Genomic DNA, 72,089 nt, shown 5'->3' with positions numbered 1-72,089 from the left:
CACGGTTGTCGAAGCCGGTAAAAAATAACCTTTCTGGTTATCAACAATTTACAACTGCAGATAGTGGTGAAAGGATCGAATCCACAGGGAATTGAAAACTTACCTATTTTCCTTATCAAGACCAAGAGCATAAACTGAAATAAAAATAAACTGAAAGCAAAGTAAACTGAAATGAGATAAACTGAAAGCGAGATAAACTGAAAGCGGAATAAACTGAAAGCGAGATAAACTGAAAGCGAGATAAACTGAAAGCAAAATAAACTGAAAGCAAAGTAAACAGAAACGAGATAAATTGAAAGCGAGATAAACTGAAAGCGGAATAAAAATAAATTGCAGTAAAAGTAAAATGGGGGGTTTGAGATTGATTTGATTAACAAACTACTGAAAGTAATTAAAATAAGCGAATAATAAAATAAAAGAGAAATAAATAATAAGAAAGCTCTAGTTGAAGAATTATATCCACTTGAGTTGTTGGGATTGATCATTGACACTTAGTTTCTTTTGATTGATTCAATAGATTAGTTGTGGAGATGGAAGACGCTTCTCACCACCATGTCCCTCCTTATGATTAAACTAATTAGGAAACGTCCTCTAATTAATTACTAATTAACAAATTGCCAAGGAACGTCCTTGGCCCTTAGGCATCAAACAATTATTAATTGCATGAAGAAAGAGAAAAATCCAATCCTAACTACTCAAACGCATGAGATGTTGCTAGATCATACAATTTCCTTGGTTTTTACTTCAAGTGTTCTTATGTTTGAATAATCCAAGCAATTACGGACTTAAATCACCCAAACTAACATATTATTACCTTGCAATCAAGAATCAATTGGCCATATTGATAAAAACAACAAAGCAACAATGGAATTAAGCATGAGATTGTATGAATATTGAATAACAAAAGATAAACAATGTTTGATCAAGTCTCCCAATCCATAAAACAACTAAAGCATCACCTAATCTTCAACTAGAATAAAGGGTTTCAGCCTCTCATGGCTGAAACAAAAACCAAAAAATAAAAAAAAAGAAGAAAGGTAGAAGAAGAGATGTGAATCCCGTAGGTGCCTCCAAGGGGGGCTTGAAAGAGCATGGGGAGGCTCCTTATGTATCTTTTTATACTTGAAAAGTGTTGCCCTAGATGATACTGGCTTCCTAATTAGTGAAGAGGCTTCCCAAGGTGTCAAGAGGCTACCCAAAAGACTTCAAGTGACTGCCCAAAATGCCCTTGGTCCAAGATGTGCCATCCATGCACATGTGAGAAGGGAAAAACGTGGGGCATGTGTTCAAGTGCAAGGAGTGGGGCCTTTAGTCTTTGCTTGCTGTCCAAGTGTCTTCAAGATGCTGCCCAAGGTACCCAAGACTTGTCTTCACACTCTCCTTGCCGCCCATGCACTAATAAGGAAGGTGGAGCCTCCTTTGCAATTTGAATTTTGAATGTGCAAGGCATGAGGTGGCAAGCATGTGATCTTTGGATTTAGCTTCCTTAATATCCTGGATTTTAAAATTTAAAATTTGAATATGAATCTTGAAGATTTGAATTTCAAAATATTTTCCTTATTTGACTCTTCATTTATGGCAACTTGAGACTTGGCTTCTTGAATAAGGAAAAGGCTACTTGGAGATTTGAAATTTGAATTTCAAATTGCTTTGGCTGAATGTTCTTTCATTCTTTGCCACTTTCCTTATTTAGAACTTTCCTTATTTAGCTTCACTTGATTCCAACTTGGCAGGCTTGCTCTCTTTTGCTCCAATTAAGGCAGTTTTAGAGGGATTTTCTCCAAAATGTCCTTTTACACCATTTTCTGCAAAATAATATCAAAAATACTAAATTAAGCAGAAATCATGTAAATAATCATCAATAATATCAAGATAAAATGGACTAATTTATGCTCTATCAAATAGCTATAGATGAACATGTAATAGAAGATCGAAAGGATGCGACTGATGACATCCCTCCTGCCCTGTAATATTTTAATAAAAAAACTTTTATTTTCATCTTTGTCTTTATTTTTACCCAGTATTGTAGGATTGATACTCGACCAAGAATATAACCAGAACTTTCTTCCAATTATTTTCATAGATCATCACCAAATGAGACTTAAATAACTTAGAAAAAATTGCTAAATGAGGCTAACATCCGGTCAAATACCTGGCAATACTCGTATTTGGATATAAAAAATGCCTTAAATGAAATTACTGACGGGACTTACACCCACTAATCGGCCTGGCGGTTACTCGCCTTATTGTCTTGGCATAAAATGCCTTAAATAATTTTAATAAGTGGGACTAATTGGTTATCGGCCTGACGGATACTCGCCTCGTTGTCTTGGAATAATACCTTAAATAATTTTAATAAGTGGGACTAATACTCGGTCATCAGTCTGACGAATATCCACCTTGTGGTTTTGGCATAAAATGCCTTAAATAATTTTAATAAGTGAACTAATATCTGGTCATCAGTCTGGCAGATACTCACATTGTGGTCTTAGCATAAAATGCCTTAAATAACTTTAATAAGTGAGACTAACACCCAGTCCCAAGCCTGGCGGATACCTACCTTGTGGCCTTGGCATAAAATACCTCAAATAATTTTAATAAGTGGGACTAACACCTAGTCGTGAGCCTGGCGGATATCCGCCTTGTGGTTTTGGTATAAAATGCCTTAAATAATTTTAATGAATGGAACTAACACCCGATCCTGAGGTTGGTAGATACCCGTCTTGTGGCTTATCCTTGAGAAAAAAAATGCTTTGATCATCGATTCTTAATTTTGGCAAATCACCATTCCTCATAAATGAATAACACACAATATATGAAAAATATCTCGTTAAATGTTATTGATAAAATTTGCATAAATTACAAATATTTAAAGAATGGAAAATGACCCGGCCATTTAACTTGGCCAACTTATAAGACCTAGGGTGAATAATCTTCGAGACCCTAAATGGTCCTTTCTAATTTTCACCCAACTTACTAAACCTGGTATTATCACCTATTACATAAGTTCTTTTAAGGACTAAATCTCCTATATTAAAGACTCTTAGTTTGATTCTACTATTGAATATTTGAGACATCTTGTTCATGTAGACTACCATTCTAATTGCAGCTTGTTCTCACAAAAATTTAGCTTGGTCAAGTTTATATTGCATCTCCTTCGGGTCCCATGAGGACTCAGGGTGTTGAGTCCTAAAACTGCTTACTTGGACCTCTATGGGAATTACTCTCTCAGCCCCATATACAAGCAAAAACGGGGTTTTCCTTATAGCTATTGTCGGGATTGTTTTGTATGTCTAGAAGATGTGGGGCAACTCCTCGATCCAATTACCTTTGCCTTTGTCGAGCCTTTTCTTCAAACCTTGTAGGATTGTCCTATTTGTTACCTCATTCATGCCATTGATTTGAGGATGGTACGCCGAGCTGAATCTTAAGTGAATTTTTCATTTTCTGCTGAATCTTAAGTGAATTTTTCATTTTCTGCAGAAATCTTTAAACTTGGAACTCACAAATTGAGTCCCATTATCAGTGATAACTAGCTTAGGGATTCCAAATTGGGTAAATATGTTTTTGCTAATGAAGGAGATTGCCTGCTGCGTGGTGATGGACTGGACTACTTCTGCCTCGGCCCACTTGCTGAAATGGTCCACTACTATGATCACAAATTTTCTTGACCTGATTGCTTTTGGGAATGGGCCAAGGATGTTTAGCCCATTGAGAAAAGGGCCAAGGGCTTTCCATTGCTGCTTGCATCTCACCAGGGGTTTGTAGAATGCTTGCATGCATTTGACACCGCCGACACTTCTAGACGAGGTCCTTTGCATCCTGCATTACTGTTGGCCAGTAATATCCTTGCCTGAATGTCTTTCAGGCAATCATTTGAGCTCCTTCATGACTTTTGCAGTCTTCTTCATGGATATATTTAAGGATACTTCAGCCATCATCCTCTGTTATGCATCATAGCTACGATTGTATTGACGACCTCCTGTACAACCAACTATTTATTAGTACATATCTAGAGGACCTTCTTATTACCTATTTGGCTGTCAGTTCATCGGTTGGCAACTCATACTCTATCAATAACCTATACACCGGCATCATCCACGATTCTCCTTCGTCAATGGGCAAAGACTCTTCTTCATCGGTTGTCGAAGTATGTATTTCTTCAAACTGAAATGACTAAGTCAAGCACTTTTCTCCTGCCGCTGCCATTTTTGCCAACTGATCAGCTTCCTCATTATTGCTTCTGGCTACTTGGTAAAGTTCGCAGTCTCCCTGCCTATCTTTGATCCTCATTATTAAGAATTGGATTTTCTCTTCACATTTGACAAGATTAGATTCTCAGACTTTGAATTGTCTCTAACATTGATTAACAACTAATTGTGAGGTACTAAAAATAATTGACTTTTGTATACCTATCTCCGCGATAATTCTTAGAGCTATAGTCACAGCCTCGTACCTAGCTACATTGTTCATGGCATTGAAGGCTAGTTTTACTACGTAATGAAGCTTTATTTCTGTCTGACTTTGCAAAAGGATTCTGATTCCAGAGCCACTGGCTCCACAGGCACCATCTGCCCAAACCTTCCATTCTTCAACCAACATTTCTGAGGTCTCCTGGGGTTGAGTCATTTCTGCAATGAAATCAGTTACAGCCTGGGCTTTCATCGTGTTTCTTGAGACATACCTGATGTCGTATGCTGATAGCATCATGGCTTAGGTGGACAACCATCCTTACAACTTTGGCTTTTAAAGTACCTTTCATAGAGGATAGTTTGTCCTTACCTCTATTGTATGCGACTCGAAGTAGGGATGCAATTTGATGGCAGACATCTTCTCGAGAGAGGGATAATTCAATTCCTCCCCCTTTAAGACTTGACTGGCATAGTGGACAGGGCTTTGCTCTCCCTTGTCATCTCGTACGGGCGTATAGCTTGTTGTTTCCTGCATGACAAATAGATAGGAAAATAAAACCTCGCCTTCGATGGGCGAGCTTAACAAAAGAGGAGATGATAAAAAAGCTTTTAATTTTTAAATTCTTCCACAGAAAATTATATTTGCCTTTTAAAGCTTTAAAGAATGGGAAGCACCTCCTGGTCGAGCATTATATAAACTGACCAAGAGCTGTGACCCACCCATTCAATTTCTGTATGTCATTTATGCACTTGAGTGCTTTCACATTTTAGATGGCTTTAATTTTTTTTCAAGTTTGCTTCTATGCCTCTTTCAGAGACTATATACCCTAGAAATTTTCCAACTCTTACTCCAAAAGTACATTTTTAGGGTTAAGTTTCATACCTGCCTTATCCAGTATGTCGAAAACCATTTAGATGTTTCTTGAGTAATCTTCTAAGGTTTGGCTTTTCATTACCATATTGTCCACGTATACTTCAATCGTTATTCCTACCAAGTCTTTGAAAATGCTTCACACCAGCCTTTGGTAGGTCACCTTTGCATTCTTTAATCCAAACGGCATCATCTTGTAATAAAAAAACTCCTTCATCGGTGATGAAAGTAATTTTTTCTGCATCTTTGGGGTCCATCAAGATCTAGTGGTAACCTAAAATGGCATTAAAGAAGGAGACCATTGCATGTCCTGAGGTAGAGTCTACTAACCTGTCGATGGGCGGGAGTGGATAGTGATCTTTTTGACACGCTTTGTTTAAGTAAGTGAAGTCCATGCACATCCTCCACTTTCCATTTGCCTTATTGACCAGTATTACACTGGCGAGCCATGTAGGATATTGGATCTCTTTTATCAGTCCTGCACTTAAGAGTTTATTAACCTCCTCCTTAATCACATGCTTCTATCTGGTGCAAAATTTTCTTTTCTTTTACTGTATCGATTTTATTGTCTCGTCGATGGACAACTTGTGGGTGATAAAAGTCTGGTCAATACCTTTTATATCTTTTAGAGACCAAGCAAAAGTGGTCATTCTGCATTTTAGCAATTCTATTAATTTATTTCTTACTTCATTATCTAATGCAGTTCCAAAGCATACCTTTTTATTAGTTTCTAGTTGGACTTCTTTTACTGGGTTTGAGAGCTTTGGCTTTGAATGAGAATCTAATTTCTCTAGCAGATCAATGGGCATCTTTGTCTTCCCAAGGCTATTCTTCGAGTGCTTGTAACATTCCTAGATTGATTTCTGGCTGCCTCGAAAGATAGCTAATCCTCCTGGAGCTAGCAGCTTTAAACACATAGCACCCATGTTAAAAACTATCCCATGACAGTTTAGGACTAGGCAACCGAGTATTACATTGTAGGTTAGTGAAATGTCTACCACTGCGAACTCTGCATACAACTCTCGCTTGTACTTCTCATTACCCAGTAAAAAGGAAGGTTAATGGTGCCCAGAACTGCCACGATCTTATCCCCTAATCCCACTAATGGATAGGAGACTTTAGCGATGTTACATTTATCTAGACCTAACTTATTAAAAACATCTAGAGTAATGAGATTGATGGAGCTGCCTTTTGTGTTGACCAAGGCCCGCCTTAAGTCAGTATGAAAAAACCCTGTCACCTTATCTGCAGGTCCAAACTTTATCTCCTGCTTTGCCCATGGATCTTGTTCTATGGACAAGACGTCCTCAACAACACGCTTGTTCTTGCCCTTGCTGTCATTAGGGTCACCTGCAATCACATGTATAACCCCATGGGTTCACTATCAGTGGTGTTTTTCGGAGTTCTTACCTTAGACTCGGGTCTCCTTTTCTCTCTGTCTTTTCTGGTGAACTTTCAAAGCGTGGCATTCTTTATCAACCTCTCAATTTCATCTTTTAGTTGTCGGCATTCTTCCATTGTATGCCCATGATCTTCATGGAAATGGTAGTACTTGGTCCTGTCTCACCTACCAGCTTTCTCAGGGCCATCTAACCTCTTTATCGTTCTTCCTAATCCACATTACAATGTGTATTTGTGAGTCATTCAATGATGTGTACCTCTTATACTTACCTAGGTCCTCCCTTCCTTAGGACATTGGATAATTCTTGCAGTCTCATTTATACCCTCGCCTTTCTGGCTTTTGGGTCTCATGTTGACTTGTCCTCTTGTCTTTCTTGAGCGCTTGGACTTCATCATCCAGCCTTATGTACTTCTGAGATTTATCCATTAACTGCTGATAAGTAGCGGCATGGTTTTTTATTAAAGAATCTATGAATTTGATGTTGTGAGTTTCCTTTTTCAATGCGCCACACGCTATTTCGTGATTAAACTCTTCTACGTACCTGTATCACTTCAGCATTGAAACATACGATGAAGCTCCTTAAAGACTCAATCTCTCCTTAATGGATCTTTCACAAGTCAAATAAGAGTTTTTTAAGAGGTATGCAGGTAATAAATCTATATTTAAACATCATAGCAAAATGAGTAAAATTTTGAATAAAACTTGGGCTTAGATGTTGGTACTATTTATAAGCCAAGCATGTGAGTGTGGACGAGGACACTCGGCACAGCATAAAATCATTGACATTCTGAAGCTACATCGTTGTTCTAAAGATTGCCAGGTGGCTTCTGGAGTTTGCTGTCCCATCGTATTTATTTAAACTAGGCAGTTTGAATTTGGTAGGGAAGGATTCTATAAGGATTTCCTCCGACAAGCGCGAGGCATTGTTCAGGCCATAGTCCTTCTCTTGCTTCTTCTGGTACCTTTGTATAGCACGGACCAGCTTCCAGTAGACGTCTTTTGGAGTCTCGTCTGATGACTCCTCATCCTCCAGCTTGCCCTTTTCGTTAGACTATGTTTGAACCGCTTCTGTTCGAGTATCCGAAGCTTTAAAGGAAGTCTCCTTCCTTATTCTGGGAGCCATAAATTAGGCATCCTTCTGACCTTTGTATTGCTCGAGAGTTGCCTATAGCTTTTTAATGTATTGGAGTATCTGCTCATTATTCAGGTTGTTAAGCTCCGCCTCATTGATCAGAGATGGCATGTCCTGTCCACTGCCAGGAGTGGAAGAGATGATGGCCCCCTTGTTAACAGCGAACTTAACAGCAGCTCGTGAGTTGTCAGCCATTTCAAGAATAGAGGAGAAAGAGAAAGAAAAAATGATTAGGAGGCCAAATTTAATCCAAATAAAAAGGAACAATTCAATAGAAGATCCCGGTAATGAAACCAAATGATATGGCTGGAAATGGAACTAACCTGCGATTGGTCAATTTGCGAAAGAAAAAGAATGAGGTGGTTGGCACCTATGTAGCCAATCCGATACTCAAGTCAGTAACTTACTAGAAAGGACGAATGTAATATATTGTTTTGAGTTTAGAATGAATGTGTAAGAATGTGTATCTTGAACTCTGTGCACGTTTACTTTTATATTGTAAGAAAATGGAGTTAATTATCAAATCTCATGGAAATCTGATTGGTACCGGCTAGTAGATAAGGGATCTCATAATTATAGGCATAATGAGTATCTATTAGATTACATCCCCTAACGGTAACTTTATTCCATGAAAGACTCAGTCAACATAGAAGAGAGCGAGTCTTGACATTCTGAACAATAAGTGTTGTGGTGTCCTAATTTTCCTATCCAGGGATAAGACTTCTGTGAATGTGTGTTAGCTTATCAGGATCCTATTCTATAGTGATAGTTCATAGTTTATTTTGAGTGATTGTATATGGTATAAGTAATATTTAGGTATTTTAATGATAAGTAGGATTTATAATTAAAATAATATAATTTTAAAAAAAATTTACAAATTTGATGTGGTTTTTAAGCCATTTGTAGAGCAGTGTTTACTTTAAAAAACACCATTTCAAGAAGCCTTTTTTTCAAAAAAATTTGTTTAAAAACCACATTAAATTTGTTAACTGTTTTATATATTATATTATTTTAATAATAAACCTGTAAGGTAGAGTTCTTTTTAATATTTTTTAAAATTAGATTTTTTAAATATTTTTATGTGATAAATAAATATATAACTAAAAATCTAATTTTATTGCTGATTTTTTTAATCTTATGTTATTGTTTGATATATTTAAGATTTATATTATTTTTTCTTTTTAATTCTATGATCTTTATGCAATAATTTAATGTAATATTTTGTTATTGACTAATTTTTTATATGATAAATTTATATTATAAATTATATGATAAATAAAATTAGAATTAGAGATAATTATTATTTAGTTCCTATAATATAGAAAAATTCACTAGTTGGTTCTGTAACTTTAAAAAATACATATTAAGACGTTTTTAACATTTTAAAAAATCTGCTAATTAGTTCTTTCGTTAGTTTTAACCGTTAAATATTGTGAAAAGATTTAAAATGCTCCTGATACAAAAGAACTAATTAAACTTTTTAAAAATCTAAAAGTCAATTAATAAATTTTTTAATATCATAAAAATTAAATAGTAAAATAGTCAATGAAGTGACTAATTAGTAGACTTTTTAAAACGTGAAGAATATTTTAATATATTTTTTAAATTTAAAAGATTAATTAATGAATTTTTATATATAATAGTGGCTAAATAATAATTTTTTTTATAATTATGTAATCTTTATTATATTATAAAATTGTTATAATTTTAATCTATAAAAAATTTTATAATTTGACTTTTTGTGTTATTATATATGTAAACATTGACACGATCATAATACTACTTTCCATTCTATTGCTTTTTCTTTTAATAATTTAAAATTTTTATTTTTGAGTTTCTATTATCAATTTGATTAATTTTAATTTAATTAATTATAACTTTAAATTTATTATTATTATTTTGTGTTACTTTTTATAAGATGACAATATATATAGTTTGGTTGTTTTCACGAGCCCAATACTTTATAAAAGTGACGACAATATATAGTTTGGTTATATTCACGATCCCAATATCTTTGGTTTGACTTAAATTTTATTTTCTTGTAATTTTATTAAATTCAATTGACATTTTTATTCAAATTTCGACTAATAAAAATTTTGATTCAATTCATTAATCGAATTAAAACTTTTAATTCACTCCAATAAAAATTTTCTAACTCCACTCTAGTATAAGAACTCGTTATAATTTTAAAATATAAATCAGTAAAATTAAATTTTATTATGTTTCTAATGCGATTAGAAATTAGAATTGTTCTATAAATTAACTAAATCTGTAAGAAAAAAAAAGTGAAGTGGTGGGTGTTCATGATAACCACTACACTTAAGTCAATAATATAAAATTTTAGAGTATTTTTTATAAGAGAATTGTGTAATTTTATTTCAGTAATAGTTGATTTTTATAGAGAATAGAGTTAAATATAACAGTTTTTTATAAGTAATCTCGTCAATTAATCGATCGGTGTTCTCGAAATTATTGGCATAATAGAATTTATGAAATTGTGCTTGTTAATATTAATTTTTATATCGAGAGTCATCCTATTCGAATGAGGACAAATCTTAATGATAAACTAAATATTAAAGTGTTCAGATATTTCTTTTTTCAGATGGAACCATAATGTCCATTTATCATATCTTTTGCCACGTAATTTAATTTTACGGTAATTTTTAAATATAAAAATTAATAAAAAAATAATTGATTAAATTTTTGGAAAGTTATAAATTTCAAAAATAAATTGAATATGAAATTTATTTAATTTTGGAATATTCTAAAATGTGCTATTTGTTATTATTTTGTTGATAGGAATATCCTTTTAGAATGCCTTTGAGATGCCTACTTTTCAAAAACAAATAAATGGATCCATACCAAATATTTCAAATTAAACAAAAAGATAATTCATGTTATTCTCGTTATCTCAAAAAATTTCATCCAGTTGCCTTTTTGTTGTTTAGGAAAATGAAACATTTAAAATATATGTATTATTTTATATAATTTTAATATAATTATTTTTATTTTTCATTTTATTAATTATAAAATTTTAATTTTAAGTTTTTCTTATTAGATGCAGTTATATTATTATTTAAAATTATTGAATTTAAAATTTCACATTATTAAATTTATTTTAATAATTATTTATAAAAATACATAAAAGTATTAATTATAATAAAAATATTATTATTAATTTTATTATATTCATTTAGTAATGTTCCGTTTAAATTTCAGTTCGACTACGATTGAATTTTAAATCTTTAACTCTCTGTTTTTATTATTTATTGATCGGATCAAATTAAAAATATTGATATTTATTAAAAATTATTGTTTCAAATTATTTTTTATTTTGTCTTTATAATTTTAAGTATATGTATTATTTAGTTATTATAATTTTAAATATTTTTATTATTTAAACTTTCTGAACAATATTAAAATAAATTAATTAATAATTTTTATAAAAATATTTTAATTTAAATAATTTTAAAATAAAAATAAATTAATAAATTTATTTAAAAACTCAGGATTTAATAGTATTTCTCGCTCATAATAATCCATCCATAGTGTTGTCCTTTCCCACCCATCCTTCCAAAATTTCAACTGTTTTCATTGCAATGGTTAATTTTTAAAATTTAGATATTGACAAGACCTAATTATAAATTATCTATAATTTTTTTTATTTTTTATGTAATGATTTATTATGTTAGAAAAAATTTAAATAAATTATTATAAAATTATGTATTTTTAATTAAAAAATTAATAAAAAATAAGTTAATTAAATTGAATTTTCGCTAAATGCATGTTTCGTTCAAGTAGATGAATTTTTTTGAGGTAATGAGAATAACATGAATTATCTTTGATAAGAATCCAATTATTTGTTCTTGAAAAGTAGGCATCTGAAGGGAATTCCAAAAGGATATTCCCATCAACAAACTAAACATAGAATTCAAAAATATTCCTACCAACAAAATAAACATAGAATTCAAAAATAAATTATAATAAACATAGAATTCAAAATTTTAATGTAATTATTTTTTTTATCAATTTTTATATTTAGAAACATAATAAATTAAATTTTTAATTTTAGATAAATGCATGGTTTAAAACCATAATGTGTTTTAATATAAGAACCAAACTAAAAAATTTTATTGAGGTAATCAAATAAGGGTGTCAATTCAGTTAACGAACTGACTTAAAATTTTTGTTAACCGAATTATGAACCAACAATGCCAATTTAATTTAATTGAAATCACTACAAAATAAAATTTAACTCAAATAAAAAATTTTTAAGTTGTGAAAATAACAACACTGATGTAACATAACAATCGTCCAAAATAAATCATGAGCTGTCACCATAAGACAAGACCATGTGGTAAGGATCTAGTAAGTCGATATGCGGTCCCATTTATGGAAAGAAAGATCCGAAAACTGTAATACCTGATTTTTTATCAAGACTCGTCCTCTCCTGAATAGGTCGAGTCTTCATATAAAGTTGTCTGTTAGCATATATAATCCAACATATCCCTATCAGCCTATAATTATGGGATCTTCTATCAATTAACTGGTATCAAACCAGATTTTCAAGAGATGTCATAATTAACTCATCTTCTTACAGTATAAAAACCAATGATCTTAGAGACTAATGTATGCATTCTTACACAACTATTCTTGAATTCTAAGCAGTTCCTTACATTCGCTCTTTTCTTCAGTTTACTGACTTGATCGTTAGAGTGACTGCTATATGTGCCACCCACCTCACATTCTTTTTGTTGCAGATTGACTAATCACAGCACAGTTATGTTTTGGCCATATCATTTGGCTCTATTACTGAGATTATCCATTGAATTCTCTCTGTTCATTTGAATTAAAATTAGTCTCTTATCCCCTTTTGCTTAAGAAGAAATCTTTCTTTTCTTTCTCTCGAAATGGTCGACAATTTGCGAGTTGCTGCTAAGGTTGCTACCAATGAGGGCACTATCATTTCTTTCGTTCCTGGTAGTGGGCAAAACACACCCTCTATAGTCAATGAAACAGATCTCGACAATCTGAACAATAAGCAAATGCTCCAATACATCAAAAGGTTATAGGTTACTCTCGAGCAATACAAAGCTTAAGGGGAGGCATTATTTATGGCTCCCAAGGTAAAGGAGGATGCTTCCATTGATACTCCAAGGACTTGGATAGAAGCGATCCAAGCCCAGTTCAAAGAAAAGGCCAAACTGGATGATGAAGAGTTTTCGGATGAGGCTCCAAAGAACGTCGACTGGAAGTTGGTTTAGGCCGTGCAAAGGTACCAGAAGGAGCAAGAGGAGGACTATGGCTTGAAAAATGCCTCGCTCCTATCAAAAGAGATCTTAGCAAAAACTTTTTCAACCAAGTTCAAACTACCAAGGTTGGACAAATATGATGGAACAACAAATCCCAACAGTCACCTAGTGATCTTTAGGATGACCATGCAGCTTTAAGATATCAACGACTTCGTGTTATGCTGAGTATTTCCTTCAACACTCACAGGTTTAGCTCAAAAATAGTACTAACTTCTGAGCCCAGGTTTAATTCAAAACTTTACGCAATTCACTATGTTATTTAAATCTAGGTTTATTACTTGTATACATCCTAAAAAGCTCTCCTCTGACTTGCAGAAGACCCGTTAAGGAGAGGGCGAGTCTTTAAGGAGCTTTATCTCACAGTTTAATACAAAAGCAATACAGGTGGAGGAATTAAATCATGAGATAGCATGTGAAGCATTAAAGAAAGGAACACACAACATCAAGTTCATGGATTCCCTAATCAAGAACCCAGTCATTACGTACCAATAGCTAATGGATAATGCCCCAAAAGCACATCAGGCTGGATAACAAAGTCCAAGCGTTGAGAAAGGATAAAAGGATGAGTCAAAAGCAAAACCAAAAGTTAGAGAGGCAAGGATATGAAGGAGACCATGGAAGTCACTCAGTATCCCGAAGAAGGGATATCCAAATTAAGTATAAAGATTATACTCCATTGAATGATTCACGAACACGTATTCTAATGTAGATTAGAAAAAATGACAAGTCAGGTGGCCTCCTAAGCTTAACCTTGAGAGAGCCAAAAGGCGAGATAGGAGCATGTATTGTCGTTTTCACGAAGACTACAAACATACAATGGAGGAGTGCCAGTAGCTGAAAGACGAGATTGAAAGGTTAATAAGGGATGACAGACTTTGAATGTTTTCCAGACAAAATAGAGAAGAGAGGAGGCCCAAACTCGAGGTAATAACTCCTGAAACTACCTCTGACCGTGAACTTGTGGGGATTATATATGTAGTTGCAGGAGGACCCAGCGATAGTAAGGAAAAAATAAATAAGTCACAGAAGAGGTCTTGAATGTTCAACAGTAGAGTCAGGTCACGTGTCTTTAATATAGGAGACTTAGTCCTTAAAAGAACAGATATAATAGGAGGTAATACCGAGTCTGGTAAGTTGAGAAAAAACTGGAAAGGACCATTTAGAGTCTCAAAAGTTATTCGTTCAGGGTCTTATAAGCTGACCAAGTTAGATGGCTGAGTCATTCCCCACTCTTGAAATATTTATAATATGAGAAAATTTTTAATGATGTATTTTTCATGTATTATATTATTCAGTGACAAAGAACGATAGGGTTGCCTTCTTCAAAAGGATTAAAGAGCATTCATCAAGGAGGGTTCCACCAGGTCATAATCCGGGTGCTAGTCCCGCTAAACAAGGCATTTTATGCCAGATCACAAAGCGAGTTCCACCAGGCCATAATTTGGGTGTTAGTCCCGCTAAACAAGACATCTTATCCCAGGCCACAAGGTGGGTTCCGTTAGGCCATAATCCGGGTGTTAGTCCCACCAAACAAGACATCTTATGCCAGGCCACAAAGCGAGTATCCGCCAGACCATAATCCGAGTGTTAGTCCCGCTAAACAAAGCATCTTATGCTAGGCCACAAGGCGAGTATCCGCTATGTCATAATCTGGGTGTTAGTTTCGCTAAATAAAGCATCTTATGCCAGGCCATAAGGCAGGTTCTGCCAGGTCATGATCCCAGTGTTAGTCCCGCTAAATAAGGCATCTTATGTCAGGCCACAAGGTGGGTATCTACCAGGCCGTAATTCGGGTGTTAGTCTCATTTCACAAAAAGTTTTCAAGGCATTTTATTCCTAGAAAACAAGGCGGGTATCCATCAGGCTGCACAACCAGGTGTCAGTCCTGTTTCACAAAAATTTTCCAAGGCATTTTATGTCCAGGCCACATGACCGGGTGATTAGTCCTGTTAATAAAAATAACGTTTTTCTGTCGAAAAGCGCAATAAGGCGGGTAATCGCTAAGTGAGTCTTTAGGCGTCAATCCTAAAAGACAAATGCAAGTTTTCTACCGTAATCGCCATAAGGCGGGTAACCACTAGGCGAGTCTTTGGACATTAGTCCCAAAAGACAGAGGCGAATCTCTACCAAAAATTGCCATGAGGTGGGTATTCACCAGGCCACATGACCGGGTGTTTTCCCCACTTATAAATTTCTCTCAGGCACATGCCTAGGCCATAAGGCAGGTGTTCGCCAAGCCATATGTTCGAGTGTTAATTTTCCAAGTCATTCATTTCATGACCACCAGTTAGGCTAGTGACTAGGTGTTCTGTTCATTTGGCAAAGCCTATTTTAGTCATTTTTCTAACGAAGGCAATGATTACCAAGTTCTTTTTGGCTAGGTGTTAACCTCTTAGCAATTTTTAGAGATTGTTTAAAGTCTTTTTTGATTGGACGAGTGTTATGGTGGAGTACCAATCATACAAACACTTGGTAAAAAATAATGGCAAGATACGAGAAGAGATACTTTTATTACATCACGAAAGATTACATAAGAGGAGGGATATCTTTAGTTTTCTTCTCCCAAATCTCTGTTACATTTACATTCTCTACATCTTTTATATTTTCTACAGAGACTTGGTCGATGTCTTTAATCCTCTCTTCCTCTCGCTCATCCTCGCCCTCCTCCTCTAGGAAGATGTCATCTATCTAAGCAAATTCCTCAAAAGGAAACCACTTCACTAGCTCCTTCTTGATCGAGTCTTGGCCCTCGACGAACATCTCCCTTTCCCAGGCCATCGTCTCTTAAAGTTCTGCTTGTAGTTTAGCGATCTTGGTGGAGGCAGCATGGTTCTCCTCAACCTGAGACTGCAACTCCTAGACTTGGTGTTTGAGAGTAGCCACCTAGTCCTCAAAGTTTTAGCTGGGTTCTCAGAGGCCAGTTTTGAAGTATTAGCCTCGTCCAGGTCTACTTGGAGTTTGTCAACGGACTCTAGTGTGGAGGGTACTCCATTTTCTCGACCCGAGCCTTCATCCTTCAGCATTCCTCTTGTAGGAGACCTTTGTCTACCTCCTAGCCTCGAAATCTTGCCTCAGAGCCTTGTTTTGCTCCTTGGCCATGTATGCGCAGAAGACACTCTCCATGCCTGAGTGCATGATATTGTTGAAAAGGTTGTCCGTCTCGACCACATTCAGGCGATGACGGTCCCCGAGCGTCAAAGCATTCTTGGCTATGAGGACTGATAGGCAAGACTTCTTAAGTAGAGAGGTCATCCGAGTTAGTGTTGGCGCCAGGTGTTGGATGCTATGAAGCCACTGGGATTCGACACCAGTGTTCTCGACGGACGGCTCAACAAAAACAGGGACTACTGCAGGGGTGCCCCTTGTAGAAGACTTGGGCTGAATAGGGACCGATTCTTCTGTTACATGAGGGGGTGGAGGAGGAGAAAGCATGATAATCTCCTCGATATGACGAGCTCATTTAGGAGGTAGACCGATCGTTCCAACAATTGCTTTGCCCTTGCGAGTGGCGCATGCTGTCTCAGCAAACTTGTTTTTTGATCTGGCCATATCTGTATAGAAAAAACTTAGTAAGTAAGGTAGTTTGAAATAAAAAAAAGAGTTGGAAATAGAAATTTCCTGCTCACTAGCCAGAGAGGTGCTTTCCTCAAGGCAAGGAAGGCTTGGAGGGTGAGGACCCCAAGCTTGGCTCGCTTGGAGATGGCTTTGCCAAGATAAGATGGCATTACTCACCGCCTTGGTGATGTCTATTTTCTAGGACATGGCCCTCGCTTGGAGGAAGTTTAAAGCCTCGTCCTCACTCCTCTATGGCTGGACCCTATCCTTTCTCAATTCTACATACACATTCCAGCTGCTACGGATGGGACCGAAACCCCTGGAAACCCAGTGGCGGAGAATGAAAAATTTATTCTTCCAGTATTTCAAAGATGAAGGGATCTGGTCGAAGAGCGTTTGCTGTTTTCTCCCACTGAAGAACCATAACTCCTTATTCTTTCATGTACCTAGTTGGTATAATTGGGAAAAATGTGCAACACTTGGCTCTATATTATTGTTAAAAAAATGAATCGGAAGGCCACCAAGATCCTTCAACTATTAGGATGCAGTTGGGCGACTGACAACTTATAGAATCGGAGGACCTCGGTAAAAAATGGGTCTATAAAAAATCAAAGACCTACGTTCAGCTGCTCCTCGTAGACCATGATGGTATCCTCCACATGGATTAGGTCATCCAAGCGAATACTCAGAGATGGAGCAAAGACACAGAAGGTTTCTTGAGAGATGTGGTGTTGATCGTGCAAATGGTCTACATCCTTCTCAGTTAGTATAGAAGGGATGTCATTAATCAGGATGCTTTCATTCTCATGAATTGCCCTTAGCGGAATGATAAGAGCTAGAGTGCGGATGGGGCCATCGGATAAGGAGCTTGAGGCAGAACTTTCATTGGAAGAAGAAGAAAAAGAAGAGGAAGTATTCCTATTCATTTTAAAAAGGGAAAGCAAATAGGAATTATCTTGAAGCTAGGAAGTGTGAACGAAAAAGAGGAATGGTCGAGTCTTCTCTAAAGTAAAGATGTTAGTTGTGAGAAAAGGTGATATTTGGAGGAGAATAAAGGTTCTTATATGGCAATTTTGATGGCAGGTTTTTAATGCGGCTCGAAGAACAAGACAATAATCATTTATGATTAGGGGCAGGTAGAGCAATGAGAGTATGAAAGCCAATCTAGATATGCTACGTGCCCAAGATCGTGAAGTCAACTGTCACCTTTGAATCTAAAGAATCGAAGACCAGTGGAGGGACCTCTGATGTAATATAATAATCTCCCAAAATAAGCTATGAGCTGTCACCATAAGATAAGGTCACGTGGCAAGGGTCTGATAAGCCAATATGCGGTTCCACCCATGGAAAGGAAGATCCAAATACCATGGCACCCTGTTCTTCATCAAGACTCACCCTCTCCTGAATAGGTCCAGTCTTCATATGAAGTTGCTGGTTAGTAGATACAACCCAACAGATCCCTATTAATTAGCCTATAATCATGGGATTCACTATCAATTAGCCAATACCAAGTCGGATTTTCAGGAGATGCGGTAATTAACTCATCTTCTTATAGTATAAAAGCTAATGATCATAGAGACCAAGGTACACATTCTTACACAACTACTCTTGAATTCTACGTAATTTCTTATATTCACCCTTTTCTTTAGGTTACTGACTTGAGCGTCAAAGTGGCTGCCATAGGTGTCAACCACCTTACGTTCTCTTTCTTGCAGATTGGCCAATCGCAGCATAGCTCTGTTTCGGCCACATAAAAAACTATATAGTTTATCATCTCCTTTACTTATATAAAATATCATAACAAGTCAATAATAATAAAAAAATAATAATAACAATAATTGATGCGACAAAAAAATAGAGCTGTGTTGCGATTGGTTAAACCTGCAAGAAAGAGAAAGTGAGGTGGTTGGTGCCTACAACAGTCACTCCGATGCTCAAATTAGTAAATTGGAGAATAGGGCAAGTATAAAAAATTATTTAGAACTCAAGTGTACTTGTGTAACAATTACATATCTTTGCCTCTATGATCATTAGTTTTTATACTATAAGAGAATGGAGTTAATATAGTATTTCCTGAAAATTCGATGATGATGTGACCGCCTATTTGATAAGAGATTTTGCCAACTAATCAGTCGATGATCCCGTGATTACAGACATAATGGGGATATGCTGGCTTGCCTATTAATGGTAACTTTATGCCAAGACTCAAACTCTTCAGGGGAGGGCGAATCTTGGTAAAGAACCGAGCGTAACGATGTCTGGGTCTCCTTTCCTTGGGTGGGACTGGGCATCCACTTATCAGACCCTTGGCACGTGATCCTATTTTATGATGACAAGTCATGGCTTACTTTGGGCGATTCTTATGTAGCATCAGAGGTCCCTCTGTTGGTCTTTGATTCTTCAAATTCAAAGGTGACAGTTGTTCTCACGACCTGGGGCATGAGGCTCATTGAGATTGGTCTTTTCCTGCTTGCGTCATTTCACCTACCTAGCTCTTCAATGATCTACCCCGTTTCTTAAGCAGCATTTAAAGTCTACTGTCAAAACCATCTTATAAGAACTCCTCTTCTCCAAACATCATTTTTTGTCACAATTGTAATATCTACTTCTTAAAAGATTCGGTCACTCCTTCTTTCTCATTTATACTCCCTTGCTTTCACGGTAATTTTTGTTTTCTTTTTCCCTTTAGAATGAATAGGAATATTTCCTCTTCTTCTTTTACTACCTGTGGAAGTTCCACCTCAAGCTCCTCCTCCAACAGCCCCATTCGTGCCCCAACTCCTATCGTTCCATTGAGGGCGGATAAAAAAAGTGAAGGTAGCTTGATTAGTGACATCCCGTCTATCCTATCAGAGCAAGATGTAGATCGTCTTCACGATAAATACCAAATTTCTCGAGAAACCTTTCATATTTTTTGCTCTATCCTCGAATGTTTGCACAGATGACCAGATCTCTACAAAGGATACCATTATACTTTACAAAGAGCAGCTAAAGGAGAGTCTTCGGTTCCTCAAGGACCCATTTTTTGTTGAGGTCCTCCGGTTCCATAAACTTTCAATCACCAAGCTGCATCCCAACGGTTGGAGAATCTTGGTGGCCTTCCATTTTGTTCATTTTAACAACAATATTGAGCTGAGTGTTGCGTTATTCTCCCAATTGTATAGCTAGGTACCCGAAAGAACGAAGAATTATAGTACTTCAGTGGGAGAAAACGTCAGACGCTCTTGGATCGGATCCCTTCATCTTTGAAACGTTGGAAGAATAAATTTTTCATTCTTTGTCACAGGTGTCAGGGGGTTTTGGTCGTCTTTGAACAAGCTGGAATATATGGGTAGAGTTATGAAGGGATGAGGTCCAACCGTAGAGGGATGAGGACAAAGCTTTGGCCTTCCTCCAGACAATGGCTACGTCCCAAAAACTGAAAATTACTAAGGTTGTGATGAATGTCATTTTGTCTTGGCAAAGTCATCTTCAGGCGAGCCAGACTCGAGGTCCTCACCTACCCAACCTTCCTAGACTTGGAGAGAGCACTTCTCTGGCTAGAGATCAAGGTATTTTTCTTTCTGCCTTCTCTTAGATTTCAAACTGCCTTACTTACTTACTTTTCAATTTATGCAGATATGGCCGGATCAAAAAGCAAATTTGCTAAAGCGGCGCATGTTGCCTGTAAAGGCAAAGCTGTCGCTGGGGCCACCGATCCCCTTCCCAAGTATGCACGTCGAGCGGAAGAAGTAACCATGCTTCCTCCTCCTTCTCCCCAACCTACAATAGAAGAGTCGACTCATTCACAACCTGAGTCTTTTGCAATAGGTGCCTCTGCATTTGTCCCAGTTTTTGAGCCTTTTGCTGCAGTCCCCACTTCTACTGAGCCCATTCCTGCGAACATGGGGATTGATTGCTCATGGCCTCCTAGCGTTCAACGGCTAGCACTGGCACTAACCCAAACTTCCTCTCTCCTTGAAGATCGTAGCCTGGCCGTCTTGTTAACCAAGAATGCTTTAAGGCTCGGAGACCGTCGTCACCTGAACGAGATCGAGACAGATGAGCTTTTTGACAATGTCATGCATTCTGCCTTGGAGAGTGCCTTTTGTTCCTATATAGCCAAAGACATAATAAGTTCATGAGGCAGGAGTTTGGTGCTCAAGAAACGAATAGATGACTCCTGGCAGAGGAATGCTCGAGGCTAAAGACTTGGATTGATGAGGTGGAAGGCACAATGAAAGAGACTTTTGAGTCAGTAGACAAACTCTAGACAGACCTGCGTGAGGCCAATACTTCCAAATTTTCCCTTGAGAATCAAGCTAAGAATGCTGAGGATCAAGTGGCCATACTTCAGCGCCGAGTTCAAGAGCTACAGTCTCAGGTTGAGGAGAACTGGGCCACCTCCAACAGAATTGTTGAATTAGAGACTAAGCTTCAAGAGATGGTGGCTCGGAGAGGAGAGATGTTCATCGAGAGTCAAGACTCAGTCAAAAAGGAGTTGGTGAAGTGGTTTTCTTCTGAGGACTTTACTTGGATAGATGACATCCTTCTAGAGGAGGAGGAGGGTGAGGAAGAGGAAGGAATAACTAAAGACAACCCTCCTAGCCCGACTTCTACTACAATAGCCCATGATGAACCTATATTAGAAGCTCGAGAGGAGGCGACTGATGATGTCCCTCCCACCCTGTAATACTCCTTTTATTTGACTGACAAATCTTTCCATTTTATTTTGACAGTTTTGCATGATCAGTATTTAGCCATAAATATTATATTCTTTTAAAAGAATGTTAAGGTATTGACACCATCATGGTGGTGATAAAATAAATAACTTGAAAATTTTTGAACAGCGGGTTTAACACCCAGACATATAGCCTGGCAGATGCTTGTCTTGGGCTTAAGATACCTTATAGGATTTCTTATAATCTTGAGACTAGTACTCGATTGCAAACACCCATCTTGTGGCTTGGGTCTCAAATGCCTCATTAATTTTTATATGGAATTAAGACTCGGTAGTTGTGCCCGCCTCATGTCCTAGTGTGAATGCCTTTTTTAGTGGGATCAACGCCCAATCTTCTAGCCTAGCGGAACCTGCTTTGAGGCCTGACATGAATGCCTTTGTTTCCACGGTTCAATGCCCGAATTATAGCCTGGCTAAAACTACCTTGTGGCCTTTTAGTGGGACTAACACCCGGATGACCTAGCAGATTCCTGTCTTTTGGCTTGGCATGAATGCCTTGTTTCCACGATCCAACGCCTGGATTATGATTTGGCTGAAACTGTCTTATGGCTTTTTAATGGGACTAAAACCTTAATGACCTGGTGAATTCTCGCCTTGTAGCCTAGCATAAATGCTTTTTTAGTAGGAGAAACACCCGGCCTTCTAGCTTGGCAGAACCCTTCTTGTGGCCTGGTATGAATGTCTTTGATTCCACAGTCCAATGTCCGGATTATGGCATGGTTGAAACTGCCTTGTTGCCTTTTAGTGGGACTAACATCCGAATGGCCTAGCAGATTTCCGCTTTGTGGCTTGGCATGAAATGCCTTTTTTAGTAGGACCAATGCCCAGTCTTCTAGCCTGGCAAAATGCCTTGTGGCTTTCTATGAATGCTCTTTGATCTTTTTTTTTTTTTAACAAGGCAACCCCATCTTTCCTTATTACTGAAGAACACAATATATAAAAAAAATACCTTGTTAGCTGTTATTAGTAAAATTTTCTCAGGTTATAAATATTCCATGACTCGACCATCTAATTTGGTCAGCCTATAAGACTTTGGGCGAATAACCTTCGAGACCCTAAATAGTCCTTTTTAATTTTTTACTGAGCTTATCAGATTGGCTATTACATCTTTTGTGGTTTGCTTATTTTTCCTGATCATCACTAGGTACTTCTGCAATTACATGAATAATCCCCATGAGCTCCCTATTAGGGGTGGTTTCAGGAGTTGTTGCCTCGAGTTCAGATCTCCTCTCTTCCCTACCCTTCTTGGCGAACTTCGAAGAGTGTTGTCCTTTATTAGCCTCTCGATCTCATCTTTCAGCTGCCGACACTCCTCTGTTATATGATCATGGTCTTTGTGAAAACGGTAGTACCTTAGTCCAGTCTCATCTTTTTACTTTTCAGGATTGAGCTTGAGCGGCCACCTGACTTTCTTATCATTTTTCCTGATCCACATTAGAATAAGTATCCATGAGTCATTTACTGGATTATAATTCTTATACTTACTTTGGTCATCCCGCCTTTGGAAGACAAGATAACTCATGTGGTCTTCTTCATGTCCTTGCCTCTCTGACTTTTGGTTCACCCTCTTATCCTCTCTCAGTGCTTGGATTTCATCATCCAGCCTGATATACTTTTGAGATTTGTCTATCAACTATTGATACGTTGCAGCTGGATTTTTTTATTAAGGAATCCATAAACTTGACGTTGTGTATTTCTTTCTTTAATGCTTCACATGCTATCTCATGATTTAACTTCTCCACTTGTATTGCTTCAGTATTAAACCGTGAGATAAAGCTCCTTAAAGACTTGCTCTCTCCTTGGCGGATCTTTTACAAGTCAGAGGAGAGTTTTTTATGAGGTATACAAATAATAAATATGGATTTAAATAATGTAAAGAACTGCAAAAAGTTCTAAATTAAATATGGGCTCAAATGTTGATACCATTTTTGAGCCAGTCATATGAGTGTCGACGAAAACACTCGGCACAACATGAAGTCATTAACATCCTGAAGCTGCATGGTCATCCTAAAGATCGCCAAATGTCTTCTAGGATCTATCGTTCCATCATATTTGCCCAAGCTAATCAACTTGAGCTTGGTTGGAAATGTTTCTGCTAAGATTTCTTCCGAAAGAGGCGAGGCACCATCCAGGCCAAAATTCTCCTCTTACTCCTTCTAGTACCTTTGAATAGCCAGTACCAGCTTCCAATCGACATCTTTCAGAGCATCGTCTGATTGATCTTCTTCAAACTCAACCTTACATTTGGACCGCCTCTGTCCGAGTCCTCGGGGTATCAATGAAGACTTTCTCCTTTTCTCTGGAAGCCATGACTGATGCCTCCCCCAAGTCTTGTACTACTCGAGAGTAGCCTGCAACTTTTGGATGTATTGGATCATTTGCTCATTGTTTAGATTGTTGAGATCTACTTCATTTACCATTGAGGGCGTATTTTGTTCATTTCTAGAGGTAAAAGAAATGATAGCACCCTCATTGATAGCAACCTTAGCAGCAGCTTGTGAACTATCAGTCATTTCGAGAGAAAGAAGAGAGGGATTTCTTTATAAGAGAAAAAGAATAAGAGATCGACTATAATTCAAATGAAAATAAAGGATTTAAAGGATTTTTCGATATCGGAATCAAATGATGCATTTAAAGGATTTTCCGATATCGGAATCAAATGATGCAAACAAAAAAAAACTATGCTGCAATTGGTTAAACCTGCAAAAAAGAGAAAATGAGGTGGTTGGCGCCTATGGCAGCCACTCGGATGTTCAAATTAGTAAACTGGAAAATAGGGCGAGTATAAGAAATTGCTTAGAACTCAAGTATAATTATGTAAGAATTTTGTATCTTTGTTTTTGTGATTGTTAACTTTTATATTGTAAGAGAATGAAATTATTATAGTATTTCCTAAAAATTTGACAATGAAATAGCCAGCTATTTGTTAAAAGATTTCACTAGCTAATCGGTCGGTAATCCTACTATTACAGACGTAATGGGGATATGCTGACTTGCCTATTAACGGTAATTTTATGCTGAGACTCGACCTCTTCAGGAGAGGGCGAGTCTTGGTGAAGAATTGAGCGTAATGGTATTCGGGTCTCTTTTCCTCAAGTGAGGTTGAGTATCTGCTTATTAGACTCTTACCACGTGATCTTATTTTGTGATGACAACCCATAACTCGCTTTGAGCGATTGTAGCATCACTAATAATAATAATAATAATAATAATAATAATAAATTTATAAAATGATAAGTATAAATAATATTTCATCAATAAAGTTATTAGTTGATTAAATCAAAATTAATTAAATTGATAACAAAAAATTACAAATTAAAACTTAAAATCATTAAAGAATTAATAAAATGGAAAGTAGTACTATCAAAATAACTAATTTTCGTCTAATTGATATATATATATATATATAATTTTTATGCATTAAAAAATTATATAATATAATGAGTATCCCAAAATTATAATTTTTTGTCATATAATTTTATAAGATGAATTTATCATTAAGGAAAAGTATATATATATATAATTTTTATGCATTAAAAAATTATATAATATAATAAGTATCCCAAAATTATAATTTTTTGTCATATAATTTTATAAGATGAATTTATCATTAAGGAAAAGTATTACATAAATTATTGTATAAAATTCAGAGTTAAAAAGAAAAAAATCATTTGATTCAAAAAAAAAAAAAGAAAAAAATCATGTAGCTCCTAATATGTGTAATAATAACATAAGTTTCAAAAATTCAATAATAACTAAAATTAAAAAGATATGAAAATTAAAAATTAGTAGAATATTAAGTAAACATATAATATAAGAATAAATGTATATCTAAATTAACCTGTCTAAAATTGAAGTAATTGAGATCACTAATTTTGTATGTTTATACATATATAAATAAAATATTTTTAAATTTTGAAAGGATAAAGTTAATTTGAAATTATCTAATAGATAATTTTTAGATTGTGTTTCATTTAATTTTAAAATAACTATTAATCAAATTTTAAGTAGTAAATATAAAAATAATAAAACAATTTTTAATTAAATTTTTTCTGTCCATTCAATATACAATCAATAAATTTTAATATTTCAATTTTAATTATAATAAATATGTTATAAATTATTAGAAATTAATAAAAATTTTGAAGAAATCGATTTAAAAGTTAAAATTTATTATGCCTATTTAGTATTTTTTTTTTAAACTAAATTCTTGGAGGGCCAGTAAGAAAATCAAAAGACTCCTAATAAAAAAAAATAAATATATGTTGCACCAAAAATCTAAAATATCGTATTTACCCAGAAAAGATTTTACTCCATACTATACTCGAGTAGTGCTATATGGCTCAAATTGAGCCATCTTAAATGCAGTGATTATACCCTAATTAATAAGCTACAAATTTTTTAATATTATCCAAGATAATGATGTGGAACTCAAGATCTATTTTACATTTTAAATTATTGAAAAGTATTACCCTTATGCACGCATCAGATGACTTGAAAAGGCTTCACAGCTTGAAGAATGAAGGTTGTAGCTTCGTGTCTTACAAAGCATTATAGTTTCATTTGTACCACGTTTGTCGTCCCTTGCAGCCATACACAACTTGAAATTATTAGCTGTTCACGTCTTACAAGTTTTTAATGCATGTTGTCACCAACCAGCTTTAGCTATTACTTGGAATCTTACAAGAGTGGTGGAGAGAATTGTTGTGAGAACCATGTAATACAACTCATTTCATGCATAACAAATGTAACGGTTACTATCTGTTTGAATTTATCAATAATCAATCGACACTAATCAGGAAAATTATTAATAGAAGTTAAAGAAATGAGAATGCAAAGAGGTATAATGTAGCCTGTGATTCATTTCTCCTTCACAATCTCTGTCAAGAGGTATAATGTAGTCTGTGATTCATTTCTCCTTCACAATCTCTGCTTACGACCTCTCTTTGTTCTAATTGATCATGGCTAAATTGTTCAACTAAGATAAATGCAGTCCTTAGACACAATCAGATGTGGCAGGGTTCTAAATTTATATCAAGTCACAACTATGAATTGGATTCTTCTGCATCCAGATTGGTTGGTCATAGGTCATTGAACAATGATATGAGAAGGAGACTGATATAGCTAACAAGGATGTCAAAAAGCATAAGAATGCTAGAAGTCTAAGCAGAGGGTCCAGAGAACTTAAGTTGTTTGTCAAAAGATGATCGAAATTTCATTGAAATGAGGAGGCTAAGACTTGTTGATGGTGATGCTTAGGCTATAAGCAGGTTATTTATTAACATGCAACAAAAAGATCACAAGTTTTTCTACTCTATTGATATTGATTGCAGGCTTTTAAATGTTATGTGGGTTCATCCTTAGGGTAGAGCTGCCTATCAAGAATTCCATAATGTGATCAACTTTGATACCACTTACCATGTTAATAGGTACAAGCTCCCATTTGCAAGGAGTACATCATCACAGTCAATCCACTCTTTTAGGTTGTGCATAGATTTCTCACGAGGATGCAACTATTTTAGATTAAGGATAAATTAGAGCAAATTAGAACAATTTTAAAGTAAGGATAAATTAATGAATTTTTAAAAAACTAGAGACTCGATAATAATTTTCCTTTTTCTTTTCTTACAAAATAATAATAATAATAAAATAACTAAAAGGTTTTATAAAGGTCTCAACAGGTGTTTCAATACATCAAGAGACCGATAATATCAGATGGTGCGGACAATTCCTCGGTGCACCATATGCCCATTCCTATATTTCACAAATATCAACCAATCTCAACTTCACATTCTCATGTTTCTTCTAATACTGAGCTAAGTAGAGGGGGAAAGCAAGATAGAGTGTACGACTGATACACAAATTGAAAACAGAGTGAATGGCACAGAACAGACATTGGTAGCAATTGAATACCAGAGGATAAACCCCTTCCTATAAACCTTAATTTTGCTATTTGCTAATACAGGATACACCAACAAACTCGTTTAGGATTGACCGAGAGTAGACTAGCTGATCATATTGCATACATATTGTAGCATTGAAAAATAATAAGATCCAGGAAAAAAAAAATCAAATTCACCACAATCATTCACATCCTAGTCCGAGTGCACTTCTTCTTGATGTGCGTTAAAACATAATTTAATTATAGGGACATCTGAATGCATTGGCCTAACCCAAATAGAACCATGCCAGAATCTCAGCCCCCGCATTCATATTGGCAACGTACAGCGCTGAAAACACTATTAAGGTAGTGCATCAGAGACTCTAATTTGTTGCCTTTCACACATGCCATGGACAATAACAAAGTCTCAGTTATGAAAAAGCATATAACATGATTTTCTGGTGACTGAAAGCTCAACCCAACAAGCAGTTAAAAATCATTTGTATTGATTTATTTTCTTCATTTTATTAATGTACAGGACAAAGAAATAAAAATTCCATACAAAAGAACAATACCCATTTTATCATTTAGATAGGTTCATGAATTAAGATATATTATAATATCTAATCTTCCATTACTGCATGTCTAGATAATGAATCAATTATAACAATCTGTGGAGATTAAATTAAACTGTAATGCAAAAAAGATATACAAGATGAAACTAAACAGAGACAGGACCCATAAAAGATGAAACTTAGAACCAACGAGCATAAAAAAAGGGAGAGGAGAAAGCTCGTACTCATATGAGCATTCTGAATGGAGATGTATGCATGGAGATGGGTGAAAAATTGAAAGTTTTTTTTTTTGTTTTCGTAAATATACCCATCTCCAGGATAGTGCTCATATAAGCACCAGGTTTCCTTAGGCTCTCCCTTAACAAAAGTTTACAATTTCAAAAGCAAACTTAAATGAGCATGTACGTACGTCTGAATGCATAAGCCTCAAGGACAAAAGCGAGGAAAATGCCAGAATCTCAGAACCATATCAGTATCGGCAACGTACAGCACTGAAAACGCTATAAATTATCAAGCAATCCAGAGACTCTATTTTGTTGCCTTCCAAATATTATTTTGTTTCCGCTTATGGGATCGAATTGAAAATTAAAAAGAAAAAAGACAGAATTAAAAGCCACCGAAGGTCTAAGTTACTTTCAGAAAGAAAGGGCTCAGAGATTATGAACATCAACAAGCCCACATTTGAGCTCTCATAGTTTGATGGTATAATTTTCATCATCAAAGCCCTTTCACCGTAATTTCTAGCCAATAAATTAATCTTCTTTTGAAATATAAACCCAAAAAATAAGGATTGAAAAAGAATCACACAGGCCTCAGAAGATATTTCAACACATCAAGAGATTGACATCATCAGATGGTACGGACAATTTTTCTATGCATCACAGGCCAATGGATACATTTAACAAAACCAACAGTAAAAGGGACGAAATTTTTTCATATTTCATGTACACTTTTCAGCCTATTCTGTGATTGAAAGCTAACAGATGGAAAAATCCCCCCAGTGATTTCCTAAAGAACTCCAAATACTGCCAAGTTCAAACTACACAAAGCTGGAGCTTCAATTCAATGTAATCTTTACAGAAGATAAATCAAACATCAATTTCAAAAACAGCTCAGAAATTGAGAAAGGAATTAACCAGATTTGTATGAAACTCGAGGGCAGTTGCAAAAACAATGCAATTGCAAACATTGGAGAACAAACTATAACTAACAGCAAAAAGGAAAAGAAGCGAAAATGTATAGAAAGAAAGAAGAAAGAAGGAGATCTGAAGGGATATATCAGACCAACAGCCCGGCAACTGGAGTTTATAGAGAGGGGGAGAGAAGAAATAGGGAAGATTTGAACGAAATGGGAGGCGGCTGAACAGAAAAAAAAGGTCGAACTTCGGTTTTTAAGTAACCCTAGATCAAAACGGCTTAGTTTTGAGCTGAGGATTTTAATTAAGAAAACAAATAAAAGGTCAAATTTGCCCATATCACTGGGCTCCGTTTGTATTTTCCCCACCTTTAAACTTTTAGAAAATTTAATTAATAAAAAATATTGTTTTAATAAATTAAAAAATTAAATTATTTTTAAAAAAATTATTTTTAAAAAAAAATAAAATAATTTTCTACCCTTTAAAATTTTTATTAAAATATTTATATATAAATTTATTAATATATTTTATTTTATTAAAATTAAATAATAAAAATAAATTATTTTATTAAAAAATATTTTTTATAAAAAATATATTTCATAAAAAATATTTTTTAAATACACATTATTTTTTACAAATAAACTGAAGTTAAGTATTAAAAGAATAAATAAAATAATCCTTATCAAGGTTTTTATAATGTGAATTATGTTATTTTTAATTTATTTAATTTTATTTAGATTTATTTAATTTTTTTAGTAATAATTTAAAAATAAATTTGAACAGAAAAGAAATTAGCATCATTGGCTCATGGTATATTTTAGAATCAAATTTGGTTTTGTTTGCTATTAAAAAAGAGATATCTTATTATTAGGGCTATACAATCGGTCGGTTCCGTTCTGAACCGAACCGATAAAATCGAAAATCGAAATATTAAAATTTTAAAAATCGAAAAAATCGATTATGAAGATATAATCGAACCGAATCGAACTGATAAAAATCAGTTCAGTTCGATTCGGTTCGATTCAAATTAAAATCTACTGGGTTGGGCTTGGGATCGAAAGGGATGAAGGGGTTAGGGTGCTGGGTTGGGTACGAGAGGCCAGAGGGAGGGCTTGCGCTCGGGTTTGGGCTTGGGTCTAGCCACTAAATCAATTTTTCGATTTGATCGGTTATTTAACATGTTTAAACCGAACCTAACCAAAAACTGAAAAATTTTAAATATATTAACCAAACCAAACCGATTATTCTGAAAAATCAAAATTAACCGGTTGAATTCGATTTTTCGATTTAGACCGAAATATGCTCTCCCCTACTTATTACGCCAATATTCATTTGTTAGTTTTCAGCCCAACTAAATTGTTTAGTTGATCCTTCCATTAATATCAGCCGAAAGATTCCACTTTGTAAAAAATAATTTATATTTTGAAGTGAAAAATATTTTGCATAAAAAAATTTGAAAGTTATTTTTTAATAAAATGATTTATTTTTATTTCTCAATTTTAATTTAAAAAATAAAATTCATAAATAAATTTATTATAAATGTCTTAATAAGAATTTTAAAATACAGAAAAAATATTTTTTATATTTATTAACGTTTAAAATATTTAAATTTAAACATTTAATTTAGTTAATAAAAAATATTTTTCTAATTAAAGAAAAAAATTTAATTATTTTAAAAAAAATAATTTTTTATTTTGAAAATAAAAATTATTGAAATTTATACTAAAATTTTTATATATAAATTTATTAATATATTTTATTTTTAAATTAAAATTAAATAATAAAAAAATATTTTATATTTTTCATAAAAAATATTTTTAAATATAAATTATTTTGTGAAAAAAACAAAGCCTTGGTTACAAACTATCGAAACTTGACCCCACAAGTTATGGCAACCTGTAAACAACCTTTTGCTTATTGAGAAAACAAAAACATCGTCGTTGAGTCAATTGAGGAGAGGGGAGAAGGTGACGTTGACTTGGATGGACATGGGGTTTAGTGTGGGTCTCGGCATACAAGAGTAGAAGAAAAAATAGATGGCTGTCATGAGTTTGAGAGAGGAGAAAGAAAAGAGAAAGTATAATATACTTTTGTGAGTGTAATTTAGGAAGAAAAAAGAATTCTCTCTTTTGATCAAGAATACAACATATTGGCTAACAGAATCTGTCCGTTAATACTAACAGGAGCTAAAAATTAAATTTTATATCAATACAGAGGATATTTTAATTGAATTTAAAAATTTTTAAAATTAAATAATAAATTTTAATATAATATAAGCAATGTCATAGTAATTGCAACATTCGATTAGAAATTTAAATTATTAAAAATAAAAAAATTAAAACTCAATAAAAAATATTTTTGTGATGCCGTTGACTATTAATCATTATTTGTCATTTAAAAAATTTATTAAAACGTTTTTAATATTGTAAAAAGTTTATTAATTAGTTTTTTCGTTAATTTTAGTCGTTAAGTATTATAAAAAAATTTTAAAATATCTCTGATATGAAAGATTAATTAGTAAACTTTTTAATAATTTGAGAGACTAATTAATAATTTTTTCTAAATTATAGGGACTAAATACTAAAATATTTAGTGATAAAATTAATAAAGAAACTAATTAGTAAATTTTTTAAAATATCAAGAATATTTTAATATATTTTTTTAAATTAAAAAACTAAGTAGTGAGTTTTTCCATATTATAAATACTAAATAATATTTTTTATTATTTTATTATTAATAAGAATATTTTTGAAATTATATTTATTAACTTTTTTTGATTAAGTTGAAATCATTGACCTAACATAAATGTTTTACGGATAAATTTTTAATTTTGACAGAATTAAATTTTAAAAATGAAAGTATTAGATTTTAAAAATCAAAAAATAAATCGTTAATTATGTTATACTTCAAAAATAAAAAAGTAATTTTTTTTAAAATATAATATTAATAATTTATTAAAAATAATAAATTATGATTATATTTATATTATAATATTAAAATTAATTTTGATTAACTATTAAAATCAATTTGTGATATCTAATCATTATCATATATATATATATATTAGAAGTCATTAGAAAAAGACCATGTAATTTTTATATTAATAAAGCATGATTCCTCTGTTAATCCTATTAAATTTTAATAATAATATGTATTGAATATTTAATTTAAAATAATATTTAATTTTAAATAAGAGTTCCATTTAAAAAAATAAAAAAAAAAAGATAAATTTAATTCACATGACCTCAAATCTACTTTAATGTATGAGCTCTTAATCTTAAAGGTTGTATTTGTTGACCAGTAGAACAGTTGACTTAATAAAAATACTTTTTTCTTATTAGAAAAATAGTTTCCTTTCAAAATGACATAGTGTTGAAAATTTCAACAGTTCTAAGGATTGGTTAAACGGTAATATATCCGTTTAATTTTAAACTGTCTCGATTAGTATTTTGTCCATAAATTAAAATTCTATTTCTTATCTTTATCTCTTTGCTGCCAAAATTTGTGTAGCCATTATTTTATATTTATTTTTCTTTCTTCATAATTTTAAAGTTGAGCTCTTGAAGTAAAAAATAAAATATATATATATAATTTTGATTTCTATTCAACCTTTTACAATTAGAGAAAAAATTATTATTCTAAAGATTATTTCCAGAAAATGCTTTTCCTAACTAAATTCTATATTATTTCATTCATTCTTTTATCATCCTTTATTTCTTTTTTTCTTGACATTCTAATTCTTAATAAAGATTCCTATAAAAAAAATAATCTTGCAACTTTTTTTTTAAAAAATTGAACAACCCAAGAATAGCTTGTATTAAAAAATTTCATCACATATTAATTAACCTATAATTAAGAACATAGATAATAAAAGAATAAATAAAATCAATAAGGAGTACTAACCTTGAGAAGAAGACAATTACTTTTTCTAATTAATCATCTAAAATAAATATAAATACTAGTAATTTGATTTACTACTAATTAAATGAAAATAAATCATCATTAATTAAAACTAATAAATTAGACATAAACCATAATTAAAAAGTTTCACATGTCAAAATATTAAATTACACTCTTAATAATAGGTTGCATATAAAAAATAATATAAGAAAATAAAATGATAAGTCAAATAAAGTAAAATTTGATTGCATATATATTTTATGATATTAAAATAAAATTGTGATTTGAAAGGATTATGATTTTAATCTAATTAATTAAATGGGAACTTAATTGAATTTGTCTTAAGATTTATATAACTTATTTGTTAAAGTTCTAGATTATTATTGTAATTTATTTATTTAATTAGTTAAATAAATAAATAAATATTATTATATTAAACTCTGAAAAAATAGAATAAAAGGCCATCTTATGAGAGCCTGTTGCCCTCGGAAGTGAGCCGTTAAAATTTCATAGGAAAAGTTGAGAATTAGCGGTCAAAACTTTTTTTATTCTCAATTTTCAAAATTGTTCTAAAGTTTTTTTATTAATATTTTATGTAGATATCATTAGATATAGGACATTTAGATGGTTTATAATTTGTGATAATCCAAAAGAGACAAATATTTTTGTATTTTAGCTGCTAAGAAAATAATAATCCACTGGATGACTCATGGATACGTATTTTAATGTGGATTAAAAAAAATGACAAGGAAGTTAGATAGCCTCATAAGCTCAATCCTAAGGAAGCTGAAAGATGAAATAAGACCAAGCATTGCCATTTTCATGAAGACCATGGACACACAATGGAGGAATGCCAGCACTTGAAAGATGAAATTGAGAAAAAGAAATTGAAGCATGATGCACAACGATACGTTTGTGATGAGCCGTACTTATAGAAGTTCTGTTGTAACGACCCGAAATCGGACCGCTACCGGCGCTAGGATCCGGATCGACTTAAGGTCGCCGGGACTCGTAGCAAGCCTAGCATACAACCTGTCATACTTGATAAATCCCATACATGATCATACATTTTCATAAAAATTTTAAACTTTCCATCTACTAAGCTTGATCTGTGCATGCACCATAACATTAAACAGACAAACCCCATACTAGAGCCCTCATCAAATGCTCTAGCTGGGTCAACATTATATACATCAAGCTTGGTTTACATCACATTAATAAATCATTATATAAAGATCATGTATCAAAAGGGATTAACCATACACTCTAGGGTCAAGCACAATACTAATCCTCAATACAAATTATACAATATCTTACAATACATTACATTACAATATCTTTCATGTCCACAACTAACTATTACATACACTATGCCTTTACTCTTGATGACCTCCTGGTCTATCCCGAACCTACAAGCCTGGGGATTAAGGGAAAGGGGTGAGCTACTAGAGTCCAGTGAGCAGAATAGTAAAACAATATATTAAAACACATGCTTTCATGGAATGCATCACATCACAAACAATCCACATCAAGGATGGACTTGTCACCAATAGCCCTCTACACATTCCAATGGTGCCAGGGGCGTAGAATGGGCCTCACTGGTCTTTCTCTTAACATAACATAACATAACATTCCAATGTGCCAGGGGCGTAGAATGGGCCTCACTGGTCTTTCTCTTACTCTGTGCTAGGGGCGTAGAATGGGCCTCACTGGACTTCCATACCGTATCATCGTCATCATATCATATCGAGGGCTAATGGATCATCCAACATCTGTAATACCCGGCTAGACTCCGGTATCGGAATTCCTATCGTCCGGTGGAATTTCGGATGTCGGAGACCTCTAGAAGGGGTAAAACCATGTTTTCATAAAATGTTTTAATGTTTTTGATGATTTAAAGTAAAGAGGAAATGAGTTTTTGAATAAAAACACCCTTGGAGGAAACTCAGGTTCGGCCGCTGAAACTCAAAGTTCGGCCGCCGAACATGCATGCTTTTCGGGTGAGCCTTAGGCCCCCGAAGGCATAAGTGAGGGAAGCCCAGGTTCGGCCGCCAAACCTCAAGTTCGGCCGCCGAACATGGCATGCATGCGGGGGCACGTTCGGCTCCCGAATGTGGCTTGGCCAGCCACTATAAAAGAGCCCCTTAGCCGAAATGGGCGAGCTTTCTCCCCATTTTCGGCCAAGGTGAGCCCTTCCGCTGCTCATCACCATCCTTGAGTTCTTTCCTTCAAATCTTTCAAGATTTTCACAAGTTTTTACGTTGTTTTGAAGATTTTCGGGTTTAAAGCAAGTTTTGGAGCTTTGAGGTTCAAGAACTCAAAAATCTCCCACCTTCGAGTTTAGGACGTCTCTCTCTCGATCTTCAAGAGGTAAGAGCCGATCTTAAGCTCATTTCATGTTTAAAGTAAGTTTTATGCAAGATCTATGGGGTAGAATGCATGTTTAGCTCATAGTTAGGTTTTTGAGTTAATGTTATGTTTTGAGCAATGTATGTTGAATTTGTGTTGTTGTTGTGTGTTGTAGTTGGGGTTTAAGTTAGTTTGAAGCCCCTAGGAGCCAATGTATGTATATTTGCATGTTTTGGTTGAGCTAAATGCATGATTGAAAGTTTTGGAGGCAAATGTGCTTAAAGGAGCCAAGTTTCTGCCCTTTGGCAGAGACCAGGTTCGGCAGCCGAAGGAACTTTCGGCCGTCGAACATGGCTGGGGAGGCAGGCCTTTCGGCTGCCGAAGTTGCCCCCGAAAAGAGACTTTCATCTCTGTCTGGGACTTTCGGCCGCCGAAGGTGCCGCCGAACCTGCCTGGGTTTCGGCTCTGGAGGGACTTTCGGCCGCCGAAGGTGCCGTCGAACCTACCCTGTTCTGCCTTCCTTTGCATGTTTTTGCATGATTGTTTTGAGGTGTTTTAGGGGGGTTTTTGGGGGATGTTTTTAGAGTTATGTTCTAGTTGTTTGGTCCCTCATTTGAGTCCACCTGTGTAGGTTCGGACCCGAAGAACCGAGGACCCCAGCAGTGAGTCAGCTGCTCCAGTCTTTGTCAGAGCTAGCCAAGAGGTGAGTAGAATAAACCTTTATGTTTTAAAGCAAATGAATTATACAGTTGAGCATGTTCATGCATCATGAATGCCATGTGATGAATTAGGTTGTTTGCATTAGACTCCACGAATATGTTGCATTGCATTTATGATGTTGATGTGGATTGGTTATTGAATGATCCTTTAGTCCTTATATGGTATGATGATGCTACGGCATGATATGGTATGGAAGTCCAGGTTGTACCCATTCTACGTCCCTGGCACTATGTAAGAGAAAGTCCAGGTTGTACCCATTCTAAGTCCCTGGCACATTGGTATGTTATGATATGTTATGTTAAGAGAAAGACCGGTTGTACCCATTCTACGTCCCGGCACTTTGGAATGTAGAGGACTATTGGTGACAATACCATCCGAGATGTGATTTGTTGTGATGTGTTGCATTACATGATGGCATGAAATTTAAATGTTGTTTTCTACTATTCTGCTCACTGGGCTCTAGTAGCTCACCCCTTTTCCCTAACCCCCCCAGGATTGCAGGTTCGGGCTAGACAGAGAAGTCAAGAAGAGTAAAGTCTTATGTTTGTAATAGATAGATAGTGGACATGGTAAATTGTATAATGATGTAAAGTTAAATAGTTATGTTATGTATAATGATATTGAGGTTTAGAAGTGTGCTTGACCATAGTTCATTGTAATCTCTTGTTGATACATGATCTTAATGTCTATTGATGTTTATGTTTAACCAACTCAACTTATGATGTATCGCCCTTGGGGCATTGATGAGATCCCACTGAGGGGTCAAGTTTATGATTATGTTTAGTGCATGCACAGGTTGAGTTTGGTGTATGAGGAATGAATGAAAGAAAAGTTTAAATTTTTATGTATGATTATTGATCATGTATGGGATTAAACAGGTTTACAGGTTTCATGTCAGGTTTGCTACGGGTCCCGGCGGCCTTAAGCCGATCTGGATCCTAGCGCCGGTAGCGGTCCTATTTTCGGGTCGTTACAGAATGGTATCAGAGCCCTAGGTTCATATGGTCGGACCTAGAGTGTCGGGCTCATAGATGTTATAGAAGGTCAAGCACAATAGGAAAGATCATGTCCACTAGGATAGGATGTGGAGTTCTGTCTTGTTTGATGATGTGAAATGCCATGATTTTATACATGTGCATTAATGCTATAATATGAATGTTATGTATGTGATGAGGGTTCATGTGTGCCCACATGAACCATTTGATGCTAATGTTTATGTGATGTGCTGTTTTTCAAAAAACAGGATGAGGGGAACTCGTCGATCAGCAAGATTGACTGGAGTGCCACCTGAGGATGAGGGCATGAGCGCTCGTCCTCCTACATTGCCTAGGGCAATGTCTAGTAGGTCTAACAGAGAAAGAGCAGTAAGAGACCCTAGAAGGTCTCTGGATATGGGTAGGAGCAGATCAGTGAGGGGAACAGTTCAGGGAGGAATGTCAGAAGACATGGGGGATTATATGGATGTAGAGCAGAGGAGGGATGGCAGTTTGGGAGTTAGCATGTCAGAAGAGGGAATGGGAGAATCCCAAGGAGGCACTCAGGCCTCGGGATTTGTTCAGCCACCCCACTACCCACACTTCTCACAAAACCCCCGGTATTCGATGGGAGGTACATCGGATTACCCTAGCTTCACCCCTTATCCCACACAGATGCCATACCCACCCTACTACCCACCATATTCACAATACCCAATGTATCCACCCCCACCTTACTATCCAAATCCAGCAAACCCTACCTCAGAAAATGTTGCACCACCTCCTCCTCCAGCAGAACCCGCAGCCCCAGCTACTCAACCTCCTAGACCTAGCTCAGCCAGTGGGAGCAAGGTCAAGATGACAGACTACATGAAGTTGGGTGCTCCCCAGTATGAAAAAGGGGATGACCCATTTGTGTATCTTGAAAGGGTTAAGGTGATCACAGATGAGATTGGGGCTGATGACAGTAGAGCCATTCAGATGGTTGGGTTCACTCTTAAGTGCAAGAAGGCACGAGAGTGGTTCAAGAATTATGTGAACCCGAAAGTAGACAGCATGTCTTGGGAGGAGTTTGCAAACGAGTTTGCAGGATGGGCTTCCCCAGATAGTTCAAGGGAGCTGAAGATGATAGAGTTTGAGCAATTGAGGCAGACTGATGAGATGGGTGTAGAGGAGTTCACAGACAGATTCTTGGAGCTGTTGCCATTTGCAGGGCAAAACGTTGACTCAGACCAGAAAAGATCAAGGAGGTATATCATGAAACTCCACTCTAGATATTCCTCTTTGATCCAGTCAGCAGATAGGGAGAGCTTCCATGCCATAGTGGATATGGCCCGGAAAATAGAGGCCAGTGCCATCGTTCAGGGAACAGTTAAGCAGTCTATGGCACAGCCTTCTGGTTCCAAGACCCCAGGCTCTTCTTCTTTTAGTGCAGCAGCTTCAGGTAGCAAAAAGTGGAGTAACACCACTAGGAAGCCCAAGAAGAACAAGTTTTGGAACAAGGTCAAGTCTAGTCTGGGACTAGGGAGTGGCTCAAGCTCTGGTGCGGATAATGCAGTTTGTGCAAAGTGTGGTAGGCTACACAGGGGATTTTGTCGGGCTGGGACAGCAGCCTGCTTCAGATGCGGGCAAGAGGGACACATGGCTCGGGAGTGTCCCAGGGCAGCTTTTGGGGCACAGTCTCAGCAGACAGCTTCTGGCAGTGTGGCTCAGCCAGCAGCTCCAGCCATGACTCAGGCCACTGGCAGAGGCAGAGGGAGAGGGGTAGCCTCTTCTTCAGCGGGTTTCAGAGGTGAAGGTCCATCAGCTCCAGCACGGATCTTCACGATGACTCAGCAGGAGGCAGACGCATCTAACACCGTGGTTGCAGGTAATTTAGTCATTGGTTGTTCAGATGTGTATGCCTTGATGGACCCTGGTGCATCTCATTCTTTTATTGCTCCGAGAGCCGTCCAGAGGTTGGGCTTGATGATCTCTGAGTTAGAGTGTCCTCTCTGGGTCAGTGGACCCAAGTGTGATCCATCAGTGGCAGAGTCAGTCTGCCAGTGTAGTCCTGTGTTTGTTGAGGGAAGATGCTTGTCCGCCGACCTGGTGGTTCTAGATTTGACAGATTTTGACGTCATTCTAGGGATGGACTGGCTATCTACCCATGGTGCTACCTTGGACTGCAGGGACAAGGTAGTCAGGTTCAGAGTTCAGGATGGGTCAGAGGTTGTCTTCAGGGGAGACAGGAGGGGTACACCTAGAGGTCTGATATCAGCTCTTCAGACTCGTAGGTTGCTTAGGAAGGGATGTCAGGGGTATTTGGCTCATGTGAGAGAGCTTAGCAGTCAGGTTAGAGAGCCCGCCTCGGTGCCAGTGGTTAGAGAGTTTCTAGATGTCTTCCCAGACGAGCTGCCAGGTTTACCACCTGCTAGGGAGATAGAGTTCGAGATAGAATTGATGCCTGGAACCCGACCGATCTCTATCCCTCCCTACAGGATGGCTCCAGCCGAGTTGAAGGAATTGAAAGGACAGTTGCAAGAGTTGGTAGAAAAGGGCTTCATCCGACCGAGCACTTCGCCTTGGGGTGCACCAGTTTTGTTCGTGAGAAAGAAGGATGGATCCCTTAGGCTTTGTATCGACTACAGGCAGTTGAACAAAGTCACTACCAAGAACAAGTACCCTTTGCCAAGGATCGACGATCTATTCGACCAGCTAGCAGGAGCGAGATGTTTCTCCAAAATAGATCTGAGATCTGGGTACCATCAGTTAAGGATAAGGGAAGAGGATGTGCCGAAGACAGCTTTCAGGACCAGATATGGGCATTTTGAGTTCCTTGTAATGCCGTTCGGGTTAACCAACGCCCCTGCAGCATTCATGGATCTCATGAACAGAGTGTTTAGCCAGTACCTGGATCACTTCGTTATTGTCTTCATAGATGATATCTTAGTGTATTCCAGGAATGCAGAGGAGCATGCCCATCATCTGCGGTTGGTCTTGCAGACCTTGAGGGAACATGGCTTGTATGCCAAGTTCTCTAAGTGTGAGTTCTGGCTGAGGAGCATTTCGTTCTTGGGTCATGTAGTGTCAGAGAATGGGATTGAGGTGGACCCCAAGAAGACAGAAACTGTGGCTAACTGGCCTAGACCCACTTCAGTGACGGAGATCAGGAGTTTCTTGGGTTTGGCAGGTTACTACAGGAGGTTCGTTCAGGACTTCTCGAAGATAGCAGCTCCTCTGACCAGACTAACCAGGAAGAATCAGAAGTTTATGTGGACCGACCAGTGCGAAGAGAGTTTTGAAGAGCTTAAGAAGAGGTTGACTTCAGCACCAGTTTTAGCTCTGCCATCTAGTGATGAGAACTTTACAGTCTTTTGTGATGCGTCCCGTGTGGGACTGGGTTGTGTACTGATGCAGAATGAGAGGGTGATTGCTTATGCTTCTAGGCAGCTAAAGAAGCACGAGTTAAATTACTCCACACATGACCTTGAGATGGCAGCGGTAATCTTTGCACTCAAGATGTGGAGGCACTACCTCTATGGGGTAAAATGTGAGATCTTCACAGATCATAAGAGCCTGCAGTACATCCTGAGTCAAAGAGATTTGAATTTGAGACAGAGGAGATGGGTAGAGCTGTTGAGTGACTATGATTGCAAGATTCAGTATCATCCGGGTAAGGCGAATGTTGTGGCAGACGCCCTAAGCCGGAAGTCACTAGGCAGTCTATCCCACATCACGGCAGAGAGGAGACCAGTGGTGAAGGAGTTTTACAAGCTCATTGATGAAGGTCTACAGTTGGAGTTGTCTGGTACAGGTACTTTAGTGGCCCAGATGAGAGTGACACCCGTGTTTCTGGAGCAAGTGGCTCAGAAACAGCATGAGGACCCAGAGTTAGTGAAGATTGCCAGGACTGTTCAGTCAGGCAAAGACAGTGAATTCAGATTTGACAGTAAGGGGATCCTCCGCTATGGGAGTCGATTGTGTGTACCAGATGACATAGGGCTAAAAGGAGACATTATGAGAGAGGCTCATAATGCAAGATACAACGTTCACCTCGGAGCCACCAAGATGTATCAAGATCTGAAGAAGGTTTATTGGTGGCCAGCGATGAAGAAAGAAGTGGCACAGTTTGTGTCCGCCTGCGAAGTATGTCAGAGGGTGAAGCTGGAACATCAGAAGCCGGCTGGAATGCTTAACCCGCTACCTATTCCAGAATGGAAATGGGAGAATATAGCTATGGACTTCGTAGTGGGGTTACCGGCAGCGTCCAACAGATTGGACTCCATATGGGTGATTGTGGACAGACTCACCAAATCTGCTCACTTCATCCCTGTCAGGAGTGGCTACTCTGTGGAAAAGTTGGCACAGGTGTATGTTGATGAGGTCGTCAGGCTGCATGGGGTTCCTGTTTCAATAGTGTCTGATAGAGGGCCCCAGTTCACCTCCAGGTTTTGGCGGAGTCTGCAGAATGCCATGGGTACCAGGTTGGATTTCAGTACTGCCTTCCACCCCCAGACGGACGGACAGTCCGAAAGGACCATCCAGACTATCGAGGATATGCTCAGAATGTGTGTGCTGGACTTTGGCGGTTCTTGGAGGCAGCATTTACCTTTGGTGGAGTTTGCCTACAATAACAACCATCATGCTAGCATCGGGATGGCTCCATATGAAGCTTTATATGGGAGGAAGTGCAGGTCACCTGTTTGCTGGGAGGAAGTTGGAGAAAGGGCCTTGGCAGGGCCTGAGCTAGTAGAGATTACCAGCAGGGTGGTACCCGTGATCAGAGAGAGGATCAAGACTGCTGCAAGCAGACAGAAGAGTTATGCAGACATCCGCAGACGGCAAGTAGAGTTTCAGGAGGGGGATCTGGTATTGCTCAAGGTGTCTCCAATGAAAGGAGTGGTTCGCTTTGGGAAGAAGGGTAAACTAGCCCCACGATACATCGGACCCTTTGAAATCTTGCAAAAGATTGGGAATGTGTCGTACAAGCTAGATTTGCCTGCTTCAATGGCAAGAATCCATCCGGTTTTCCATGTTTCAATGTTGAGGAAGTTTGTGTCAGATCCGAGCAAGGTTCTTAGTGAGCCTGATGTGGAGATCCAAGAGGATCTCACCTATGTTGAACAGCCAGTGCGGATCATAGACACCCAGATCAGAAAGCTAAGAAACAAGGAAATCCCGATGGTCAAAGTCCTGTGGAACCACCACAATTTGGAAGAGTGCACCTGGGAGACACGGGAGTCCATGCTCCAGCAATACCCTTATCTTTTCTAAGGTTAGTTCTTGTATGTTTCATGTGTGTTATGTTTATGTTGTGATGACTCTATGCATGTGCTAGTTGAGGAACATTCGGGGACGAATGTTCTTAAGGGGGGAGAATGTAATACCCGGCTAGACTCCGGTATCGAAATTCCTACCGTCCGGTGGAATTTCGAATGTCGGAGACCTCTAGAAGGGGTAAAACCATATTTTCATAAAATGTTTTAATGTTTTTGATGATTTAAAGTAAAGAGGAAATGAGTTTTTGAATAAAAACACCCTTGGAGGAAACTCAGGTTCGGCCGCCGAAACTCAAAGTTCGGCCGCCGAACATGCATGCTTTTCGGGTGAGCCTTAGGCCCCCGAAGGCACAAGTGAGGGAAGCCCAGGTTCGGCCGCCGAACCTCAAGTTCGGCCGCCGAACATGGCATGCATGTGGGGGCACGTTCGGCTCCCGAATGTGGCCTGGCCAGCCACTATAAAAGAGCCCCTTAGCCGAAATGAGCGAGCTTTCTCCCCATTTTCGGCCAAGGTGAGCCCTTCCGCTGCTCCTCACCATCCTTGAGTTCTTTCCTTCAAATCTTTCAAGATTTTCACAAGTTTTTACGTTGTTTTGAAGATTTTCGGGTTTAAAGCAAGTTTTGGAGCTTTGAGGTTCAAAAACTCAAAAATCTCCCACCTTCGAGTTAGGACGTCTCTCTCTCGATCTTCAAGAGGTAAGAGCCGATCTTAAGCTCATTTCATGTTTAAAGTAAGTTTTATGCAAGATATATGGGGTAGAATGCATGTTTAGCTCATAGTTAGATTTTTGAGTTAATGTTATGTTTTGAGCAATGTATGTTGAATTTGTGTTGTTGTTGTGTGTTGTAGTTGGGGTTTAAGTTAGTTTGAAGCCCCTAGGAGCCAATGTATGTATATTTGCATGTTTTGGTTGAGCTAAATGCATGATTGGAAGTTTTGGAGGCAAATGTGCTTAAAGGAGCCAAGTTTCTGCCCTTTGGCAGAGACCAGGTTCGGCAGCCGAAGGAACTTTCGGCCGTCGAACATGGCTGGGGAGGCAGGCCTTTCGGCTGCCGAAGTTGCCCCCGAAAAGAGAGTTTCGTCTCTGTCTGGGACTTTCGGCCGCCGAAGGTGCCACCGAACCTGCCCTGTTCTGCCTTCCTTTGCATGTTTTTGCATGATTGTTTTGAGGTGTTTTAGGGGGTTTTTGGGGGATGGTTTTAGAGTTATGTTCTAGTTGTTTGGTCCCTCATTTGAGTCCACCTGTGTAGGTTCGGACCCGAGGAACCGAGGACCCCAGCAGTGAGTTAGCTGCTCCAGTCTTTGTCAGAGCTAGCCAAGAGGTGAGTAGAATAAACCTTTATGTTTTAAAGCAAATGAATTATACAGTTGAGCATGTTCATGCATCATGAATGCCATGTGATGAATTAGGTTGTTTGCATTAGACTCCACGAATATGTTGCATTGCATTTATGATGTTGATGTGGATTGGTTATTGAATGATCCTTTAGTCCTTATATGGTATGATGATGCTACGGCATGATATGGTATGGAAGTCCAGGTTGTACCCATTCTACGTCCCTGGCACTATGTAAGAGAAAGTCCAGGTTGTACCCATTCTACGTCCCTGGCACATTGGTATGTTATGATATGTTATGTTAAGAGAAAGACCGGTTGTACCCATTCTACGTCCCGACACTTTGGAATGTAGAGGACTATTGGTGACAATACCATCCGAGATGTGATTTGTTGTGATGTGTTGCATTACATGATGGCATGAGATTTAAATGTTGTTTTCTACTATTCTGCTCACTGGACTCTAGTAGCTCACCCCTTTTCCCTAACCCCCCCAGGATTGCAGGTTCGGGCTAGACAGAGAAGTCAAGAAGAGTAAAGTCTTATGTTTGTAATAGATAGATAGTGGACATGGTAAATTGTATAATGATGTAAAGTTAAATAGTTATGTTATGTATAATGATATTGAGGTTTAGAAGTGTGCTTGACCATAGTTCATTGTAATCTCTTGTTGATACATGATCTTAATGTCTATTGATGTTTATGTTTAACCAACTCAACTTATGATGTATCGCCCTTGGGGCATTGATGAGATCCCACTGAGGGGTCAAGTTTATGATTATGTTTAGTGCATGCACAGGTTGAGTTTGGTGTATGAGGAATGAATGAAAGAAAAGTTTAAATTTTTATGTATGATTATTGATCATGTATGGGATTAAACAGGTTTACAGGTTTCATGTCAGGCTTGCTATGGGTCCCAGCGGCCTTAAGCCGATCTGGATCCTAGCGCCGGTAGCGGTCCGATTTTCGGGTCGTTACAACATCCATCCACATCAACATCATAATATGTAATGCAACATATTCGTGATTTCTAATGCAAACAACCTAATATATATCAGGCATTCGTGATGCATGAACATTCTCGAAATTTATTTGCTTTGAAACATAAAGATCCATTCTACTCACCTCAGGCTGACTCTGAAAAGACTCTAAAGCAGCTATCTCACTGCTGGGGTCCTCGGTTCCTCGGGTCCGAACCTACACAGGTGGACTCAAATGAGGGACCAAACATACACTAACATGACTCTAAACATCTCCCCAAAAACCCCCTAAAACATCATAAAACAATCATAGAAAACATGCAAAGGAAGGCTAGACAGGGCACTTTCGGCGGCAGGTTCGGCGGCCGAAAGTCCCCCTAGAGCCGAAACTCAGCCACTTTCGGGGCAGGTTCGACGGCCGAAAGTGGTTCCAGAGCCGAAACTCGCCAACCTTCGGGGGCAGGTTCAGCGGCCGAAACTCCCTTCCAGAGCCGAAAGTCCAAACTTTCGGGGGCAGGGTTCGGCAGCCAAAACTGCCTCCCCAGGCAGGTTCGGCGGCCGAACATGGCTTCGGCTGCCAAACTTGAGTTCTTCCGAAATGGCAGAACTCAAGCCTCTCATGCACATTTTGCCTTCCAAACTTCCCAAACTCATGCACAACACTCCCAAACATGCATAAACATGCACACAAGTATATTGGGGTCTCAAATTATCCTATACCCCAACAAACATCAACAAGCAACATACATTAAACACACATTTCATCCTTAAACTCACAAAAACCCTAACATATACAACTAACCTAAACATGCATCACTACTCCTTAAAACCCTTCAAAACTTTCATAAAACATAAAAAAAGGGTAGGATCTCCACTTACCTCTTGAAAATCGAGAGGAGAGACGATCCAAACTCGGAGATGGGAGAAATCGAGCTCCGGGGTCTCCAAGCTTCAAAACTTCGATTTTTACTTAAAAATCTTCAAAACCAAGCTAAAACTTGTTAAAACTTGAAGGATTTGAGGAGAAAATACAAGATCGACAAAAGGGGTGGCGAAGACTCACTTTACCCAAAAATAGAGAGAGAAAACTCACCCATTTTCGGACAGGGGGCCTTTTATAGGTGGCTGGCTAGACCACCTTCGGAAGCCAAAAGTGCCTCCGCAATTTCACCATGTTCGGCGGTCGAACATGAGGTTCGGCGACCGAACCTGAGGTTTGGCGACTGAACCTGGGTTTCTCCTCTAAAACATTTTCTTTCAAAACTCAATTTCTTTCTTACTTAAAACCTTAAAACACATGAAAACACTTTAGAAAAACATATTTTACCCTTCTAGAGGTTTCCGACATCCGAGATTCCACTGGAAAATAGGAATCCCGATGTCGGGGTCTAGCCGGGTATTACATTCTCCCCCCCTTAAGAACATTCGTCCCCGAATGTTCACTAAACTAGCATAACATGGCATAATAAACATAAACACATAACAATACATAGATACTAACCTTAAAAGAGATGAGGGTATTGCTGGAGCATAGACTCCCGTGTCTCCCAGGTACATTCTTCTACATTATGGTGATTCCAAAGGACTTTCATCATCGGGATTTCCTTGTTCCTCAACTTTCTAATCTGCGTGTCTAGGATCCGCACTGGTTGCTCAACATAGGTGAGATCTCCTAGGATCTCCATATCAGGCTCACTAAGAACCTTTCCCGGATTTGACACAAACTTTCGTACCATGGAAACGTGAAAAATCGGATGGATTCTTTCCATTAAAGCAGGTAAGTCCAACTTGTACGATACATTCCCAATCGTTTGCAAGATCTCAAAGGGTCCGATGTACCGTGGAGCTAGCTTACATTTTTTTCCAAAACGAATCACCCCTTTCATAGGAGACACCTTGAGCAACACCAAATCTCTCTCCTGAAACTCTACATGCTTCCTGCGGACATCTGCATAACTCTTTTGCCTGCTCACAGCAGTCCTAATTCTTTCCCTGATGATGGGCACTACCCTGCTGGTGATCTCTACTAGCTCAGGCCCTCCTAAGGCCCTTTCTCCAACTTCCTCCCAGCAGACAGGTGACCTGCACTTCCTTCCATACAAAGCTTCATATGGAGCCATCCCAATGCTAGCATGATAGCTGTTATCGTAGGCAAACTCCACCAAAGGTAAATGTTGCCTCCAAGAACCGCCAAAATCTAGCACACACATTCTGAGCATATCTTCAATTGTCTGGATGGTCCTCTCTGACTGTCCATCCGTCTGAGGATGGAAAGCAGTGCTAAAATCCAACCTGGTACCCATAGCATTCTGCAGATTCCGCCAAAACCTGGAGGTGAACTGGGGTCCCCTATCAGACACTATTGAAATAGGAGCCCCATGCAACCTGACCACTTCATCGACAAACACCTGCGCCAATTTGTCCATAGAATAGTGACTCCTGACAGGGATGAAATGAGCAGATTTGGTCAGTCTGTCCACAATCACCCATATGGAGTCCAATCTGTTGGACGCTGGCGGTAACCCCACCACAAAATCCATAGCTATATTCTCCCATTTCCACTCTGGAATCAGCAGTGGGTTAAGCATTCCAGCCGGCTTCTGATGTTCCAGCTTCACCCTCTGACATACTTCTCAGGCGGACACGAACTGTGCCACTTCTCTCTTCATAGCTAGCCACCAATAAACTCTCTTCAGATCCTGATACATCTTGGTGGCTCCAGAGTGAACACTGTATCTGGCATTATGAGCTTCCCTCATAATGTCTCCCTTCAAACTCACGTCATCTGATACACATAACCTGTTCCCATAGCGGAGGATCCCTTTGCTGTCAAATCTGAACTCTTCATTCTTGCCTGACTGGACAGTCCTGGCAATTTTCACTAACTCTGGGTCCTCATGCTGTTTCTGAGCCACCTGCTCCAGAAACACGGGTGTCACTCTCATCTGAGCTATCAAAGCACCTGTACCAGACAACTCCAACTGCAGCCCTTCATTAATGAGCTTATAGAATTCCCTCACCACCGGTCTTCTCTCTACTGTGATATGGGATAGACTGCCAAGTGATTTCCGGCTTAGGGTATCTGCTACAACATTTGCCTTACCCGGATGGTACTGAATTTTGCAATCATAGTCACTAAGCAGTTCCACCCATCTCCTCTGCCTCAAATTCAACTCTCTCTGACTCAAGATGTACTGCAGGCTTTTATGATCTGTGAAGATCTCACACTTTATCCCATAAAGGTAATGTCTCCATATCTTGAGTGCAAAGATCACAGCTGCCATCTCTAGATCGTGTGTAGGATAATTCAACTCATGCTTCTTCAGCTGCCTAGAAGCATAAGTAATTACCCTCTCATTTTGCATCAACACACAACCCAGTCCCACACGGGACGCATCACAAAACACTGTGAAGTCTTCATTACTAGTAGGCAGAGCTAACATCGGTGCTGACGTCAATATCTTCTTCAGCTCTTCAAAGCTTTTCTCGCACTAATCCGACCACACAAACCTCTGGTTCTTCTTGGTCAATCTGGTCATAGGAGCGGCAATTTTTGAGAAGTCCTGAACGAACCTCCTGTAGTAACCTGCCAAACCCAAAAAGCTCTTGATCTCTGTTACTGTAGTGGGTCTAGGCCAGTTTACTACAGCTTCCACCTTCTTGGGGTCCACTTCAATTCCGTTCTTTGATATAACATGCCCCAAGAATGAAATGCTCCTCAACCAGAATTCACACTTGGAGAACTTGGCATATAAGCCATGCTCCCTCAGGGTCTGCAAAACTATCCTCAGATGATGGGCATGCTCCTCTGCGTTTCTGGAATACACTAAGATATCATCAATGAAGACAATAACAAAGTGATCCAGATACTGGCTAAACACTCTGTTCATGAGATCCATGAATGCTGCAGGGGCATTGGTTAGCCTAAACGGCATTACTAGGAACTCATAGTGCCCATATCTGGTCCTGAAAGCCGTCTTTGGCACATCTTCTTCTCTTATTCTCAGCTGGTGATACCCGGATCTCAGATCTATCTTGGAGAAACAACCGGCTCCTGCTAGCTAGTCGAATAGATCGTCGATCCTAGGTAACGGGTACTTATTCTTGGTAGTGACTTTGTTCAACTGCCTGTAGTCGATACAAAGTCTCAAGGATCCATCCTTGTTCCTTACAAACAGTACTGGAGCACCCTAAGGCGAGGTACTCGGTCGGATGAAACCCTTGTCTACTAACTCTTGCAACTGTTCCTTTAGCTCTTTCAATTCTGCTGGTGCCATCCTGTAGGGAGGGATAAAGATTGATCTGGTTCCAGGCATCAATTCTATTTCAAACTTTATCTCCCTACCAGGTGGTAGTCCTGGAAGCTCATCTAGGAAGACATCTGGAAACTCTCTGACCACGGGCACTGAGGCGGGCTCCCTGACCTGACTATCCAGCTCTCTCACATGAGCTAGAAACCCCTGACAACCTCTCCTAAGCAACCTACGAGCCTGTAGGGCTGATATCAGACCTCTAGGCGTACCCCTCCTGTCTCTTCTGAAGACAACCTCTGACCCATTCTGATCTCTGAACCTGACTACCTTGTCTCTGAAGTCCAAGGTAGCACCATGAGCAGATAGCCAATCCATCCCTAGAATGACATCAAAATCCGTCAAGTCTAGAACCACAAGGTCGGCTGGAAGGCATCTACTCTCCACAAACAATGGACTATACCGGCAGACTGACTCTGCCATTGATGGATCACATTTGGGTCCACTGACCCAGAGGGGACACTCTAACCCAGAGACTATCAAACCCAACCTCTCTACGGCTCTCGGAGCAACAAAAGAATGAGATGCACCAGGGTCCATTAAAGCATACACATCTAAACAACCAATGATGAGATTACCTGACACCACGGTGTTTGATGCGTTCGTCTCCTGCTGTGTCATAGTGAAGATCCGAGCTGGAGCTAATGGACCTTCACCTCTGGAACCTGCTGAAGAAGAGGCTGCCCCTCTCCCTCGGCCTCTGCCACTGCCCTGAGTCATGGCTGGAGTTGCTGGCTGAGCCACACTGCCAGAAACTGTCTGCTGGGACAGTGCCATAAAAGGTGCCCTAAGACACTCCCGTGCTATGTGTCCCTCCTGCCCACATCTGAAGCAGGCTGTGGTCCCAAATTGACATGCTCCCTTGTGTAGCTTACCATACCTCAAACACTCTGCACCATCTGAACCCGAGCTCGAGCCACCACCGAGTCCCAGACCTGATTTCAAGCGATTCCAGAACTTATTCTTCTTTGGCTTTTTGGTGGTGCTACTCTACCTCTTACTGCCTGAAGCTGCTGCACTCAGAGAAGAGGGATCTAGCTTTCCCCTGCCTGGGGTCTTGGAACCCGAAGACTGCACCACAGACTGCTTAACTGTTCCCTGAATGATGGCACTAGCCTCCATCTTCCGCGCCGCATCCACAATAGTGTGGAAGCTCTCCCTCTCTGCTGCAAGGATTAGAGAGGAATACCTAGAGTGAAGCCTCATGGTATACCTCTTGGCCTTCTTTTGATCCGTATCATAAGTTTGCTCCACAAACGATAACAGCTCCAAAAACCTGTCTGTAAACTCATCCATACTCATCTCTTCAGTCTGCCTTAACTGTTCAAACTCAATTATCTTCAATTCCCTTGAGCTATCAGGGAAAGCCCATCCTGCAAATTTATTAGCAAACTCCTCCCAGGTCAAACTGTCCAATCTTGGGTCCACATAGTTTTTAAACCACTCACGGGCCTTTTTGCATTTAAGTGTGAACCCCGCCATCTGAATGGCTCTACAATCATCTGCCCCTACCTCATCTGTAATCATTTTGACTGTCTTTAGGTACTCAAATGGATCATCTCCCATCTTGAACTTGGGAGCATCCAACTTCAAGTAGTCTATCATCTTAACTCTGCTCCCTCTAGATGAGCTAGGCTTGGGTACTTGGACTTCAGGAGCTACAGATTCAGGGGGTGGTGGAGGAGGTGCAACATTCCCTTGTTCAGGGTTTGTTACATTTGGATAGAAAGGTGAGGGTGGATACATTGGGTATTGGGGGTATGGTGGATAGAAAGGTGGGTAAGGCATGAAAGAGGGATAAGGGTTAAAGCTGGGGTAATCCGATGTACCTCCCATCGAATACCCAGGGCCCTGTACAAAGGGTTGATATTGGGGTGGTTGAGCAAACCCCGAGGCCTGAGTACCTCCTTGAGATTCTCCCACGCCCTCTTCAGACATGCTTACTCCCAGACTTCCATCCCTTCTCTGGTCAACATCCATTTCATCCCCCTCAGCTGACACTCCTCCCTGAACTGCTCCTCTCCTGCTTGCATCAAAAGACCTTCTAGGGTCCCTTGACACTCTCTCTCTACTAGATCTGCAGGACATTGCCCTTGGCAATGCAGGGGGGTGGGTATCTATGCCCTCATTTTCTGGTGGGACTCCAGTTAATCGTGCAGATCGACGAGTGCCTCGCATTCTGTTTACTGAAAAGGTAGCACACATCACATAAAACATTAGCAACATATGGTTCATGTGGAAACACATGAACCCACATCACATACATAGCATATCATTAATGCACATGCATACAATCATGACATTTCACATTATCATTCAAGATAGAACTCTACATCCTATCCTAGTGGATATGATTTTCCTAGTGTGCTTGCCCTTCAGGAACATCTATGAGCCCGACACTCTCTAGGTCCGACCATATGAACCTAGGGCTCCGATACCAATTTGTAACGACCCGAAATCGGACCGCTACCAGCGCTAGGATCTGGATCGACTTAAGATCGCCGGGACCCGTAGCAAGCCTAGCATACAACCTGTCATACCTAATAAATCACTACAAAAAAACAGTGATTTAGCGACCAAAATTTTGATCGCTAAAAGGAAGAATTTGGTCGCTATTATGAAATAGCGACCATTTAGCGACCAAAATGAAATGGTCGGTGTTTGGCCAGTTGCTAAAGTTTTGGCGACAATCTGAAAATTAGTCGCTAAAATAGCGACCAATCAGCGACTATTTTTTGGTCGCTAATTTGGTGTCATGGCAAATTAAGTATTACAAAATAGCGACCAATCAGCGACCATTTTTTGGTCACTAATTTGGTGTCATGGCAAATTAAGTATTATAAAATAGCGACCAATCAGCGATCATTTTTTGGTTGCTAATTTGGTGTCATGGCAAATTAAGTATTATAAAATAGCGACCAATCAGCGACCATTTTTTGGTCGCTAAATTTTGATTGCGAAATGATCGCTATTTTGACCGCTATTTCATTGTTATTTGATCGTATCAGGAAAGAGCATTTGGTCGTTATTTCGTTGCAAATTAATAGTAAAATTAATAGTAAAATCAAAAAAATATTTGTTATTTAATTTGTTTTTGTGGCTGATTGGTCACTAATATTGACCCAAACTTCCCATTGAAAGTTTCAATAATACTATTGACCCAAAAAGTTTCACAGCTTGACTAAATTCCACAACAATAAGATAGTTAATAAAACAGTACAAATGGACCTTAATCAGTTCTCTGAGAGGGCCAACAAAAAAAACCTAACTCTATTGCTTAATGTTGACTAGATCCTAAGGTATCATCATGTCTTGAACCAACCAATCAAATCCCTCAAGCAGCCCCTCCCCTGTGTATGCGCTACAGCCCACGATTTTCCAATGCCTAGTTTTATCCATATTCTCCAGGTTTAGTACCTGCAGAAGTTTTGCAAACTCCATTTTAGAATTTCAAAAGACGAAAGCAAGACTATAAATCAGACATAATAACTTTGGAAGAAAAGAAAAGGAAAACCAAAAAATTATATATATATATATATATATATATATAGTAGCTTTAACCTGATTATTGAGTTCCATTTTGCAATCATCTAAGTTCAGATTTCACTTCCTTTCGTTATAGGAAAAATATTAGGCCATATGCATTTTACAGTATTAAAAATTAACAAAGTGAGAAAGAAGGCGTTGACATTAAGCCACCAATTAGCAATTGCATTAGTGTTCTTAATTAGGGTTTTGTTCCATAAAATTAAAGGGAAGACAAAAATTGATTCTAAACCCATCTCTATCATCAATCACATGGAAACCTCATGCTTTGGTCAGCTGTTTAGTTTAATTTATGACCTAATTATTCACTAATCAACTCTTTCCAATTGGGCCTTACATGGAAGATCTATGAAAATGGGTGCAACTATCTCATCTAAAAGAGAACATACAGTAAGAGACCTGGCTGCTGTCCACAAATCGAACCAACATCAGCCGTGAACTCAATTTCCAGTTGGTTATTTTAGCTTGTCCTAAGGATGGCAGAAGTACCTTTGTATGAATCTAAACGTGTATGAATCTAAACACCTTTGTATGAATCTTCTGGCGATAGTCTCAAAGTAATCATGCAATGTGAGGAAATTCTTCTGTGGAAAGCCAGTCAAGTAATTGCTGCCATGGCATGTAGTTGTGGTTTCTTAATGTGTGTTCTAATAACTTCTGCACATGGAATCAAATTAATCTTTAAATTTTGTGAAATTCAAAGGAAGGCAGAATTATAAAACAATAATAATCATAAAAATAAGATGGAAAGAACTTAGAAGCATGACCTGCCAAGCATCCTCCATATTTACAAATCTTTATGTAAGTTCAAGGTTTCAAGCCTTCTCCATCCAGAAGGTGCAGAAGGAATCAGTTAAAAGGCAGGGGCAACATACAAGGGTGTCAAGCCATAAAAAAATAAATAAAAAATATTAAAAGAAAAAATACAGGTAATACTTTGATGACTTGTATAGTTGTATTACCTTCCTGTGCCTTACTAGCTTGCTCCATGGACTGAACAGCATCTTCAAGCAGTGGGACTCCCATTCGATAGTTTATTGATTTACCATAACCCTTCAATATAAACACCTCCAAGTCATCTGTCCACTCCAGCAAAGCCACCTATGCGTTGAATGTTTTGCAAGTCAATATCCATACAAGAACGAAAATGAGTATAATTCTTTAACTTGAATTTTCTGAATAGTATTCCTGTCTTCCCTAATAAATCATCTATCACAAACTACCAAATATCTCATTTCTTTAAGCTTATCAACAATCTTTTAACCTTTTCTTTTTCCATCCAGTATAAAGCGCCAAAATTACAAAGGAATAAACTGATCATACTCAAAAAAATTTCCTGACTTATTGGCATGCACAGCGTATTGACAGATTAGTCATCAGAATCATGCATAAATAAGAAGAAAAATTAGTAAAATCACAAATAAGTTATATCTGATTGACCTCAGAAGGACTGAAAAGACCACAGGCTTGATCTGTTATATCCAACAAGGATGCTTCCTGCCAAATTGAAAAGTCAAGAAGACAGTGATGAGTGAGAGAGAGAGAGGAAAAGTCCACTTAAAAGCCATAACTAAATTAATCAAATCTGAAAACTGCTAAAAGAAAGGAATTTGTTTTACAAAGACAACTGCTAAAAGGAAGGATTTGTTTCATGATGAGAACCACAAATATTGCAAAATCAGTAATTTAATCACCTGCTTACAGAGAAACCACAGAGAAGCAGTGTCCTGTCTTGTAAAATTAAGCTCAAAACAGCTCACTAGTGCAGCTGTAATTTCATCTAAAATGGGCTCCTTGAGCTTATTAACAGCTGGCTCTTGGCTCCCCCTAAAAGCTTGCAACCATAAGCATTTAAAAGAAATCAAATGACAAAAGATTCATGCACCAGGGATGTAAATCGCCCAATCCCCCAATCTTTCCCACTTCAATAACTTAAAAAATGATTGGAAAAAATAAGAAGTGAATCTCAAAAGCATCTGTTAAAGGAAGAACCACCTGCAAAGCAACTTCTTGAATAAAAAGAAAGTGCATCCCTTAGAATTCAAAACTACATTGCCCATCATCCTATATTTAGAAATATAAAATAAGCATGCATATCTAGTACCAGAAGATCATTGTGGTCATTCATTAAAGAGTTCAAGCACCCAAATTAAATGAGAATTTTTAAAGCTCATCATCTTAGGATCTCACAATTGTGTATTTGAATCCAAACACATTCAACCATGACAACTAAAAAGCAAAACCATTTTATTATAAAGCAAATAAATTTTATTATTGACCTTGATTGTAAAGAAATAGTGACAAAAGGATACTTACGAACTCAAAAGCAATACAGTGCTCATTTTGGAAGAAACACATCCAACAGTTGAAAACTTATCCTTCATTGATCTGTGTAAATAGAATCATAGAGTGAAGATTTTCTCATATAAGTTCAATTTGCAAATTCGAAAGAAAAAGCACCAACTTACCGAAGCTTCATCATCCAGTAGATACCGGCCCTCCTCTTGAATTGTTTGTCTATCAACTTCAATATTTTGGATGTGTGAAATGAATTCCCAATCCTCACCCTTTTTATTTCCACATCTCTTCTTCAATTGGGGACAGTCCCGGATATCCAACATTCGTAAAGAGGTGAGGGAATGCAATCTTGAGGCAGACACTTCAATGCCGGGCAAGACCAAAAACTTAATTCTTGAAGACAAGTGAGATTCCGCAGTCCATCTGGAGGTAGGGATTCGAGCTCTTCAATGTTCACAATCCAAAGGTGCTTCAATTTAGAGAGAGGAGGAAGATTGAGGAAGAAGAAGAGATTGATGGTGTGAATATTTGGTGCACAACTTGTGGGCTTGCTTTCTGCAAATGTAGTGATTGATCGAGAGATGGAAACTGAGGGATGGAGGTCAAATTCGGGTAGTTATTACAATAGAAATTTGAAAGACAAGGAAATTGGAGTAGCTCAAGTGCTGTCGAATCATCCCTCTTGTTCTGCCATCCTTTAAGCTTAGGACAAGCCGAAGATGGTGGAGATTCACTAAGTAATTACTAGCTTAATTATATGATAAAATAAAATACCTCTTCCTTCAAAAGATTATCGTGCAGTGACTGAGGGCGCGGCGAGGAGTAGCACCGGACGGCAAGACTGGAGCAGAGGAAGCGGCGGAGAAGAGCAAAGAAGCAAGCAGACCAGCGGACGCAGGAACCGAACGCAGAACGACGTTGACAGCGTGGAGCAGAGGAACGATCGACGGGAGGCGCACGGCTGTACCAGACGAGTGACAGAGAGGCCGAATGGGGGAGGGGAGGGCGGTAGTAGACTTGAGAGTTGAGAGAGATTTAGGGTTGAGATTTAAGGGTTATTTTGATAGCAGTTTTATTTATTTTTTATCTTTCAATTAAGATTTTATTTTTATTTATTTTTTATCTTTCAATTAAGATTTTATTTTTATAGTTTATATTATTTAAAATGTTTTATACTGTATGTTTATTAATTTTATTTTTAATGGTATAATTTTTTTAAAGATAAATAATATAGTTTTATTGTATTAAAATATTATATTGTATTAATTTACGATAATAATATTTTAAATTATTTTTTAAAATAAATTGTACTAAAAATAAGAATATATGTAAAATTATAAAAAAATATTTTAACCGCATATTTAATCTTAATTTAAAATTTTAAATAAAATAAAATTTAATTAAAAATTAAATTAAAATTTTAAAAATAAAATGGTCGCTGATTGGTCTTTGATTGGTCGCTGTTTAGCGACTAAACTAATTAGTCGCTAAATATGCTCGCAAATTATACCATTATATTTCCACTCAAAAAATAGTCGCAATTTCGTCGCAAATATGATCGCAAATATCTCGCGCCACTAATTCCCGCTAAATTTAGCGACAATTTAATATTTGGTCGCTAAATAGCGATCAAATAACTACCAATTTTTGGTCGTTGAGCTTTTTATTAAATAAAAATATTATTTTATTCATGTAGTAGCAGAATGGTCGCTAATTGGTTGCTATATAGCAACCAAAAATTTTGGTCGCTAATTTTGGTCGCAATTTCACTGTTTGTTTGTAGTGAATCCCATACATGATCATACATTTTCATAAAAATTTTAAACTTTCCATCTACTAAGCTTGACCTGTGCATGCACCATAACATTAAACATACAAACCCCATACTAGAGCCCTCATCAAATGCTCTAGCTGGGTCAACATTACATACATCAAGCTTGGTTTACATCACATTAGTAAATCATTATATAAAGATCATGTATCAAAAGGGATTAACCATACACTCTAGGGTCAAACACAATACTAATCCTCAATATAAATTATACAATATCTTACAATACATTACATTACAATATCTTTCATGTCCACAACTAACTATTACATACACTATGCCTTTACTCTTGATGACCTCCTGACCTTTCCCGAACCTGCAAGCCTGGGGGTTAAGGGAAAGGGGTGAGCTATTAGAGCCCAGTGAGCAAAATAGTAAAACAATATATTAAAACACATGCTTTCATGGAATGCATCACATCACAAACAATCCACATCAAAAACAATCCACATCAAGGATGGACTTGTCACCAATAGCCCTCTACACATTCCAATGGTGCTAGGGGCGTAGAATGGGCCTCACTAGTCTTTCTCTTAACATAACATAACATAATATTCCAATGTGCCAGGGGCGTAGAATGGGCCTCACTGGACTTCCATACCGTATCATCGTCATCATATCATATCGAGGGCTAATGGATCATCCAATATCCATCCACATCAACATCATAATATGCAATGCAACATATTCGTGATTTCTAATGCGAACAACCTAGTATATATCATGGCATTCGTGATGCATGAACATGCTCGAAATTTATTTGCTTTGAAACATAAAGATCCATTCTACTCACCTCAGGCTGACTCTGAAAAGACTCTGAAGCAACTATCTCACTGCTGGGGTCCTCGGTTCCTCGGGTCCGAACCTACACAGGTGGACTCAAATGAGGGACCAAATATACACTAACATGACTCTAAACATCTCCCCAAAAACCCCCTAAAACATCATAAAATAATCATAGAAAACATGCAAAGGAAGGCTAGACAGGGCACTTTCGGCGGCAGGTTCGGCGGCCGAAAGTCCCTCCAGAGCCGAAACTCAGCCACTTTCGGCGGCAGGTTCGGCGATCGAAAGTGGTTCTAGAGCCGAAACTCGCCAACCTTCGGGGGCAGGTTCGGCGGCCGAAACTCCCTTCCAGAGCCGAAAGTGCCGGGGGCAGGGTTCGACAGCCAGAACTGCCTCCCCAGGCAGGTTCGGCGGCCGAACATGGCTTCGGCTGCCGAACCTGAGTTCTTCCGAAATGGCAGAACTCAAGCCTCTCATGCATATTTTGCCTTCCAAACTTCCCAAACTCATGCACAACACTCCCAAACATGCATAAACATGCACACAAGTATATAGGGGTCTCAAATTATCATATACCCCAACAAACATCAACAAGCAACATACATTAAACACACATTTCATCCTTAAACTCATAAAAACCCTAACATATACAACTAACCTAAACATGCATCACTACTCCTTAAAACCCTTCAAAACTTTCATAAAACATAAAATAAAGGTAGGATCTCCACTTACCTCTTAAAAATCGAGAGGAGAGACGATCCAAACTCAGAGATGGGAGAAATCGAGCTCCGGGGTCTCCAAGCTTCAAAACTTCGATTTTTGCTTAAAAATCTTCAAAACCAAGCTAAAACTTGTTAAAACTTGAAGGATTTGAGGAGAAAACACAAGATCGACAAAAGGGGTGGCGGAGACTCACCTTGCCCGAAAATAGAGAGAGAAAACTCGCCCATTTTTGGACAGGGGGCCTTTTATAGGCAGCTGGCCAGACCACCTTCGGAAGCCAAAAGTGCCTCCGCAACTCCTCCATGTTCGGCGGCTGAACCTGGGTTTCTCCTCCAAAACATTTTCTTTCAAAAATCAATTTCTTACTTACTTAAAACCTTAAAACACATGAAAATACTTTAGAAAAACATATTTTACCCTTCTAGAGGTTTTCGACATCCGAGATTCCACCGGAAAATAAGAATCCCGACAGCCGGGTATTACATCTGTGCTGACCAAATAGTGAGGAGATGTGTCCCTGAAAGTGAAATGGAGTCCATTCTTCATTTCTGCCACTCAAAAGCTTGTGGAGGGCACTTCTAACTAAAGAGGATAGCAAGGAATGTGTTAGAATGCGGACTCTACTGGCCCAATGTATTCAAAGACTCCTATATGTTCTGTAAGGCATATTCTAATTATCAAAAGACAAGTAACTTAGGATACCGAGATCAAATGCCCCTTGCACCAATACTGGTAATTGAAATTTTCGATGTATGGGGCATAGATTTTATGGGTCCATTTCCCTCTTAATTTGGAAATCAATATATTTTGCTTGCTTTTGACTATGTTTCAAAGTGGGTGAAGGCTAAGCCACTAGAACTAATGATTTGAAAGCTGTTTTCATTTTCTTGAAAAATCATATATTTGCTAGGTTTGGAGTCCCACGACTAGGGGTGAGCATTCGGTCGGTTCGGTTCAAAACCGAACCGAACCGAATAAACCGAAAATCGAAATTTTAGTTTTTATGAAAACCGAACCGAACCGATTTTGGTCAGAAACCGAACCGAACCGAACCGGTCTGATTCGGTTCGGTTCGGTTTGATCGGTTTCGATTTTTAATATTTTTTTAATTTTTTACTCTTTATTTTTAGTATTTTAAAATTTAATTAAAATATTTTAATTTTAATATAATTTAATTTCTCTATATTATTAAAAAAATATATTATTATCCCTAATCGGTTCGGTTCGGTTTTTTCGGTTTTTTTCTGATCAAAACCGAACCGAACCGAAATAACCGGAATTTCTGAAATTTAAAACCGAACCGAACCGAAATGTATAAAAAACCGAACCAAATTTTCAAATCGGTTCGGTTCGGTCGGTTTTTTCGGTTTGAACCAGATTCTGCTCAGCCCTACCCACGACTACTTATTAGTGATCGAGGAACTCATTTTTGCAATAGGGTGATCAAATCATTGTTGAGAAAATATGGAGTAACTCATCGTACCTCTACAACATATCATCCGCAAACTAACAGTCAAGCAGAGATTTTCAACCGGGAAATTAAATCAATACTAGAGAAAACTATCAATATCATTAGGAGAGACTAGAGTAACCGCCTTGATGATATATTATGGGCTTATAGTATAGCCTACAAGACTCCAATAGGCATGTCACCATTCCGACTAGTTTATGGCATAAAGCTCTTTGGGCGATAAAGCAGTAGAACAACGGCTTAATTGAGGCAGGTTCTAATCGAATGTTGCAATTGCAGGAACTAGAGAAAATAAGGAATAAGGCCTACGAAAGTGCTAAAATTTACAAGGAGAAAACCAAGGCATTTCATGATTAATCAATTTCTTGGAAAAGTTTTCAGATGAAGCAAAAGGTCTTTTCCATTCTCGGTTAAAACTTTTTCCAGGAAAATTGAGGACACGATGAATTGGTCTGTTTGTTGTAATTAAAACTTTTAACCATAGAGCCGTACAAATTTAAAGTCTTAGAACTGGTAAAATTTTAAAAGTGAATGACCATAACCTCAAACCCTTCTATAAGGGGTTCAAGCCTAAAGACGAAGAAATTATGGTTCTGGAGGTACCACAGATTAAAGCTTAAAAGAAGGAAAGTCTAGCCTAGGACAGTAAACAAAGGCGCTGCTTGGAGGCAACCCAAGGTTATAGGCTTGTCCAAGCCTATACTGTCACCAATAAGTTTTTCTTTTAATTTTCAATTTTTAATTTATTTCTCTGTTATCTTGGAGTAGATTAAACCTTCTAGACAAATCTGGATTTTATGAAGACCATTTATGACCTTTAATGGTTATTTGGGTGGTAAGTTATTTTTGAAACTGCTCTAAAGAAAGGTAAATTTTATTTTGCTTTTTAATTTGTGAGATTAAATGAAAAAAAATAATAAATAAAATAAATATATAAACTTAAATCCTAATTTTCTTTTTTTTCTCTCTTCTTCCCTTTTTTTTTTCTTTTTTTTTTCCTCGAGAGCCCTCTCCCTCTCGCGTCTCTCTCCCATCGCAGGTACACCCATGGCAAGGACCACCTAGCCTGATGCCACACCAGGTGCCGCATGCTCCTCCTCGCGCCGCTGCCACGCTTCATCAATGATGCCAACAGCTTCGACAATGGAATCGCGCTCCATTGGCAAATTGACAGATGCTTTCACAGGTAAAGGAAAAAACCCATGTTCATGAATTGTCGAACAATGATGAGGAAGAGAAATGGGAGGTGAAACCTGAAATTCTGAAGCAACTCCAGGATAGAAAAATGCAACCTAAGGCCACCACATTGGTCTTAAAGGCTTCAGAAGACAATAGCGAGGACACAGCCTCGACTACCAGTGAAAAAGGAACAACGAGTCAAGAGGCAGAAGCCACAAGCAGTGAGGAGACTCAGCCTGCTTCTCCTCCGAAGAAGAAACAAAAAAGTGAATGCCTAGGATAGCTGGTGGAAAGGTTAGATATTTGCCCGAGGAGCAAGGCCAGCATGACGACTTTAATTTTGAAGGTGATGATGAGGTCAGGTACAAAATTTTTCTCCATGCTGATATATTTGCTTGCAAAAGAATAAGTGATGATGTCTTGACCTAATTGCAATTATATGATGAGGTTTATGCTTTTATTCACAATATTGGGTGGAGAAAATTTTTTTGTCATAAACTGTCCTTCCTATATTGAACTATGCCGTGAGTTTTATGCCACCTATGAATTTTCTTTTGATGTGCAGGATTTTTATTTGAATATGCCTATAATTCATTTTAGGCTGCAGAATAAAATGGTCAATTGTTCAGTCACAACTTTTAATTTGCATTTAGGTATTTATAATGATGAATATTTTAAAACTGTTGAGTATCTAGATTCATTGTGTGATTACCTAGCTGGTTGGAATCCAATTTTGGTATATAAAGAATTAACAGAAAACCTAAGGTTGGATTTAAGGGTGAAAAATCTAAAGTTAATGATATCCAGAGCCCTACCCTTAGATACATTGACAGGTTCCTTTGTTATATATTTTCTGGAAAAAATAAAGATCCCACAAAGTTGACAAAATATGAACTCTTCTTTTTATAGTGCATGTTAAATAAAAGGAAATTTAATTTTGGTTTTTAGTTAGCCTCCTAATTTAAAAATATATCTGATGTTGGGCATGGTATATATCTAGGTTCTGTAATTTCTATGCTAGCTATAGGATTGGGTGTGCTTGATATTGAAAACATTGATTCACATATAGCTGAGCATATTCTTCCTCTTGATATACCTGCACTTTATTCTATGCGCTTACTTTACCTCAATGAGAGGAAATAAATTGTGTTTTGTCCTCCAAGTCCTATAATTCCACCACGATCGCGTTTATTTCGAACAGAGGATAAGTTAGCCTTAGCTTCCTCAGCAGCACCTCTAGGACCTAGTGATCAAGCCCACTTAGCCAGAATTGAGGCGAAAATATACCACATTGATACAAAGTTAGATGCCATCCTCTCTCACTTGGGGTTGCCCATACCCCAGCCACCACCAACCTGAGTTTTAAGGGACTTACTCCTCAGGGAAGTTCTCTTTGACTCACTTTTGCTAATTTATTATGAACTTTCCCCGTTGCTTGAATTTTTTTTCCACATTGAAGACAATGTAAGGAGTAAGTGTGGGGGGAGAAGTGATTGGAATAGAAGTGCTTTGGCTGTGATTGATTGATGAACATATTTTTTGAATGTACATATTTTTTTACTGTTTTTCTACTATTTCTGCATAACTTTTCTACTGATTGCTAAAGGCTTGCCCAAGCCCGTAAGACTTGATCTGTTTTTCTGCTTCTTAGTACTTGTACTTGTTGAATTGTTTCTCAAATTTTAATTTTTTTCTTTTCTGATTTCCAGTATTAGGTTTAATTTTTTAAAAAAATTACAGCTTCTTACTTATCATGAGAAATTGATACATCTTTTATTATAGAATTCGTTTTTATGCCATAAATTCATCATTGTTCATTTCATTAGTCTTGTTTTTAAGGCTTATTTTGAGACCTCATGAAGTATGGTCCTCGCCTAAATAGTTGGGTAATGAATGCATGTTTTTTAAATAAATTGTTGCCCTTTATTAAGAATAACTTTAAAGACATTGTCTAGACCATATGATTATGTGAAAATTAAGGAGTGTCAAAAAGAAAAAAAAAAGAGCAAAAGCAAAAAAGCAAAATAAATGCAGTCCGATGACCCATTCCTTTAGTTGCTTGATTATTTGATTACCAACCCGATGACCCAAGTAGTGCAGTACTTAGTGACCCCTTAAAGTGATTCCGTATGAAAAAATCAGTGTTTGGGGGAGTATTACGCTTTTGGACCGTTTAAAAACTCGTCCCATGCCTTTTAATCTTATGGCCATAAGTGAAGCTAGTAGCCACTTGAGCTGAATAACCTAGGGCAAGTAGCTTAGTAACCATTTATTTCATATTCACTTCATCGGTTTCAGGCAAGATATAGTAGGAAGTGTAAAAAAAGTAATCCCTCAAGTCTTTAAATTTTGTTGGTGCAGTCAAGAGTTCCTAAAAGTCTATTCTTTCAAAAGGGCAGTTTAATATCATATGACATTCTAATATTTTGTGTGCTTGAAATTGAATGGAGGACCAACTTTATGACTTGAGAAACACACTTCAAACATAAGACTTGTTGAAATGAATTTTAGTGAAATTAAGCTATTTTTACTATTATCTTATTGCATGACAATTTGGTTCTTTGCTTTGGACAAATTAAATTTCAAATTGGTTAAGAACAAGGTTGTATTTTTATTCATTTATATTGTTTTAAATTTTTATGCTTAAGGAAAAGCATAGATGCAAGTGTGTGGGAATATGATGAGTTGCAAAACTCACCACTTTTTCCTTATTAAATTTCATGATTTTGCTATGATTTTGATATAAACAATTGATTTTTACTTGGAATTTGATTTTGGATAGATTTTTTAGCAGAAATTACGAAAAGAAATAAAAAGAGGCTGAATTAGAAGATTTTCTGACTGGAGGGTACAGCCTTGCCCAAGGCTGTAGCCCAAAACGATGGATAGACTATAGAATTTGAATTTTTCAGCTGTAATCCCGATTTTTTCAACTGTACAAAGTTCAAATCAATTTCAAATTGAAGCAAATACAATCAGATTAGGATTGAGATAAGATAGGAGTAGTAGAGTTTATTTTAAATTGTGAATATTTATCTTTTTGTTGGGGAAAAGCCTAAAGGTTGCCCAAGAATTAACCTAGGCATCTCATATTTTTTTTCTCCTCTTCTTCTCTCTCATATTCGACCACTTCCTAGCCGCCTTCTTCTTCTTCTCTTTTCTTTAATTCTTTGCAATTTCATTATTACCTTTAGAGGCTAAACACTTCTTTTCAGTTGAAAGTTAATCAAAATTGAGGTTTATTCAAGTTGTGAGATTATATTCTTAACTTCTCTTCATCTTATTTCTATTTTCAATTAATTTTTATTTTCGAGGAACTCCACCTCCATTGTTATTCTCTTAGGAATTCAAGGGGCCCATTGAATCTCCTAGGAAGACAATATATTGCTAATTAATCCAATTAAATTCGTAATTGAGTTAATAACAAGTAGCAATTAGCATAGTCCTTTATGTTAAGGAATTAATTGATTTGATTTAAATAATTTGCGTGTTATTATTGATGAAGTTTGTGTTCTTCTCTCGTAAAACAGTTAACTAGTTAAATCTACATGCGTGTTGGGGTTATTAGTTAACTAAGAATTAATTTAAGTGCGTAGCGGATTAATTTAATCATAATGAAGAACTGGTGGGATTCCCGTGTTTGAACATCATAACCAAACAGTAGATAATAAAATGAATTATCTTTCTAATTAATGATCAACTGCCAACCCCTCAATTTGATTACCTTCAGCTGAATTTTAATTTAATTATTTGTTTTACCATCTTAATTGCATTATTTTTCTTCTTTCTATTTTATTTTTAAATCAATTTCTCCAAACAACGATTCTCTTCTTCTCTTTTTTTGTTTTAAAATGTTCTTCTTATTCTACTAGTCATCTAAATTAAATAAAGTTAAGGTCTTTGTGGGATTAACACTCATTTGCCCTATCTATAAATTCTTTTAAATGAAGAAAAGGAAAATTAGTTTTGATTGACGGATTCGACGCCCGTCAAGTATTGCATACTATATTTACTCGTGAAATTCACCATTTGGAGCTGTTATATTGTCCTAACAGACATATAACTTTTGAGCTCTAGAAATATGTATTGATCACACTGTTTATTTATTAAGTATGAAAATTATAGTATATATATCATCATGCCCTATCATGTATGAGTGAGAGATGAAAGAAATTAATCCACCCAAGATAGAGCCCAAAAAATAAAGCATGTAATAAGGTTTAGTACCTTATTTATAAAAGTTCAGTTTTAAATTATTTTATAGAGATTAAAATAAATTAAAATTAAATTAAATTTAAAAAAAATTAAATATCATAGTTGTTTGATCAATGACCAAAGGTCATATAACTGCAGACAGTAGGTAGTGGGTAGATTTTTGCTATCTGAAACTCTTTTTATGATAATATAAAAGAATCTTTTGATCAAGAGTTTTTTCATGCTCTCTCAAAAGTCTATCAAGAAACTAGATCTTTTTTGAAACAAATGTTTGTTAACATAATTATTTTTCCGTTGGGCTATCTCCTGTGCGTGTATCACACTATCTCTTCTACATGTCTTGGGTGTGTTCATGTGGAATGAAAGAGTGTCAATTGTAGAATCTGTGGATAGCCAGGTGTGTTCTTGGATCTCAACAAGTTCAATATTTTTTATGAAAATACACTGCAATTCGAGGTAATTCTTAGACTGTGAATTATATGCATGATTCGATCCCATAATTATGCATGGACTATATGATATAAGGTGTTAATTTTTCGATCTTAAAAATTTTTGATTTTTTCAATAGAGCCAAAATATAGATAGATCCTCTACCCCAAAGGGCAAAGGAACCAAAGCGAATATAACTGGCAGCTAGCTTTCCGCATCCATTGTTAGTTTCTCTTAAACTTCCTCTCTCTCTCTCTCTCTCACTATCATAAGCCACTATTAAGAGACACTATTGTTGGCGTGAGTTAGCAAATCAGTTTTGGTGGAGAAATTATAGGAGCATATTAGAATCCCTTATTTCATGGGACACAACGCATTCTTAGCCTTAGATCTTGTTTCTAACTAAAATAGTTTTCTAACGTCTCTCATGTACTCTATAAATTTGTAATGAGCTTTGTAAATAAAGAAAAAATATGATAGAAAAAAGGAACTAAAACCTTGTATCAGAGAAGGTTTTAGGACCTCTACCATAAAATTTTGTTTTGTTTTTGCTTTTTCTAATTTGCCCCTCCTTTACCAAGAACCATGACCGATTTGACTAATCTTGTGCCACACAACAACAATCAGACTAACTCCATTTTAGAAGATTTGTCAGCAAAGATGATAGAAGCCTTAACCAAAAATCAAAATCAATCATACACACCAAATAATGACCCTTCCACTGCATAGATTGGCATAAATATGGAAGACCCTGTTAGTGTATTTGCCTTAGGTCATTATCTTAGACCTTTTTGTATATCATTTTCGTTATTAATAAAAGAGGTTTTTATTATCATTATTATTTGTTTGCATGTTACATAATAATAATTATCATCCCTGGTTACTTATTATTATGTTGATAATAATAAAATATAGCTACTATGATTATTGATTGATAATCATGAGATGATTATGTATATGTTGATATAATTCAATAATCATAGATACTTGTTAGAGAACAAAGTATTGGATGGACCCGCATTGAGATCACTACATGGGTTATTGTCATAAGTGAATCTCAAAGTAGTTATGTCTTAATCCTTTGACTTGAGATTGTCATAGTTTCCAATATAAGGACTATTATGTTTTGACATAACCAAACATTGTTTTTAATCGGACAATCATAAAGGTTATGATTGAGCATAATAGAAATTATGTAGAGGATAATGAACAATCAAGATAGGATTTGTCCCTCTCTCTAAGAGAGATATCTTCTGGGCCCCTCGATAAGTGAGACTGAGAAATACATGGCCGTGCTCAAATGAATTGATAGTGTGATCAATATCATTTGAATTTATCAGTCTACTTAGAGATCGAGAAATCATAAGTTTGAACATTATAAGTTTGACATTGACCATGACTTATGTTCAAACTAGATATCGTGTGACAAAGGGATTAACACATGTTCTATTTATTAGGCTTTATCAGACTATTGATCCTCATATTAGTTGGGTAGTCATAATGTCTTGCTAGAGGACACTTATGACTTATGGGCCTTGTGGAACTGGGCCTATTGCCAATTAATGTGAGCCTATTGGGTCACACATAAAAGAACGTTGTTGATGTGCTATAAGCCCATTAATATGATTAATAATAATAAAGTGTTATTATTATTAATCATTAATATAATTAATAATAATAAAGTGTTATTATTATTAATAATATTAATTATTAATTATTTATTATTGTGAAGAAATAATATTTAAAAGATCTGTAAATTTATCTGTAACTGTTACAGATAAAGGACTCTATCACATAAGATATTTGAGTATCTGCGAGATTGTGATAGTGGGTTCTGAACACAACTCTTTTGGGAAAAGAGTTGTGGGAAAACAAAAGACTGAAACATATAAATATTCCTTCTACGAATTGTGGAGATGATGTTAATTTTTAGAAAAAATTCAGTCTAACAGTTGCAAATTGTGGAGCACATAATCTATCCATCTTTGAGAGAGCTAGCACTCTAGAAGGATAGAAGATGTTCGTGTGGATACCATAGAGGGTGTTCGTTTGAAAAAGCAGCACCATCAATCCGCCATTGTATCTTTTGGACGAGATTAACATGTTAGTCTCATATCATTCTTATGAAATAAACGAAGCACTCGGATTCTGAGAAAGGAAATCTGAGATTTTATTTTTTCGCTGCGCAATTTGGGTTGCAATAATCTCGAAATTTCCCAATAGATCCAACTTTTAATGTAGAACTGCTACAACCTCAACAAACAGACCCAACTTTTAGAAAATGAAGAAATGAAAATGCCATTGTGAAGGGGCGGTTAATCAACTCTATGGATTCAACTTTGATTGGTAATTTCATTCGCTTTCTAACTGCAAAAGTGGTATAGGATTCTATTGCTACAACTTATTGTGATGGAACTGGCGCATCCCAAGTGTATGACTTATATAAATAGGTACCAAAATGAGTCAAGGTGGAGGACCCATTGAAAAATATTACAACGATCTCCAAGGCTTATGGAGAGAAATTGGCTTCCATCGTCTGAACCCAATGGAGTGTGCTGTTGATATAGAGAAATATAACTTCATTCTACAAGAAAATAGATTCTACACATTCCTTGATGGATTGGATGATTGTTTGGATAAGATCTGAAATGATGTGCTGCAGCTAAAACCTGTCCCAACAGTAGAACAAGCTTATGCTCATGTTCGGAGGGAAGACATCAAGCAAGCTGTAATGATCATAGGCACAAAGACTACAACTGGTGCTGTTATGGTTTCTAAAGGATCCAAGGTGGGACAACAACATTCATCATTAAAAGTAGCATCTCTCTCTCTACTAATGATAAAACAAAGACTAAAGCACAATCATAAGGAGGTTGTACTTACTGTATTAATGAAAAACATAACCGTGAAACTTGTTTTAAGCTACATGGGTATCCAGATTAGTGGAATGAACTCAAGGCAAAGAAGAAAAAATGAATTTGGTGCCTCTCATGGAGGCTCGGGTAAAGCTGCCTTAATAACAATTGAGCCAGAATTGTCCTTCATTTGAGAAGCAAAATTTTCCAATGATCCAGGTAACTTAGGACAAGCATTATTGAGCTCTAACAAAAGTGATGTTTGTGATTGGATAATCGATTCAGGGGCGACTGTTCACATGACATTTAACTCAAATGATTTTTCAAAAATAACTCAGCTTAGGGGAACAAGTATCTCTAATGCTAATGGTGTCACATATCCAATAACAGAAGCTGGAACTGTTTCTTTACACCCCTTTTATTCCTTTATCTCACACTTTATTGATTCCTTCTCTCTGTTATCAGTAAGCCAAGTCACTAAAGAATTAAATTGTGTAGTAATTTTTTTATCCCAACTTTTGTCTTCTTTAGGATATTCTCACTAAGGAGATCATTGGGTGTGGTACTAAGAGGGGGAGACATTTTTACATGGATGACTGCAGCCTTGGAAGAGCAAATAATGCACTATAAATAACTAGTGTTAAGGAGAGGCAAATATGGCTTTGGCACCATTGGTTAGAGCATCCTTCATTTAGTTATATGAACCACTTGTTTCTTATTTATTTTCAAAACTACATAATGAAGACTTCAAATGTGATATTTGCATTTTAATCAAAAGTCACAGAATTCTGTAACGACCCGAAAATCGGACCGCTACCGGCGCTAGGATCCAGATCGGCTTAAGGCCGCCGGGACCCGTAGCAAGCCTGATATGAAACCTGTAAACCTGTATAATCCCATACATGATCAACAACATATATAAAAATTAAAACTTTTCTTTCCATATACAACAACCAAACTCAACCTGAGCATATACATTAACATAACATTGATCCCTCTGTGGGATCTCATCAGTGCCCCCAATGGGTGACATAACATATTGTTGAGTTGGTTTACATAAACATCATAAAAGTCTCTAAGATCATGTAATAAAAGGGATAACAACAATCTATGGTCAAGCACACCTCTAACATTCATAATCATCATCTCATTACATATCTAAACTGTACTTTTACATTACATTGTTCTACGATTTGTCATGTCCACATTCTACCTATTACATAAATAAGCTTTACTCTAACCGACCTCCTCTTCTATCCTGTACCTGCAAGCCTGGGGTAAAGGGAGAGGGGTGAGCTAAAAGCCCAGTGAGTAGAACTATAAAACATATTAACACTATGCTCTATGAAATGCATCACAACTCAGACAATTCACATAAGGGTTGGGTGAACTTGTCACCAATTAGTCCAAGCTAACTCTGTGCCAGGCCGTAGCATGGGGTCCTGGTCTTCCTGTCATAACATACATTATTTACCATTGTCCTAGGGCCTCCTCTGGGCTCCTGGTCTTCGAGTCCCATATCCGTGCCAGGCCGTAGAATGGGGTCCTGGTCTTTCCTTACTTTGTGCCAGGCCGTAGAATGGGGTCCTGGTCTTCCTGTCATGGACTAATTGGGTCATCCAACATTCACCCACATCAACAACAATCGATGCAATGCGGCATATTCGTGAAAACTAATGCAATCATCTTATTGCATAATCATGATGCATGAAAACATGATAAAACATTTAATTTCTCGATTTAAAAGATTAAGTTTAGTTCCACTCACCTCTGGCTGACTCTGACAACACCGAAGCAGCTGAACTTACTGCTGGGGTCCTCGGTTCCTTGGGTCCGAACCTACACAGGTGGACTCAAATGAGGGACCAAACACACCTGAACATAACTATAAACTACTCCCCAAAAACCCCCTAAAACATCAAGAAACAACCATAGAAAAACATGCAAAGGAGGCCTGGACAGGGCACTTTCGGCGGCAGGTTCGGCGGCCGAAAGTCCCTCCAGAGCCGAAAGTCAGGCAGGTTCGGGGGCACCTTCGGCGGCCGAAACTGCCAGACAGAGACGAAAGTCTCCTTTCGGGGGCAGGCTTCGGCAGCCGAAAGGCTTGCCTCCCCAGCCATGTTCGGCGGCCGAAAGTCCTTCGGCTGCCGAACCTGGTTTCTGCCAAAGGGCAGAAACTTGGCTCCTTTTTGCACATTTCATCTCCAAACCTTCCAAACATGCATCAAACCTATTCTACAACACACAAACACAAGCATACATGTTCCTAGGGGCCTCAAACCATCATAAACCCCATCTACAACACATCAAGTATCCACATTGTTCATGAACATACATTTATACCCATAAACATAACCATAACCTAAACATGCACCCTAACCCATAGATCTACTTAAAACTTACTTAAAACATGCAATGAGCTTAAGATCGGCTCTTACCTCTTGAAGATCGAGAGAGAGACGACCTAAACTCGGAGTTGGGAGAGATTGGGTTCTTGAACCTCCAAGCTCCAAAACTTTGCTCAAAAGCTCAAATCTTCAAAACAAAGTTAAAACAAATGAAAATCTTGAAAGATCTAGAGAAAAAACATCAAAGATTGGTGAGGGACGGCGGAGAGCTCACCTTGGCCGAAAATGGGAAAAAGCTCGCCCGTTTTCGGCTAAGGAACCCTTTTATAGTGGCTGGCCAGGCCACGTTCGGGGGCCGAATGTGCCTCTGCATGCATGCCATGTTCGGCGGCCGAACTTGAGGTTCGGCGACCGAACCTGGACTTCCCTCACTTATGCCTTCGGGGGCCTAAAGCACTCCCGAAGTGCATGCATGTTCGGCGACCGAACTTGGGGCTCGGCGGCCGAACCTGAGTTTTCCTCCAATGCTATTTTCATGCAAAAAACTCATTTTCTTTCATGCTTAAAACATAAAATACATTAAAACATTTTATAAAAACATGGTTTTACCCTTCTAGAGGTCTCCGACACCCGAGATTCCACCGGACGGTAGGAATTCCGCTACCGGAGTCTAGCCGGGTATTACATTCTCCCCCCCTTAAGAACATTCGTCCCCGAATGTTCCTCAACTAGTACATGCAAGGCATACAACATAACATACACATAAAACTCATAAGAAACTAACCTTAAAAAAGATAAGGGTACTGCTGGAGCATGGACTCCCATGTCTCCCAGGTGCATTCTTCCATATTGTCGTGGTTCCACAGGACCTTCACCATCGGGATTTCCTTGTTTCTCAGCTTCCTGATTTGAGTGTCCAGAATCCGTATCGGCTGCTCAACATAGGTGAGATTCTATTGGATCTCCACATCAGGCTCACTAAGAACCTTGCCCGGATCTGACACGAACTTTCTCAACATAGAAACATGGAAAACCGGATGGATTCTCTCCATTGAAGCAGGTAAATCCAGCTTGTACGACACATTCCCAATCTTTTGCAAGACTTCAAAGGGTCCGATGTATCGTGGAGCCAGTTTACCTTTCTTCCCAAACCGAACCACTCCTTTCATTGGAGACACCTTGAGCAATACCAGATCCCCCTCCTGGAACTCTACTTGCCTTCTGCGGATGTCTGCATAACTCTTCTGTCTGCTTGCAGCCGTCTTGATTCTTTCTCTGATTAAGGGTACCACCCTGCTGGTGATCTCTACTAACTCAGGCCCTGCCAAGGCCTTTTCTCCAACTTCTTCCCAGCAAACAGGTGACCTGCACTTCCTTCCATATAAACCTTCATATGGAGCCATCCCGATGCTAGCATGATGGCTGTTATTGTAGGCAAACTCCACCAAAGGTAGATGTTGCCTCCAAGAACTGCCAAAGTCCAGTACACACATTCTAAGCATATCTTCTATGGTCTGGATGGTCCTCTCTGAATGTCTGTCTGTCTGTGGATGGAAGGCAGTACTGAAATCCAACCTGG

General features: G+C 37.6%; 1 long non-coding RNA gene and 2 other non-coding genes across 3 annotated transcripts; all 3 read right to left on the bottom strand.

Annotated features, from left to right (window-relative positions):
• Positions 1-28,506: 28,506 nt before the first annotated feature.
• On the bottom strand, positions 28,507-28,586 carry LOC122722167. Its single transcript, XR_006349091.1, has one exon. It is a non-coding gene; the product is annotated as a small nucleolar RNA snoR116 (small nucleolar RNA).
• Positions 28,587-28,667: 81 nt separating this feature from the next.
• On the bottom strand, positions 28,668-28,747 carry LOC122722168. Its single transcript, XR_006349092.1, has one exon. It is a non-coding gene; the product is annotated as a small nucleolar RNA snoR117 (small nucleolar RNA).
• Positions 28,748-54,627: 25,880 nt separating this feature from the next.
• Positions 54,628-55,651, bottom strand: LOC110604054. The gene is made up of 3 exons (XR_002486199.2): positions 55,445-55,651; positions 54,841-55,258; positions 54,628-54,760 (listed from the first exon to the last, which is right to left on the bottom strand). It is a non-coding gene; the product is annotated as an uncharacterized LOC110604054 (long non-coding RNA).
• Between the last annotated feature and the right edge of the window lie 16,438 nt (positions 55,652-72,089).

This window comes from Manihot esculenta, chromosome 16 (assembly GCF_001659605.2).
Source record: "Manihot esculenta cultivar AM560-2 chromosome 16, M.esculenta_v8, whole genome shotgun sequence".
NCBI classification, from domain to species: Eukaryota; Viridiplantae; Streptophyta; class Magnoliopsida; order Malpighiales; family Euphorbiaceae; genus Manihot; species Manihot esculenta.
Note: the sequence above shows the minus strand (reverse complement) of the source record. Positions and strands in the feature narration are given on the sequence as shown.